This window comes from Salmo trutta, chromosome 3 (assembly GCF_901001165.1).
Source record: "Salmo trutta chromosome 3, fSalTru1.1, whole genome shotgun sequence".
NCBI lineage: Eukaryota > Metazoa > Chordata > Actinopteri > Salmoniformes > Salmonidae > Salmo > Salmo trutta.
The window spans coordinates 26096344-26163293 of record NC_042959.1 but is presented as its reverse complement, the minus strand read 5'-3'; the positions used below and the strand labels follow the sequence as shown (position 1 = coordinate 26163293).

General features: G+C 41.9%; 1 protein-coding gene across 2 annotated transcripts; it reads left to right on the top strand.

Moving 5' to 3' along the window:
* Positions 1 to 8045: 8045 nt before the first annotated feature.
* Positions 8046 to 23592, top strand: fgf24 (fibroblast growth factor 24). 2 transcript variants are annotated; one of them, XM_029727823.1, is made up of 5 exons: positions 8046 to 10868; positions 11034 to 11070; positions 14685 to 14853; positions 16922 to 17028; positions 21775 to 23592. In XM_029727823.1, exons 1-5 carry the CDS (start codon positions 10837 to 10839, stop codon positions 22051 to 22053), a joined length of 624 nt encoding a protein of 207 aa, XP_029583683.1. In that variant the 5' UTR covers positions 8046 to 10836; the 3' UTR covers positions 22054 to 23592. The 2 variants fall into 2 exon arrangements, with proteins under 2 accessions (XP_029583683.1, XP_029583675.1); XM_029727815.1 differs by having other exon boundaries at positions 8047 to 10868; positions 14685 to 14862.
* Positions 23593 to 66950: the final 43358 nt, after the last annotated feature.

The following is a 66950-nucleotide window of genomic DNA, read 5'->3' as shown; positions in this document are numbered from 1 at the left end:
AGGCAGAAGCAGTCAGCCAGCCAGGCCATCTACCGTTATATCTCTGTGCTCCCCATACTGTACTGTCTTTAGTCATCCTATTTAGCTAGGCTAGCCTGCCGAAGTACAATATGTTGAAGAGCTATCCGACGAAAACATTTGACTAGTTTCGCCGTTAGTAGTGACACACCTCAACATGTCCACCTCTGTAGACTTTGGCCCTAGAATGAGTGACCCTTCTATTGGTCATGTTGTGAATTCATGCAAATTGTTACAGTTAAAAAAAACAAAAGCTATTAGCGAACCCATAATAAGTAATATCAGAAGTACCCTACAACAACCCATTTGAGGATAGTTTGTTGTAACTGCAATCTGCATGTGGTTACAAAGAGTGTCACTGTTTTCAAATGCTAATAACTCCAACTGGAGTGAACACAGGCAAAGGTGATATATGCTATGTACAAAAGATTTCCAATTGAGAGCCCTCATTTTCGTCATAAAAGTCCCCTGTTGCTTCCCCCCATTTCAGTCCGACCCCAGCACAAGGCTTGGGCTGTAGATTATTTAAGCAGACATTTGGCTAACATGTCTCACGCACAGCAGTGGAGTTGAATAAAGCAATTTGTCAATCCCCAAACACTTCCAAAAATATGATTATATCTGTAATGATTGTAGCCCTCGAGGTGTGAGGCAGTTTAGCACTTCAGATGTTGTCTCACTTAAACTGTAATGGAGGAACCTGTAGTATTGAAAGAATGATGGGAGCTTTTTTCAGCTAAAGCGTATCTGCTCTGGTAGCTCTTATTAAGATGAGTTGAACCCATTTACAGCTAAACGGTGTGTGACAAGTGCTATATTTTGCTGCCTCAATTTGTGCCAATGTGATTGCTTCTGCACATTGTCTAAGGTACATGTCTGTCAACGCACGACCTCTGTAGTTTATATCGCAAGGAAAAAATGTGAAAATACAGCTTACATCATACTAACAGAATCACCTGAACATGTTGAGTTGATCATTTATGTAGAGTACAGTGTTTTGAATATTCTTCTTCTGATATCTATTTTTGGAAAACACGTTTATTTAAATTGCTACATGTTCATAGTATTATGTATTGTTTTGCGATGTACTGTATATGTTCAAATACATATGGTTTGTTATAGACGCGTAGTTTACTCTCTTGTCCACAATCGTAAGTGTCAGCATCACCTCATTAGAACTGTTTGAAGTATAGCAGTCGCTTTTGCTCACAAAATCTAATCAAGTCAAATGTGTCACATGTTTCGTAAACAACAGGTATAGACTGACAGTGAAATGCTTACTTACAATGCAGATTGAAAGAAAATTGAGAAATAATAAAAAAAAGTAATAATAAATTCACAATGAGTAACAATAACATGTCTATACACACGGGGTACCTGTACTGAGTCGATGTGTAGGGGTACGAGGTAATTGAGATAGATATGTACATATAACTAGGAATAAAGTACCAAAACATTTCTGCAGCATTGAAGGTCCCCAAGAACACAGTGGCCTCCATCATTCTTAAATGGAAGAAGTTTGGAACCACCAAATCTCTTCCTAGAGCTGGCCGCCTGGCTAAACTGAGCAATCGGGGGAGAAAGGCCTTGGTCAGGGAGGTGACCAAGAACCTGATGGTCCCTCTGACAGAGCTCCAGAATTGCTCTGTGGAGATGGGACAAACTTCCAGAAGGACAACCATCTATGCAGCACTCTACCAATCAGTCCTTTATGGTAGAGTGGCAAGATGGAAGCTACTCCTCAGTAAAAGGCACGTGACAGCCCTCTTGGAGTTTGCCAAAAGGCACCTAAACGACTCTCGGAGAAACACCCTGAGAAACAAGATTTTCTGGTCTGATGAAACCAAGATTGAACTCTTTGGCCTGAATGCCAAACGTCACATCTGGAGGAAACCTGGCACCATCCCTACAGTGAAGCATGGGGGGGGCAGGATCATGCTGTGGGGATGTTTTTAAGCGGCAGGGACTGGGAGACTAGTCAGGATCGAGGGAAATATGAACGAAGCAAAATACAGAGAGACCCTTGATGAAAACTTGCTCCAGAGTACTCAGGACCTCAGACAGGGGTGAAGGTTCACCTTCTAACAGGACAACGACCCTAAGCACACTGCCAAGACAACGCAGGAGTGGCTTCGGGACAAGTCTTTGAATGTCCATGAGTGGCCCAGCCAAAGCCTGGACTTGAACCCAATTGAACATCTCTGGAGAGACCTGAAAATAGCTGTGCAGCGACACTCCCCACCCAACCTGACAGAGCTTGAGAGGATCTGCAGAGAAGAATGGGAGAAACTCCCCAAATACAGGTGTGCCAAGATTGTAGTTTCATACCCAAGAAGACTCGAGGCTGTAATCACTGCCAAAGGTGCATCAACAAAGCACTGAGTAAAGGGTCTGAATACTTATGTAAATGTGATATTTACATTTTTTGGGGGATTGTGTGTAGATTGATGATGGGGAAAAAACTATTTAATCCTTTTTAGAATAAGGCTGTAACATAACAAAATGTGGATAAAGTCAAGGGGTCTGAATACTTTCCTAATGCACTGCATGTTTATTTTATTTATTTCACCTTTATTGAACCAGGTAGGCTAGTTGAGAACAAGTTCTCATTTCCAACTGCGACCTGGCCAAGATAAAGCAAAGCAGTGCAACACAAACAACACAGAGTTACACATGGAATAAACAAACGTACAGTCAATAACACGATAGAAAAGTCAATGGACAGTGTGTGCAAAGGAAGTAAGATTAGGGAGGTAAGGCAATAAATAGGCCATAGTGGCAAAATAATTACAATTTAGCAATTAAACACTTGAGTGATAGATGTGCAGAAGATGAATGTGCAAGTAGAGATACTGGGGTGCAAAGGAGCAAAAATAAATAAATAACAATATGGGGATGAGGTAGTTGGGTGGGCTATTTACAGATGGGCTATATACAGGAGCAGTGATCTGTAAGCTGCTCTGACAGCTGATGCTTAAAGTTAGTGAGGGAGATATGAGTCTCCAGCTTCAGTGATTTTTGCAATTCGTTCCAGTCATTGGCGAGAACTGGAAGAGAGAACTGGAAAAGGAAAGGCGGCCAAAGGAGGAGTTGGCTTTGGGGGTGACCAGTGAAATATACCTGCTTGAGCGTGTGCCACAGGTGGGTGCTGCTATGATGACCAGTGAGCTGAGATAAGGCGTGGCTTTACCTAGCAAAGACTTATAGATGACCTGGAGCCAGTGGGTTTGGCGACGAATATGAAGCAAGGGCCAGCCAACGAGAGCATACAGGTCGCAGTGGTGGGTAGTATATGGGGCTTTGGTGACAAAACGGATGACACTGTGATAGACTGCATCCAATTTGCCAAGTAAAGTGTTGGAGGCTATTTTGTAAATGACACCGAAGTCACGGATCGGTAGGATGGTCAGTTTTACGAGGGTATGTTTGGCAGCATGAGTGAAGGATGCTTTATTGCGAAATAGGAATCCGATCCTAGATTTCACTTTGGATTGGAGATGTTTAATGTGAGTCTGGAAGGGGAGTTTACAGTCTAACCAGACACCTAGGTATTTGTAGTTGTCCACATATTCTAAGTCAGAACCGTCCAGAGTAGTGATGCTAGACGGGCGAGCAGGTGCGGGCAGCGATCGGTTGAAGAGCATGCATTTAGTTTTACTTGCATTTAAGAGCTGTTGGGGGCCACTGAAGGAGAGTTGTATGGCATTGAAGCTCGTCTGGGGGTGTGTTAACAGTGTCCAAAGAAGGGCCAGAAGTATTCAGAATGGCGTCGTCTGCGTAGAGGCGGATCAGAGAATCACCAGCAGCAAGAGCGACATCATTGGTGTATACAGAGAAAAGAGTCGGCCCGAGAATTGAACCCTGTAGCTTGGCCCCAGTGATGTACTGGGCTGTCCTCACTACCCTCTGTAGCGCTTTGTGGTCGAATGCCAAGCAGTTGCCATACCAAGTGGTGATGCAGCCAGTCAAGATGCTCTCAGTGGTGCAGCTGTATAACTTTTTTGAGGATCTGAGGGCCCATGCCAAATCTTTTCAGCCTCCTAAGGGGGAATAGGCGTTGTGGTGCCCTCGACCAGCTCCACTACAGCAGGGTTTCCCAAAGTTGGTCTTGCCCCCCCCCCCCAGATGGTTTTGTTTAATGCCCTATCACTACACAGCTGATTCAAATAACCAACTCATCATCAAGCTTTCATTATTCTAATCAGCTGTGTAGTGCTAGGGCAAAAACTAATCATTCACCCAGGGGGGCCCCAGGACCGACTTTGGGAAACCCTACACTACAGCCCCCTCGATGTGAATTGGGGCGTGCTCGGCACGCACGTGGCTTCAAATGCGATTTTTGGACAGAACATGAACAAATTGCAGCATACGTGTAGCACTTTCTTTGGCCAAAGGAAAGACTGTCCTCTTTATGTGTTCTGAACACTCATTAAACAATGGTTCGCCAGACAACTCATCTAGCAGGGAGAACAGTTGCTGTTTGGCCCCACTTAACGTAGTGTCTGCACCTTCACATTTTGCTAAGGTAGGAGACAATACAGATCTTCTTGCAAAGAACATTTGCCATTTTATTTATTTTTCAAAGGATTGACTTATAACTGACAGCACCTAACACCCAGGTGTTCAACCTGGACTCAGGGGTAGACGTAACATAGTTAACATAAATCATTGACACTCCAATTAGTATGATATGTTACGTTTCGTATGTTATGTATTAATTTGTGGATGTCCATCATCCATTTCATATGATATGTTACAATATGTTACGAAATTTGCTAAATGTATGATATGTTACAATTTCCAATTTGTTGTGGCTAATGTTAGCTAGGTGGCTAACGTTAGCTAGGCTAGGGGTTCGGGTTAAGGTTAGGGTTAGGAGTTTGGTTAAAGGGGTAGGGTTAGCTAACATGCTAAGTAGTTAAAAAGTAGTACTAGTTGCAAAGAAGCTAATTAGCGAAAATGCTAAAGTTGTCCGTGATGAGATTTGAACACGTAATCTTTGGGTTGCAAGACATTCATGTTGTATGCCTACCCATTGCCTTAAGTAACCTTCTGTCTTATGAAACCATACCAAATTTAACATATACTAATTTGTGTCCCGGATTTACATTTACTAAGTTACGAATAGTCTCTGAGACCAGGCTAAGGTGTTATTTTACTGTCTATTTCAGTGAAGTAAATGTATCTATTTTTGCAACACTGCTGTGCATAAATCTTGACATGCATGCATCACTTTGCCCATCATTGCAGTTAGTATCATGATTCACATTAGTCAATATAACTAGTGTTTAGTGAGCTATCATAAAGGAAATCCATTGATGCAGATTTCACAGCTAAAATGTAGGTTATAACAGTGTCTTTCCTCAAAATGAAGAAACTCAAGCAACAGCAACAGAAACTCCAGGGGTGTCGGCTAATCCAGTATTTTACAGTGGGTGGAGGTATCAGTCTGCACGCCTTTTTTTCATCTTCAATTCTACATCTGGAACGGAACATTTTTTCCTTCTGCAAATAACCTCTGCAGCTAAAAACCCAGACAGGTAGTTAGAGCTGATTGGTCATGGATGGATTTTTCCCCTCTCTCCTTCTCTCTCTTTTCCTCTCTACAAAGCCCAGAGGCTAGTATTTCACTGATTACAGAGTCCCCCCATTTGAATGGCCGTTTGTGTATTGTCAGAACAAAGGGGTGAGGAGGCTCTAAAGAGGTGCTAGACAGGGGAATGGATTGGGCTCAACCATTAGGCTGAGTGGAGTTGCAGGTTGAGGCTAGCTGCAGGGGCACCCTCCTGCGCTGAGGGGGGGGGGACTCCTACCTACCGTGGCTGCTGCTATCCCTAAGTAAAGCTACATGGCTAACGGGCGGTCCATCAGAAGGGGCATCTTATTGTACCCTAGTCACACAGATGACCTCGAGGAGTGATGCGGGACTACTTTCTCAGGACCCACCATTACCTGAGGAAGTATACTGGCCCACCCCACAGTTTAATAGCAATTAGTTGGGTTGATCCATTTTGTTGACAGGTTTTGACCTTTAAACACTCACTAAATACTTATCACCCGCTGACTTGAAGGTAAGGACTTCAAATCAAAGTGTTTACCGCCTTAGGTGGGTTGACTAGGTCATGAGGTTGGAGGACTGTGGTGTGGCATCGACACAGGGGTACAATCTCATAGAAGATTATTTTTGGATGTGTTTTTAATTTGTTGTTGAAGTTCTAAAATGGTTACGCGTTTATAGAAACTTCTTTCACTGTATGCGCAGCTGTATAACAATTCTTTTTAACATGCTTTCCCGTCTTCAATACTGAAAGTTGGGAGTATGGTTTGAGTCAAGCACTCTGGCCAGGTTCTCCAAGTTTTGCAGCAATGCTATCAGGGGCGCAACTTTGTTTTTAGAAGTGGCAGGGACATAATTGTATTATTATTATTTTTTTTTATCTAGTCGGATAAACACTCCAAACAGCCTACCCGACGCTCGGAGGCGCCCGCATGGTCCTTAAGGACACCGTTGCCTCATTTTGTATCACATTCCAATGATAAAACTGTGGGGGTGGTGGACAAAAATGCCATTTCAGAATGTGGGGTGGACATGTCCCCCCCCGTCCCCAGTGAAAGTTGCACCCCTGAATGTTATGCCACATTACCAACAACAGCTCCTTAATTTGGTAATTACAGCAACCCAACAAACAATTAAGGGGTAATTTCATTTCGATGCAGAAAAACGTCAAGAGCTGACAACAAATCAATCATATCACTCAGCATTGGTTTGAAAGCATAAATAAGCGCCCAACATTAGCCTCTGCTGTCCAAGTGACTCTTAATATTCTGCCAAAGATACAAAATGGGTCAGAAAACTAGAAGTATGTGGCTCATGGACCAGTGTTATGAAATTATTGTTTTTACTACATCATGACACTTTTTGGCAGTTGTGTTTTTCACCATCCATTAACCTGGAGCCTGAGAGTAATTGTTCATAATCATTAAGAGGAGTTTAGTGAGGCGTGCAAATACATCATGAAAACTATAACATGTGTTAACAACTAGTGACGAGTGAGCCATAATGTGTGTTGGTGGTTTTGGACTATTTAAGACCTCTGTTGAACTGAGAGGGGGAAATATCATCATTAGTGTATTGAAGCTAATGAATATGTTAATATGTTCTGCATGTATCGCAGTGCTCTGAGATGATTTGTCGAGGAGCAACAGTTTAATTATCACCTCACACTCACATTACCTCTTTCTCTCTCTCACACACACACACTGTGGCCCCCAGCTTCAAGGCACACGCACCTACACACACTGTGGCCGCCGACTTCAAGGCAAAGCCTAGATGCCGTAAATGACTCCAAGCAAACAACGTGTGATGGGGGACAAATTACAAAATGCTTCCCTTTTCTTCAAGGCAACGCTTCAAGGCTCTCTCTCCTTCTCTTTCAGCGACACTCTTCTGGGCACTGTCTCCATCACCCTATTGCACAGCGAGGTGTCGCGACCCCGTGGTGACCTGCTCCTGACTAGCCAACGTTACGCCGCGGGACTCCGGGGGCCCAGGGCCAAAGAGCCAAGCCAACAGTGTGAAAGGGGCCGCCAATATACTAATGGGGTGGGGTTGATTCCTGGGAGATGAGAGGAAGAGGCTGTCCCCGCCTCTTCACACGATCGTTGGGCTGTGACTTGGAGTGAAAAGGGTCTGGACAGCTTATACGAGCCACTAGGCCCTCTTCGGCCATCCCCTCACCTTGAAAATTCAATAGGATGCAGATGCCCCCCGAAACCCCCCACCCTATATGTTCGTGTCGGAGATGAAAGTGGGAAGCGAGGGGGAGAAAGGAGGTGGCGGGGGGGTTCTTGCACTAATGTAGTACATTGGGCTTCACTTACAGACACTGCCAAGTTCTTTTGTCAAGCTTAAAGGCCTGCTAGGTCCTTTGAACCCCTGGCTCACCGCCCTCGGATAGCTTTTTCCACCCCACCTTTTTTTCCTACCGTCAATGAGATATTCTCCACATTCCTGATGACCGTCTGGACACAGTCTCAGAAACATCTACTGGTAGTGGTGATGGTGGAAAGCCGCAAGGCTTTTTGTAGCAAATTCTCATTCGCGGCTGTGGGGTTTAAACCAAGACCTTAAGCTTACCTGCTTGTTCTTTTCTTCACTCAGTCAGTTCAGTAGCTGTGGGTAACCTAATCCTAACTCTTGAGTTGCTGGCTTGACTGCCCATCTCCCCCTCCTCAGAGGGATTGAGACAGCTCCCCATTCATAAAGCTCAACTCTAGTCATTGTCAACCAGTCGGCCCAACCTTCCAACCAGTACAATTCTCAATGGTTAGTCACAATTCTGACCAAACTTCATAGCCCCTTTGTGTAAATGCTAAATGGACTTTCCAAGAATAAATCTGACATAAGTCGTAGTTTGTGTGGCTTAATGTGACTGATTAGAGTCAACGGTCAATGTATCCTCCCTCCTAAAATAAACGATGGAATGGAAAAGTTACTCCATGTGCCATACATATCTGCTGTGACGTGGTTCTACCGTGGAAATGTGGAGGTAAACAGTGTGCTTCTGTTGAAGCTTGCCACAAGTGTCACACAGGTGAGCACATCAAAGACACAGCTCTGTTCACTCTGTGCCATAGCTCTTCATTCATACTTTCAAGGCATTGTCACAAGCCTGTGCTTTAAAGGTGATGAGTGACTACTCAATGCTGGCTCCTTTGTGCAGTTTTGTAATTATTGTTTATTATGCCTGTGGTTTTAGGCACTTTTCAACCAGCTTCATATTGGACTGCCAGCCAATGCTTCAAACATAGTATTTTGTTGATTATAACTTACTTTGGATGTACACCAAATGGAAGCCCCAGGTCAATCTAATCATCAGATGTGCACCCATTGTGTGTTTATTTAACGGTTCCTATCATAAATTATTATATTTTGTGCAATTAGGGTTTTTGAATTTCGTCAATGGAGGACATCGTTTATTATTGTAGTTTTGAAATCGGATAATACACATGCATTGTACATAGGTACAGAATTGCATAACATTTGTTGCAATTGCCTATTTTGGAATTATACTGATTCACACAGTCACCCTTATTCTTACAAGCTATTCAAAGTGCAATCCACTATAGTTTCAATTGATACCACTAACTCTATAGGGAAATGTTAAACCCAATGAGGATGGAATGCTGTAGTTCCCGTTGTAATAGGACAATAAATGAGACTCACACAATGGTCCTAAGTGGCGGGAGGGATGTGGGGTCGTTCCACTGCGAGTTCAGAGGGCCTCGTAAACACATTCACACCTCTCTTTCATTTAAATGCGGGATAAGTTATAGCACATTATTGAAAAATCGAGTTCCACAACAACCTGCATTTCAATGCTGTCTGGGAGAGCTAAGCCCAATCCACAAACGACGCGGCCTCCAATATAACCACAAAACAAGGGAAGCCGAAAAGTGTAATTGTGTTCTGAAAATACGACTCAGACACACTCTTTCTCAACTCTAGACAAAGGTAATACAACAAAACATCAGCAAATATATATCTAATAGCAATAAATATAATAAACTAATTAGTGATGGGTACGCCGTTAATAATAATGGAAAATAATACGGGGGAAAAACTGATTTATGAATAAAACAAAATGTGATTCAAAACTTTTCTTTTGAAATCCTGTAGGTCTATTGTCCTTAGTAGGGCCGGCAGGTAGGCTAGCGATTGAATTGGGCCAGTAACCAACCAAAAGTTCGCTGGTTCGAATCACTGAACCGACTAGGTGAAAAATCTCTCGCTGTGCCCCTGAGCAATGTACTTAAATCGCTCTGGATAAGAGCGCCTGCTAAATGACTAAAATGTAAAGTAGCCTAGGCTATTTTTGTGACCTTGAAATAGGCCTAACCCTGCATTTAACGAAATATCCCTTATCGAATTGCTCCAAATAAAATGTATATACAGAAGTTTCTAAAATGTTGAAAACAAGTCATCAATTCGTTAGTCCGTCCTTGTAGCCTACCAACTCCCTCCCAAGCACCATCAATTATGACTAGAGGAAAACATTCTCCAAACTGATGGTCTCTCAAAAATTACCCTATCAGGTGCACACCGCTGACAAGTTTCCACCCACCAATGAAAAAAAACCTCACTGTTCCCAAATCCATAGCCGCAGACACTCTACTGACAGGCATTACACCATCGCCCCTGCTACGAAGGTCTTCCGCTGCGTTTGATTCAGATGTCATATTTATACTCTCTGGATATCACTGAAGTTTTATCACAACGTGAGGTATACCCCATAACTTTTTTTAATGTTCCTATTCAATTTTACGCACGTATCCTCTTTAGCCCCTTTCCCACTGTGGAGTCGGAAGATTAACATGATCCATGCAAAGTGTAGATATCCCCAGGTACGCACGGAATTGAAATACATCTGATCTTTGGAGCAGCACCTTTGGAAGCAAAAGGGGTGCGCGCAATGGATTTTTAAACAAGGGGAAATATACTAAGCAATGGTTGCAAATTGAATATTTCCGCGCCCAGCAAGATACCACTGTCTACACAGCCCGTGAGAGCGGAGCGAGGAGATTTGGAGGGGGACAAGAAACAATAGGCTATATTTTTTCCTCTGGATCATTTTTTTTACAAGGAAGCACCTAATGTTGCATTCAGTGACATTGTTGCACTCCAGTTATTTATCATTACACTGGGATTCAAAGGCACCTCCGGAATTGTTCGCGTAGTTTAAGGACGCTGGCGGGTCTATCCTCTACTTCTCCCGGGGCTTTAAAACTGTGGAAACAGGTGTATTTCAGCCAGTCAAGATGTCTCTTCTGCCTTCGAGGTTCATATACCTGTAAGGATTCCATCTTTCTATTCCTTTCGTTTCTCAAAACACGTACATTCTTACCAATAGAAGTCGCTAAAAGCTAGTTACTACCCTTGTCATCCATTTAGGCTATGGTGTTTATATTTAATGTAATTGCTTGTGATTAACCCCCTCCTCCCCTTCTCTCTCCAGGTGTTTACATTTTCTGGTCCTCTATTTCCAGCTCCAGGTAGGTTGATTCGATTGTTCAGTTTTTTGGATAGTGTGTGTGTGTGTGTGTGTGTGTGTGTGTTTGTGTGTGTGTGTGTGTGATTTTGCGGCACCCATTCTGGATTTATTATGAACAAATCGTTATCATATAATTGGATACTTGCAAACTGGAAAATATTGTGGTTAGGCGCGCTGGTTCTTTTTCTGAGCTTTGTCTTGTTACTTTTTAATATGACTTTAATTACATAAGATTAACACAAATCCCTAATTAAAGTTGTATTGTTAATTTAACAAAAATACAAGCATAGTAACTATACCCTTAAATATGACATTTATGGTAAGCAAATAGTTTTGTAATGTAGAAGAAACGATCCTACTGCGCACCTTACTCTAATGAACGAGGAGTCCTCGAGTGCATCAGATAAGCGCACAGCGCACCATTGAGCCAGGCAACCAGCGTTGAGGCATGGAGAAAAAAACTGACATGTAGCCTGAAGAAATTTAAAGACATTTAGATCAGGATCATTTGCGATTTTGATCATTTTCAGTGTCGTGGATCTATTTGGTAATAATATAAACTCCACGAATCGCGCGCCTTTTACGCATGCGATTGCTTTGTTAAATTGGTTGTCTGTAGCTTACCTTTCATGCAAAACTCAAGTCAAAATCCACATGATGTATTATTATGTAAAGTAACATTCTGCACGGTGTTAGATTCAATTTCTTAACTTTAGCTTAATATTAACAATTCGTGTATTTCCGTTTTGGGCATGATTGTAGGCTATTGGTTATTTTTTGGTCATGATATGTGACATATGAACATGAATGTAAAACATCTAGACATTTGACATGATTTTTTGGTTTAAATGAATGTCGGATATAACGGGTAGTTAGGAAACCACCATGTTATATTGCTGGATACAGTGAGAGGCAGCGGTTAGCCCACATCCTGCTTCATGCCTCTGTTGTTGGGGTTAGTTTTATAGTCTAGTCAGTATCATATACCGAGTTGATGCCAATCAAACCTCTCCGGGATTACAGAGAACTACTAGAATTGTTTCACCTTTTTCAGCCTGTCTCCAATTTAAAGCATATGTGAAAATTAAAACAATATTGCTGTCTATTTATACAGGGCTAAGTAATTACATACAATGCACCCAATCCTTTCCCCTCTGATTGACGTGATAAGATGTCATGAAATCTAGTTTGAAATCTTAAAAAATACTTGGGATTAAAGGTTTTCAAAAAAACAAAACACTCATGCCAACCTAATTATTGATGGAGAGGCCAATCCATCCAATGAGGCAGCAATAGATGAAGACAGAGAGTAGAATCCCTCCTTTTACCTCTTGGATTTCACATCTCTGTCAGAGACACCACATCTCTGTCAGAGATGTTCCTTAATACATGTGTCAAGGGATCATGATTATAAAACCTGGCATTCCCATTTCATAATAAAAGGGGACATTTTACAAAGACACCACTAAAAATCGAGACACAACTGGGTAATGTGAGGGTTTGTGCTCTGATTGTTCCAAAGGAATTGGGACAAACATGCTAAAGTGTTACTGTCTGATTTCTCCCCTGTCCAAGACAGTAATACAATACTAGTGTTTAAATTCTGATATAGTTCTTGCTTTGTATGACTAATTGCTTCTGTAATGAAGATGTAGGCCAGAAGGAAGTCTCATAGAGGCTTTGCTGAAGACAAACCCCTCAAGATAGACCAATACAATTTTGTAGCACAACCTTGATGGCAGGTAGACTGTGTTTTACAGATAGTAAAGCGTATCTGAGATGCAAGGGGGCTAAGCTTCCCAGTGAAGATGGTGCCAGACTTTTGAAGTTTCAACCATATCCATTTTCGGGCCGTCTTTGAAAAGGGAGACGGCTCGATAAAAAATGTTGTCGATTGCATTAACCTCAGCCCTCTGCAGAGGCTTGCCTTTTTTCCTCCATGTGAAATGCAACTGTCTACAAAACAAACCTTTATGTTTGTTTAGAGATGGAGAGATTTGGCACAAATCCCTCAGCAGTAGTTATCCCCCCCAAAAATGTTTTAGTTCATGCTGGCTTGGTGGTTAGCTTTTGGGGTGGGGGGGGGATAGTATGACCTAGGTTGTGGAGAGTTTGGGATGCTCTATTTAGATGCTCTATTGGTTTTGAATGCTCTTGTGTTGTTGTAGAGGCTCTATTAGGTGCTCTATTGGTTTCAAATGCTCTTTTAGTGTTGTAGAGGCTCTATTAGATGCTCTATTGGTTTAAATGCTCTTTTAGTGTTGTAGAGGCTCTATTAGATGCTCTATTGGTTTAAATGCTCTTTTAGTGTTGTAGAGGCTCTATTGGATGCTCTATTGGTTTTGAATGCTCTTTTAGTGTTGTAGAGGTTCTATTGGATGCTCTATTGATTTTGAATGCTCTTTTAGTGTTGTAGAGGCTCTATTGGATGCTCTATTATATGAACTTATGAGGGGTGTCATAATAACGGTTAATGTTCCTCCCCTCTAAACATTGACTCAATTCAAAGGAAGTTTGATAAAGATATTTAAATACGATTTGCTTATTGATTAAGATGCATGTTTTCTTGAGGCAAATTACTTTCTTTTAGTTGAATATTAGAAAGTGATATACAATTGTTTCATATTTTGATTAATATACTTGCGATAGTATTTCCAAAACTAACTGTGTTTCGTAGTTCCTTTAATGTTTGCTGACACCAATTTTTGCTGAGAACAGCCATAACGTGGCTTCAAACAACTGGGATTTGTATTCAGATCAGTGGTTTGTTTTCCCCTTTTGTATTAAAGATTTGTTCTACCGTGAGCATATTTCCCCACTCATTCACTAAATGTCATTCATTTGCTGAGGTTAAAATAACAAGGAGTTGGAGAATGTAATGTGTATATAATTAGCCACCTGAGAGAAGCTACATAAAAGGCCATTACTATGTAATTACCACATGATACAGCTGGGGAACAGGATCTTGGCGTGAATTGAGATTTCAGGGGTTTTGAAAGTGTACATTTTCCTTCCCATCCACATAGGGTTGGGTGACAGGGCGCTCAGGCTGCATGTATTTGGATGTGTTGTCGAAGTCAGCTATTTAAAAAAAAAAGTAGGCCCTTAAGCAACTTGTAAGTGCAGAACAGACCTTTGCATTCATTCTAACGGCGTGAAATATTTCAATGGGGGAGTTTATGTTACGAGATGCTCCCTCCTAGTGTGTTTTTATGGTACGAGCTGCCTCTTGCCATCGCATCCACGTCTCCACTGTGATTTATAGGCCTTACTGGGCCCTAGGGCAGATATATTTTTGATGATAGTGTAACAGGTCTGGATGCTTCAGGTGTATAATTGCTAGTGGCTTGCTTGCTTGTGGAAATGGAATACTGGTTTCTCAGTATGGCCCCAGGCAAATAGTAAATAGCTGCCTCAATGCAAAGACATACAATAATAATGAAGCACGTAGCATGTTGCACTTTTGTTCTCTTCAGCTTCTGCACTAAGTGCCCTTTGAATTTGTTCGCAATGCCGCATAGTTAGATCAGCTTACAACATCCAAGCAGAGCTTCATGACAGAGTACCTAGTAAAAGCTGCTCCGTGAACACCTGTGTCATGTCTTTCTCCTCCAGGAATCACAACAGAGCTCAGCTGATTTTAGGATCTATATCGAGAACCACACGCGGAACCCGGACGACCTGAGCCGGAAGCAGATCCGCATCTACCAATTGTACAGCCGCACCACGGGCAAGCACGTCCAGATCCTGGGCAAGAAGGTCAACGCCAACGGAGACGATGGGGGCAAGTACGGTACGGGAGAATTCCTGTGCACTTCACTTACAGACACTTGAGCCAGTTCCCCTCATCAATGGTCTTTACTGTGGGAATTATCCCATGTCATTGGACCTATTTTGGACCACTACTGGTCAGAGTTTGGGTTACATTTCTAACTAGTGAACTTTGACCCTAACTCCGCTACTTACTGATTGCTTGGTTAAGCCATTAAGATGATGAATAGTGTGGGAATTTGAGGCAAGAAGTATGTCTGCCACAGATAAAGCGCGGCTAGATGTATATATTGTCTTTATTCATTGAATCTCAGCTGTGTTCCTTCCACTGTTCTGGTCAGTGACCATACTGAGGTGGGAATACAGCTGATTGTTGTCATGGGAAGTAATTCTGCGTGATGCCTGGCACAGTGGTTTCCAAGTCTACAGAGGGTCTATCAGTTTCTACATTCACTACAGTTTCTACAGTCACTGTGGGCACGGCACATATTCTATTCAAAGTTGGACGGTGGTCTAGGTGCGTTTGTATGGGAGTGCTTGCCTGTTTGCGCTCACATGTATGATTTGCCAACAAACAGTCAGTCGGCTGTAATGTTGCCGGCCTGAGTCGACCGCACTGTTGTGTCGACTGTGTTCAGTCACAGATATGCTGAGGCGAGGTTTCCTCTCGTTGCTTGTTAGAGCTTGAGTGGAAGCAGATTCAATGTTTCCCATGAAGACTTGCCAACCCTGCCCCCTCAGCCCCAGTACCTGGCACCTGTGAACTCCCTGACACTGATTTAACAGGAGGCTTGGGAAGACACTCTTCTCTCATCTCTGCACTAATCCTCACTCAGTCATAACAGCAACCGCACAATGGAGGGTCAGAAAGCACGGCTGAGAAATGGAGCCGCAGCTACAACAAGGTCAGCTACCCCACATATACACGCGGATAAGAGGGAGTTATAATTCTCCTCAGGCAGGAGTGCTTGCCTTCAAGAAATGTGGTATATATAACGTGTCACATGCAATCCCACATAATTGATGTCACCATTTGTCCAACTAGGATAGCATCTTATATCTATATCTAAATGCATATGTGTTTGTAAAAATGTGTAAAACTCCATGTCAGTGCTGGTAAATGTGTTTTAAAGGCAGTTGTTGCACCTGTAGTTTCCAGTTGCACTGCACAAGTCCTCCCTCGTTTGAGAGCCAGCACTAAAAATGCTGTGGGGCTTCTATAGCTTGGCTACAGTGAGCAACACTACACTAAAACCACTTCAAGCCAGGCTATCACAGTACAGCTTGCTTTTTACCTTTGTAGTATGAAAGGGATGGAAGAGGGGCAGCTAAGTGGGGGCTTGTGGCGCTCTCTGTCCCAGCTTCTCCAACTCCTCTCAGGAGCTCCATTGTATTTCTCAAACCAGGCCTCCTGTGAATTCAGAGAAATCTCACCACTGTCATTTTATCCTCTTTTCTCCCTGGTTGAGAGAGAGGGATGTCTTCTTCCCTCTCTCTCGCTCAACGTCAGTTCTCAGACGAGTTTCTCACTCCCCTTCCCATCCAAGATTTATTAAAGGGACAATTTTGGAGATGCCCCTCCCTACACCTCCTGGCTCCCCCCTCGTGCCTCTGTTCCCTTGAGTGCCACTGAATAGACCAGTGTGTTAAACAGATGGATCATCTTTAACTTTTTGATTGAGTGAGCACAGACTAAAGAGAACCTGAAACCTAATCCTGAGGGAGCATAACCCCTCCAAAATGTTTGGCAGATCTCTTGCATGCGAGGAGCGAACAGAAACAAAGCTGACCCCACAGGGGTTAAGGCTGTGACAGAGCAAAAGAAGCCGCTGGTGTGCTTGTTTACAATGGATCATTTCAAATGTAACGGCAGCTTACCATTTTGTTTTGGCACATATGTTGTTGTGTAAACTTTATCACTGTGGGAAGATGATACTGCATTGGTTTCTACCTCTCTGGGGTTTATAGTAAATGATCAAACAAATATTTTATTGCTTAACACTGTTCACGGACTGTATCAACTCAATGCATGTAAGTGTTTGAAAATAATTATCAAGTTGTGTTTCTCTTTCACCGTCTAGCTCTTCTTATTGTTGAGACGGAAACCTTTGGGAGCCATATTCGAATAAAAGGGAAGGAGAGTGGGCATTACATCTGTATGAACAAGAATGGCAAAATAGTTGGAAAGGTAAGCATATCCTTGGTTGTCACTCTCTTGCCAGAGAACGAGGAAAATCTAACTCAATGAAATACAATTGGGCCTATTCTATTTTCTCGTGTTTTCCAGAGATAATATCAGAGAACACCTAAAGAGACACTCCAGTGTGCACATTACTATACCTAACCATAGAAACATGGTTTCATGTGTGCTTAAGTTTCCTTTTTAGAAAGACTAAGACATTCATAATAATACACATCAATGTATGAAGAATCCACAGATAACTGCCCAAATAATGGAAACACTTGAGTAAATGAGGGATATAAAGTATGTTGAAAGCAGGTGCTTCCACACAGGTGGGGTTCCTGAGTTAATTAAGCAATTAACTTCCCATCATGCTTAGGATCATGTATAAAATGCTGGGAAGGCCATTATTTTGGCTACCATGGCTATGCCCCCATAGGATGACAATGCCCCCATCCACAGGGCACGAGTGGTCACTGAATGATTTGATGAGCATGATAATAATGTAAACCATGGCCGTGTCAGTCACCAGATCTCAACCCAACTGAACACTAACGGGAGATTCTGGAGCGGCGCCTGAGACAGCGTTATCCACCACCACCAACAAAACACCAAATTATGGAATTTATTGTGGAAGAATGTTGTCGCATCCCTCCAATAGAGTTCCAGACACTTGTATAATCTATGCCCAGGTGTACTGAAGCTGTTCTGGCTCATGGTGGCCCAATGATCTATGAAGACGCTTTATGTTGGTGTTTCCTTTATTTTGGCAGTTACCTGTATGTTCACTTGCCTAACTTACAAGCCATAACGGAGAGTGCTCACTCAGTGTACCCCTGATTAAAAACCCTTTGATAAGTAACCCGTGCCTTTCTTTTGACACTTCATCAGTCAATTATAGACTGCAATCCTCACAATGATCACAATGCTTTGAAAGTCCAATGCCCACATAGGAGGAACGCCATTGCAATTATACCTCTTGTTCACCAGGTGGCGCCATGTAAAATAGCAGCATGTACACTCCCCTCTGTATTTATTTGAACAGTGAAGCTAGAATTATACATTTGGCCCGACACTAGAGCATTTTGGATTTGAGATCAAATGTGTTATATGAGGGGACATTACTGAATGTTACCTTTTATTTGAGGGTATTTTCATACTTATATTTTATCGTTTAGAATTTACATCACTTTATATATCGAGCCCCCCCATTTTAATTTTTTTTGTTCATAAGTATTTGGACAAATTAACTTATAGTGTATTGAAGTAGTCACAAGTCTAGTATTTGGTCCCATATTCCTAGCACGCAATGTCTACTTCAAGCTTGTGACTTTACAAACTCGTTGGATGCATTTGCAGTTTGTTTCAGTTTCGGATTATATTTTTCCCAATAGTACCTGAATGGTGAATAATGTTTTGTGTCATTTTGGAGTCACTTTTATTGTAAATAAGAACAGAAGATGTTTCTGAAAACTTCTACATTAATGTGGATGCTACCATGATTACGGATAATCCTGAATGAATCCTGAATAATGATGAATGACATTAAGATCATAAAGATCATACCCTCATGACACGCTGACCTCTCACCATTACCAATAACAGGGGAGGTTAGCATTTTTGGGGTGGTATGATCTTTGTTCATCTGTAACTTTCTCACTCGTCATTATTCATGATTCATTCATGATCATAATCATGGGAGCATCCACATTAATGTAGAAGTGTTCAGAAACATCTTCTGTTCTTATTTACAGTAAAAGCGACTCCAACATGATACATTATTCACCATTCAGTTCTTATTGGGCAAAAGATCATCTGAAACACAACCAAAACAAGCTGCAAATGTATCCGACAAGTTTGTAGAGTCACAAGCTTAATGTAGTCATTGAATATGGGACCAAATACGAAACTTTTGACTACATTAATACATTATAAGTGAATTTTGTCAAAATACTTATGACATCTTAAAATGGGGGGTCTAGATATATAAAGTGCTTTTATTTCTAAGTGGAAAAACAGATATGTATGTAAATACCCTGAAATAAAAGGTGACATTCTGTACTGTCGCCTCATATAAAACTTTTAGGGCTCTATTAAATCCGATCCGCTCTACCCAACATCTGCATCGTGGTTGTTTTGGTGGTGTCGGAGGTAGAACTGCTTTAGAACTGCCAAATCCACAAGTGGCTCCTGGCATTATACCTAAAGCGGACATTGCCATTGGCTGCACGGAGTTGCATTAAAGGGATACGTCAGGATTTTGGAAATGAGGCCCTTTACTTCCCCAGAGTCAGATGAACTTGTGGATACCATTTTTATGTCTCTGTGTCTAGTATGAAGGAAGTTAGAGGTAGTTTCGCGAGCCAATGCTAACTAGCGTTAGAGCAATGGCTGGAAGTCTATGCGTCCCATAGAAACTACCTCTAATTTCCTTCACATTGGACATAGAGACATAAAAATGGTATCCACGAGTTCATCTGACCAAAATCCCGAAGTATCCCTTTAAGAGAAATCTCATGCAGCCTTGTTTACAAGTTAGAACACAGGATTGTGACATGTGATCTACACCTCCATTAGGCTGATGGAAATCCTCATTGTTTTGTCTAATGATTTTCAATTTGAGCGTAATTATTTCTATATAGCCTACACTTTCTCGTTCTGAACTTCTAAGGCAAGCGGGACTGGTATGGCTCCGTGACAATGATCAAGAGCAGCTGCTCACAGATTTGACAGCTCCAACACCGTTACAACTCAGACACAGCCAAAACAGCTATGCGGGTGTCGGTTATCGCCGGTTAACGCTTGATCTGATTGAGTCTTGCTTCCCTGTCTAAATACATACATAGGGGAGTGTACATCACAAAAAAGTATTATTCTTTTTAAACACACACATAGCTTAAACTTACAAATGCAAGGTGTGAAATGTCTAGTAACGTTTCTCTGTCCTTAAAAGAGCTACAGTGAGGGAAAAAAGTATTTGATCCCTTGCTGATTTTGTACATTTGCCCACTGACAAAGAAATGATCCGTCTATCATTTTAATGGTAGGTTTATTTGAACAGGGAGAGACAGAATAACAACCAAAAAATCCAGGAAAACGCATGTAAAAAATGTTATAAAATGATTTGCATTTTAATGAGGGAAATAAGTATTTGACCCCTCTGCAAAACATGACTTAGTACTTGGTGGCAAAACCCTTGTTGACAATCACAGAGGTCAGACGTTTCTTGTAGTTGGCCACCAGGTTTGCACACATCTCAGGAGGGATTTTGTCCCACTCCTCTTTGCAGATCTTCTCCAAGTCATTAAGGTTTCGAGGCTGAAGTTTGGCAACTCGAACCTTCAGCTCCCTCCACAGATTTTCTATGGGATTAAGGTCTGGAGACTGGCTAGGCCACTCCAAGACCTTAATGTGCTTCTTCTTGAGCCACTCCTTTGTTGCCTTTGCCGTGTGTTTTGGGTCATTGTCAAGGTGGAATACCCATCCACGACCCATTTTCAATGCCCTGGCTGAGGGATATAGGTTCTCACCCAAGATTTGACGGTACATGGCCCCGTCCATCATCCCTTTGATGCGGTGAAGTTGTCCTGACCCCTTAGCAGATAAACACCCCCAAAGCATAATGTTTCCACCTCCATGTTTGACGGTGGGGATGGTGTTCTTGGGGTCATAGGCAGCATTCCTCCTCCTCCAAACACGGCAAGTTGAGTTGATGCCAAAGAGCTCCATTTTGGTCTCATCTGACCACAACACTTTCACCTAGTTGTCCTCTGAATCATTCAGATGTTCATTGGCAAACTTCAGACAGGCATGTATATGTGCTTTCTTGAGCAGGGGGACCTTGCGGGCGCTGCAGGATTTCAGTCCTTCACGGCGTAATGTGTTACCAATTGTTTTCTTGGTGACTATGGTCCCAGCTGCCTTGAGATCATTGACAAGATCCTCCCGTGTAGTTCTGGGCTGATTCCTCGCCGTTCTCATGATCATTGCAACTCCACGAGGCGAGATCTTGCATGGAGCCCCAGGCCGAGGGAGATTGACAGTTCTTTTGTGTTTCTTCCATTTGCGAATAATTGCACCAACTGTTGTCACCTTCTCACCAAGCTGCTTGGCGATGGTCTTGTAGCCCATTCCAGCCTTGTGTAGGTCTACAATCTTGTCCCTGACATCCTTGGAGAGCTCTTTGGTCTTGGCCATGGTGGAGAGTTTGGAATCTGATTGATTGATTGATTGCTTCTTTGGACAGGTGTCTTTTATACAGGTAACAAACTGAGATTAGGAGCACTCCCTTTAAGAGTGTGCTCCTAATCTCAGCTCGTTACCTGTATAAAAGACACCTGGGAGCCAGAAATCTTTCTGATTGAGAGGGGGTCAAATACTTATTTCCCTCATTAAAATGCAAATCAATTTATACAATTTTTGACATGCGTTTTTCTGGATTTTTTGTTGTTGTTATTCTGTCTCTCACTGTTTAAATAAACCTACCAATAAAATTATAGACTGATCATTTCTTTGTCAGTGGGCAAACGTATAAAATCAGCAGGGGATCAAATACTTTTTTCCCTCACTGTATACCACAAATGCAACTGTAGTAGCTCCATCTCTTTCTGGCTTATATGACATACAGAAATGTTCTTTGGCAGTAGGTAAAGTAGATTTTTTAAATGTTTTGCCGTCGTGGAAGGCGGAAGTCATTGTTTCACAGTGTTAGAAACCAGGTGCTAAGGGTCTACCATGTTGTTTTCTTTGCAGCTCAATGGAAGGAACCAGGAGTGCGTCTTCGTGGAAGAATTCTTGGAGAACAACTACACAGCTCTCGTGTCAGCCAAGTACAAAGGCTGGTACCTGGGCTTCAACAGGAAGGGGAGGCCCAAAAAAGGATCGCGGACCACACAAACACAACAGGAAGTGCATTTCATGAAACGCCACCCAAAGGGTAAGGTGGACCCACTGGAAGAGTTTCGTTTCACTACAGTAACTAAGCGGACACGAAGGGCACGTCGCCTAAAACACAACCCCAAAACAAACTGATTGTCCAATGGACAGCACACGCACTGTTGTTTCAAAGGACATGCAATTGTTGCCTTAAAACCCCTTAAAGACTTATGTAAAAAGAACGACGACAAAAAAGAAAAAAAAATTCAAAGAGGTTTTATTTTTATATTTCAGGAACATTGAACATCTCCCAACTGTTGGATGTTGCTGGGTAATTGTTCTAATGTGTCTGTTATTTTATTTATACTGGATAAACTAAGGACGACAAAGGACCCTTATCGCCTCCATCTTCTGCTCCTTTGAATTGCAAACTGAAGGCATCCTTCTGACAATGAGGGTGGAAGCATGCGTTTATCAATGTTATAAAAATCATCCACTAGATTTTATTGGAATACCTGTCAGTTTTGTTTGTGTTACCCCAGACAACATGGATCCCATATTTTCCACTGGAATCGGGACGCCATGGAGACGAAATGGAGAGAGGTGACAATGGCAGGTGAAACAGTTTACCTAGATAACTGCGTAGCTTTGAGTGCAACATCTGACAGTGCCCCCTCTCTCTCCCTCTGCTCCCCCTCTGTTGATACCTTCTGACTCGTGGCCTACTCTGGATGGAATGCGCTCAACACGTCGTGCACGGAGTGATTTCCTTGACATTTTGGTGTGCAACCTATGATTCAGCCGAACACAACATGCTTTGACTAGCCAGACATCAGACAGACGGGGTTGCAGTTTTATCCTGAGTTGATGTGGCTCAGAAGTTAACTGAGACAGAAACACTGACACTGTTACAATGGGAAATGTAATATCCCACCTTTTGCCTTACTTTCCTTAGTGTGGTAGAATGGTTGAAAAAGACTAATGAATACTGGACAGCTTCTCAAACATTGCCGTACAAGTATATGATGTTATCTTATATACATATATTTTGACACAGAGCAAGCTATCTGGTATTATTACCATCTGCATCCACCAATTTACCCTGCTTTTCATAGGCCTACAACCAAAAGGTGGATTGTATCACTGGTTGTTCATGGTGCACCCAAGCACCCATGTTCAAAGAGACATCCCAAAAACTCTTCATCTCTAACATTGTGTTCAATCAAGCCAGTTATATTGTCGAGAGCACTGAATTGTTATAATGCGTACTAGGAAAGGTATATATTCATCCTACCCACCCACTATCTCCATATTGTAAGACCTAACTCTTAAACCCTGAAAACCATACAACGAGAAATATGCTTATTTTGGATTCGGGGAACAGGTTGCGGCCATCACTAGACCTGGCAACCAGAGGAGTTGTGATCCCTACAGAACAATGTTGACCATTTTACCAGTGACGACAAAGTTCAGCCTCTATTCCTGGGTACAGCTGTAGTAGCCTATATATTTGTCTACCACCTGACAGGTTTTGTATGAGATGCTACTAACAACATGACACATTTATGAATTTTTTTAAATGTATGCAAAAATAATTTTATGACTATTATAAGATATTTATTGCCTTTCTTTGTAAATACAATGTGATGAATTTATTTGGCCTCTGTTAATAAAATGAGGACTATATTTAAAAAAGGTATTCTATGTGTTTATAGTTGTGGGGCAAATCCTGTACATGTGCCTTTTCTCTCCTAGACATTGGGGTTATATAAATTCACTGGTAACTACTTTCCCATATAACTTTAGACTAATGTTGTAGCTATCACTTAGTCAGACATTGAGTACATTCCCTTCTCTGCATACTGCCAAGGTATGCATTTTCATATACAAACCTTAAAGTGTGAAGGCTTCTTGTAACAGCAGTAGATTTCTATGTTGAGAAAGGTTGCATTGCGGATTCATCGGAAGAGCTAATCTAAGGATTGGAAATGTGTTTTAATGGCTGACAAGTTTACTATAACCTAACCGTGAACTTTGACGGTACATTAGCTGGTCCATGCTAAGACGTCCTCCAACAGATCTTAGATGTTAGTAGTTACCTTTCATCACCTCATTAATATTTGGATAGAGTTGATGTTTTAGGAATACTGCATGTACTGACTGTAAGGCAATTTTATCTACAAGGAACAAAAGTATTATTATTGTTGTTTTTTTTGGTCCACATGATACAAATATAATTTTTTGTTAATCTAACATCTGAGTTAAGATGTGGGTTTGCAGACAGTGCCCGCATAACCTTTCACATTACGCAAATTGCAATCATAACTGGGATGTCCTAAACTTATAAAATCTGAGATAAATTGCTTGGAATGTTATGTGGACATCAAAGTCAAGGCTGAAAGCCAGGATAAAGAGAGTTTGGTATCATTGAAATTGTGGAAATATGGAGAGATATTTTAGCATTTTGGTGTAGCCAGTACACTGATGGGCTCCTTACTGGCACAACTAAATCAAGAAGGAGGACATTTTGCCATGAGTCCATAACAGTTGAAAGACAAGGAATGTTGAGAGAATAGCAGCGAGTTCTCTGCTGTGAACATTCTGCTATTCTGTAGTTCCACACAGGTATTTTATTAGAAATACTATGACTGAACATTGTGTTACTTTAATACAAATGATAATACTTTTATACAAAATGTTGTAAGCCTCTTTTTGGCACAAAGGTTTGAGACATTTTTCCTCCTTAAAAACAGGATGAAGGAATGTGGAAAAGCATGTCTTATAATGTTGTGCGCTGGAATGGTGTTTACAGTAACCGTCAGACTGAAAAATGGCAGTTTTGAACAAAAAACTTATTTTGTTTAAGTTCCTACTGATGTTATCAGACACCCAGTAGGCTAGCCACCTAGCTACACCAGATGAAGACTCTATTCCTTAATTGGATTTAGATGTCTTATACATGTCTCATACTCTGTCTGCTTTTAAAAGTACTGTTTTATATGTGACATGAAGATTTTCCAAACCAGAACTCAAAGAAACTAGTATTCCATTCACACGTGTATGTTTTTTAGGGATGCTCAGTCATGCTTTGCGGTGTCTCATAGCACCTTGTATTTCATGTATGATACTTGTACACTTTCATTACAGAATCCCTTAACAGGTTCATGACCAGGGCTGGTGATTTGTCAATTTAGTATATCAAAATACAAATATTCTGCCAGTGCAAATGACTTACAGGGTAGTAATAATAAAAGAATGATATGCATATTAATAATGTCCCTCAACAATCTACACTGAACAAATATATAAATGCAACAATTTCAAACATTTTACTGAATTACAGTTCATATAAGGAAATCAGTCAATATAAATACATTCATTAGGCCCTTATCTATGGATTTCACATGACTGGAAATACAGATATGCATCTGTTGTTCACAGATAGCTTTTTTAAAAAATGGAGCGGCGTGGATCAGAAAACCAGTCAGTATCTGGTGTGACCATTTGCCTCATGCAGCGCGACACATCTCCTTCACATAGAGATGATCAGGCTGTTGATTGTGGCCTGTGGAATGTTGTCGCACTCCTCTTCGATGGCTGTGCGAAATTGCTGCATATTAGCGGAAACTGGAACAGAGCATCCCAAACAAGCTCAATGGGTGACATGTCTGGTGTGTATGCAGGCCAAGGAAGAACTGGAGTATTTTCAGTTTACAGGAATTGTGCACGACATGGGGTCATGCATTATCATGCTGAAACATGAGGTGATGGCGGCGCATGAATGGCACGACAAGGGGCCTCAGGATCTCGTCACGGTATATCTATGCATTCAAATTGCTATCAATAAAATGCATTTGTGTTCTTTGTCTGTAGCTTATGCCTGCCCATACCATAACCCCTATGCTCACAACGTTGACATCAGCAAACCACTCGCCCACACGACGCAATACACGCTGTCTGCCATCTGCCTGGTACAGTTGAAACTGGGATTCATCTGTGAAGATCACACTTCTCCAGCGTTCTAGTGGCCATTGAAGATGAGCATTTGCCCACTGAAGTCGGTTACGATGCCAAACTGCAGTCAGGTCAAGACCCTGGTGAGGACGACGAGCACGCAGATGAGCTTCCCTGAGACGGTTTCTGACAGTTTGTGCAGAAATTCTTCGTGGTTACACGTGGTCTGCGGTTGTGAGGCCAGTTGGACGTACTGTCAAATTCTCTAAAATGACATTAGAGGTGGCTTATTGTAGAGAAATTAACATTAAATTCTCTGGCAATAGCTATGGTGGACATTCCTGCAGTCAGCATGCCAATTGCACGCTCCCTTAAAACTCTGTGGCATTGTGTTGTGTGACAAAACTGCACATTTTTGAGTGGCCTGCACAAGGTGCACCTGTGTAATGAGCATGCTGTGTAATCAGCTTCTTGATATTCCACATCTGTCTGGTGGATGGATTATCATGGCAAAGGAGAAATGCTCACTAACAGAGATATAAACACATTTGTGCACAAAATAGGAGAGAAATATGTTTTCTTTTTGCGTATGGAACATTTCTGGATCTTTTATTTCAGCTAATGAAACATGGGATCAACACTTGTTGTGTTTATATTTTTGTTCAGTATATTATGAAAGAGAAAGAAGAGAGATGTAATGCAAAGAAATAGAGGTTAAGGGGCAAAACAAGCTCTAAACGAGCACCAATGATAACAAATGTATAGAACCTTTCGGAATGAACCGAAGACATTTTGCATAAACCTCCTGCCAAGCCTTTCTTTGAGTTAACCTTTGATCACTGGAGGATAGACTTGGAACTGAACCAATAACTTTGAAATGAAACATGAAATCCTCGTTCCAAATCTTTTCTCCAGGGAGTTGAAACTTTAAATGCAGTAGGGACAAAATAGTTTATTCTATTATCAGATTTTGTTTAACCTAGTGAAAAAATTTCAAATAAATTATTTATGAACTCAATACATCTCATAACATCATCCATCAACATATAAAAACATATTAAGAAAGGCATTACAACGGCCTCTGTCACTGTCTAGAGAAAATGTGCTCTATTTCTGGTGGCACATAAGTCAAACAAATGTCATTGGAACAACCAAAGTCTTCCTCAGAATTTAAGCACAAGCAAGCACAAACTTAATAAGAAGCCCTGTCAACAGAAATTTGGTGGCACACTATTTGAGACATAGAACAACAAATACTACTTAACTTACCCTCAGGTTAGGGATAAACAAAGACAAAACCAAAATGGTCGCCAGGCTCTACTATAGCCATTTACTGTAGATCTATGTCACGTAATTTACCATTGAGACACCATACTGCAGTCTTTCTTACTCTAGCTAAATATTAAACCGTGCTTGACTGTTCTTCTATTATGACTGAAAATTCCACAAGGGGAACATTTTGTGATTCGCAATGTTTTTATTGTTTGTCTTTGGACCTACACCTGAGCAGTGTTTTTACAGGATTATAAATCTGCGTATATACTATTTTTTTTCACTGAAAACAGTCTCAGTTTTCTTTTAGTATTAGATGTTTTGATGGGTATGAAGCACTGTTGCTTTAGCCGTTGACCCATACTAAGTGGTTAGTTAGAAAAAAATGATTATATTTATAGTAGTTTGATGATAGATGTTATACAGTACATGTACAATATTGTTAATTTAACGGATGCCTTTTTTTATTTTTATAAAATACCGACATACACGTCTGATTGCCTGTTGATCCTAAATGTTTTGTTATATACAGGATTTTTTTTTTACTGGTATTTTGATTCTTTTTAGGTGCTCTCCAGATTGTGTCCCTTCATGCATATCTCTTCACATCCTTGGCACACAGAACCTGCTGGGTACCCCTCGCTGAGGAAAAAAGGGACCTCCAGAAGGACTTCCATAGTCCTGAATACCACCCCCCACAAATACTCCCCCTTCTTCCTCTCCCACCATCAGCAGCTGCCAGGTGACACACCTCATTAACTTCCTCTTTCTCCTATTCTCTTGCTCCCTCATTGTCTTGAGATATGAGATGAGCCTTTGTTGGGAGTTTTGCCCCTTTTTTTCTTGGGCAGTGCAGGGCCCATAATTAGTGCTTTGCGCTGGGCGTACTTTCTCACAGGGCTATGACACAATTAATCAGCATTTTCCCACCAATGGGCAAAAGCCCCTTGACTCTTTCAAGGCCAAATCTGAGCCTCTTCAAAGGAGCAATTCTTTTTGGCCATGGGATCATCTATACACTACTAGAGCAAGTGAACTGAGATTTTGAGGTAGGGTCACAAGAGCAAGACTAACTGGATATATTTAAGGACTTGAGGCAACATTTCTGAAGTACTTCTACTGGTGCTCTTGTCTCATTTCTTTCTCAGTATTTTTATTTGTTGATAGCTCATTTGATCTCACTACATTTAGAGTCAGATTTTCTTATATCCCTACATTTTGTGCTAAAAATAAATATGTTACTCATTAGGATGCATAACTCCAAACATGGCCAAACAATCAACCTGTGCACAAACAACAAATGTAACAAAAATATGAACATTTGTTAAAAACAACCAGGTCATTAGTACGTTATTACCTAAAGACCAGTCTTTCTCTCCTCTTTTCTCACATTCTCTCTCTATTTTTGTCCCTTTCTTCATCCATTTGAATTTTTAATTGATGTTTGAGTTTATTCAGCTGTGATTACTGAGTAAACAATGAAACAAGGTCATTAATTGGAGGTCCAACATTTTGGATGGATGAGGGGTGGCCGTATGGTTGTTTGCTAATCCACTTAGAGACCACCCTGCCTATAAATGCCTCGCCTGATCGGCATAACGTATATATCAGATAATCAACTTTCTTGTTTTAAGGTAGTGGCATAAAAATATCTAGCTGTTTTCGTTGAGCAGTTGTAGCTAGATCGTTTACATTTGGCAAAATCCTCGAAAATGTCTGAAAGAGTCGGTGCTATGCTTTTTAATGAGGAATTATAGATCATTTAAATGTTATACTCATCATCATAAATATCTGAAAGGCTTTGTCTTTCCAAAGACAACAATAGTGGCAAGTGGGGTGTCAGTGAGAAAACGGAGTGGGTTCCGTCCCTGTCTTCCCAACATAGGAAGCGGACCAGGGACCCTCCACAGTATGAGTTCCAGTGCCCATCTGGCACATTGGCATTATCACATTGATAAAGTGTGTGAAGCAGATGAGATCAAGTCAATATCATCCTGCTAATTTCCGCACTGTCACCTGGCATAAAAGCCCATCATTGGTCACTGAACTTCACACTGCACTTCAGGCCTTGTGGGACAACAGTGGCCTATTGTGGTTGGTCAGTCCCTGTAATAATGGACCATGGGACTGGGTTCTGCCTGGAGAAGATGGATACCTCTCAAGCCAAGACAGTGGAAAGGCCCAGACAGAGGGAACAGAAGCAACTGACAAAAACAAATAATTCCCAGACCTTTCACCTGAGGTCGAAACTCTGGTCCTCCACTGCTGATCTGACATATGTTTTAATAAGCCAAGACAAGCACTCTGTCATTGTGGCCGCTCTCCAAAACTAATGATGTCAAGTGATTCCCTAACAAAATCCCCTTTTTAAATGGAATGAAAGACCCATGAGGGGGAGGCCGGGTAGGGAAGTGGGGTGACCGTGGAGAGGGACAGGTTGGGGAGTGCAGTGGGTGGGGGGGGGGGGGGTTCAGTGCCCCTCGCCACTATCATATCATTGTACACAGAGAAAAGGGCTCACTTTTTATTTACTCCGGTGGTTATTGCCAGAATATTGCTTTTAATTGCTGTCCTGGATTTCCAGCTACCGTAAAGGGGAGTCAGAGACAATTAATCAAAGTAATGGAGCATAATGATGTCTCAGAATGGCCCCGAAGCCCAGGTCAGGGGTTGGACAATGTGAACATTCAGCTACTTAGCTTCCTTTGCTACTTCCTGACAAAATCTGTTTACCCAACACCAATTAAGATGCCTCTCTGTGCGCTGTGGTCAATGGGTTTGACGAAGGGGGTCGTCCAACGACTTGACATGTCCCTGAGCACGAACAAGCTGGCCTGTGTCCTCGCCCTGATAATTGGTGTCCCTTGCAATGTGCCGCTTCCCAGGGCTGTCCTTTGTGTCCCGTGGAAGTCCTAAATGAGGGGAATCAGGGCTTTAATGGGACTCCTGTGAGTTTTAAACAAACAGAGAGCGACCCCCTACTGTTCAGCATGTTGCTTAGAACAGCAGGGAGCTCACAGGCTTTTGCTAGGAGCCAGCGGCCGTGGGGCCCGAGGCCTCTTGTCCAGTCCCATTGTGCATGGGATAGCCTTTCAAGTGCTATAGGCCAACAGTGGGTTCCTGTAGGGAGCACTGAGGTTTGTTCTCTTGTTGTGTCACTCCATACAGGATTAGAGATGGTATTGTGTTTAAATGGAACTCTCATTGACCTTATTGTCTCTAGAACAAACACATGATTAACAATGGTGCCTGCTCTCTACGTATAGTTTACTCTTGCAATTCAAGTGATATACTAATGTTTTGGTGTAAAATCGGTAAGGGAAGGAGAGAATGGTTTACGTCCTATCATTTACCTGTATCCCTGATGTCGAGAACATCGTTAAGTTCTTGATTTATCAGAGTAGCGTATAGTTCCCTCAGCATGATCCCTTAGGGACCCAACCCATTCTAACAATTAAGACATGATTAACATTTACCTCAAAAACACTGTGACCATTGACTTAGAATGCAATTAGGATCCTCTATCAAACAGATTTTCCAACCTGTTAAAGGCATAACACCAGCATATCCTCCTGGGTCCATTGTGATGATTTGTCAATGGGGCTCTTCGGTGGGGTGTTGATGTTGTGTGCCTAATGTGTTTGCCTTGGCTGTGATGAACGGGATTAGTGGCTGTGTGGTGGTCTATGTGGATCACAGACTACTGGACTTTGAAAGCATACTTGCCTACTTACTCATGTGCAATCTAAAGGACTCACACACATAGGAACCCTTCTTTCAACACATAGTTGACCCCACGCAAATACACACCCACACACGCATGCACACACATGCACACGCACGCACGCACACACACACACACACACACACACACACACACACACACACACACACACACACACACACACACACACACACACACACACACACACACACACACACACACACACACTGAAACACACTGAAACACACACACACACACACTGAAACACACACACACACACACACACTGAAACACACACACACACACAGAGGTCGTTGCAAGTGTTTGGACAGTGTCCGGGGTCAAGGAGAGAATCGACACACACCAAATAAATCTTTTCTCAGGTGAACGCCGACTAATAACCCATGGACGGCTGCACAGACTAGCACAGAGCTTTCCTGAAGCGTCATGTAAATTTTTTTGGGGGGAGATTAGGTATACAGTACTTGTTTGGATACTTCATGGAACTCACATGACAAATACTTTGCTGTATTAACTTAAGTCTCTCATAAGAAACAGTTCAAACCTTTTCCATGTGAGCTTGTTCTTTCAGTTAATGTGGAACAGAGTTGTATGCATTGATTGTACTGTACTGTATGAGTTAGAAATGCAGGTAAGTTAAACGTGACGACCATACTGTACCCTGTCTCACCTACAGGATGTTGGATGTTGAACAAGGCTGGGATGTTTCATTGTGAAGAACAACCTCTTTTAACCCAACATGTCCTTTATGGAACATAAAAAGGGCCGACACATGTATGTGACCTCCTCAGTACCCTGCCTGTGTGTATTTACAGTAAACTGAACCTGCCTTCATCTTTTCAACCAAGCTCCTGAGGTGTACCCCACATAGGACCCAGCTGGCTTTGTTTGCACACCCAGGGGACTCCATCAAGACGGTGAAACTGAGATACGAGGTCTTGGGTTACCTCTTAATGAAACAGATCAACATGGCCCAATCACAACAACACAGCCGACTGTGGGCACGCAGCCATGACCGAGGGACGTCACCGGAGAACCTGACAGGTTGCGCAACTGCCTTTTGTCGACGCCGTGGCACCTTCAGAGAACGACAGTTCATTGGGAGCTAGCTTTGCTATAACAAGTTCTCTCATAGACCTCCATGTGTCTTCAAACTATGATCATGCAAGTTTGGCAAACTGTTTTGAGAAATGTTGATGGCTGATCACTTGCAAACAGAAATAGGCAATGGATGTCAACCAATGTTGTTGATCACTCTTCTATGCGAATTGTATTCTTGTGACCAGAGCAATATATTTAGACAATTAGGCCAAATTTTTTAATATTGAATATTGGTCTAATTCAAGATATTCAGTTGCATTGCATTGTTTAAATATTCCCCATGTAATGTTAATGGGGAATGTTATGGCTGCCAGAGGATGTTGTAGTGTCATGTAATTGCCTCACAATGCAGAAACCTCAACGCTCGAACTCTCTGATTGTTACCACATTTGGGCATTCAAACCCAGCCAGAACCTGGCCCACTACGCCTCACTTAGGGCAAGCCTTCTGATTTATCCAGACTTTCCAACAATGATACCTTACATACAGTAGCGTATAACGCCTTGGTAATAATTCTGGTCGGCATCAACTATCAGAGTCCAGGGAAATTCCCACTAGTTAATTCATGACTGAGGAGTAATGAATGTAGAGTATGTTGCTGCATCCACAGAGCTCCATCATGTAGAGCTCTGGCAGATGTCCTCTCTGTGTGCTGGAAACAGAGCTTGACTGCCTTCAAGTCTCGATTTGCAAGTCTTCCTTTCTTTCTTTTTTTCTCTCCATGTAGTGGAGTACTGAGTCCTTCAGCTAGAGAACCCCCTCATGTCAAAGTCACATTTTTCCCCTCACCGGTCACTGGGAACCAAGAATATCGTTAATTTACCACTAACTGTCTACCTGAGACATGCATTCCTGAACATGAGTAACAATGCCTGGTGGAAATAAAGATCAAATGAAAGGATTGCCACATCTACTGTGTTTTAAGAATGCATGTTGTGATTGATTTATCTAAAGGTCCAATGCAGCCATTTTTATCTCAATATCAAATAAGTACCTTCCTGTGATTGTTTTCAATTAAAATGGCCAAGAAGAAACAAAAATAACTTTTTTATCAAAGAGCAATTTCTCAAGCAAAATTTTTGCTAGGACTGTCTGGGAGTGATCTGAGTTGGGAAGGGGAAAACTGAAAACTAGCTGTTATAGTCAGAGAGGTTTGGAACTCCCTTTCTTATTGGTCTATTAACTCATTTATCGCCTGGTGATGTCACTAGGCAGGCCAAAACTCCATCCCACCAAAACAGGCTGAAATTTCAGGCAGCCTTTTCAAACAGCTCTTACACTAAAAGGGCATTATCATAACTTAACTATTTCAACAGTTCTAATATGCAGTCAGGGTAGAGACAGCAACTTTATAAATGAGTGCTAACTGAGGACACTAAATTATCATTATTTGTACAACGACTGCATTATATAATATCTAGTCATGCATGTTGTTGTTTTGTGATGCGGTGCCATGCCGTGTGTCGTTTTGTGTTACAGGCTTTGTCCTCATGACATACTGAGCATGTAAAGATTCAAGTATTTATCTAACTGATAATAAATGTATTCGAATACAATTCTAGATCCAAATTTGTGCTTCAGTTCACAGATCTACAATCATCTCAGCCAACCTAAATCCTGAGCTTTGGTATTGGAGAGGGGTTACTGAAATTCCTTTCTTAGATTAGCAGACTAATACGTTCATATACAGTGGGGCAAAAAAGTATTTGCCCCACTTTAATTTTCATCATAGGTACACTTCAACTATGACAGACAAAATGAGAAAAAATAATCCAGAAAATCACATTGTAGGATTTTTTATTTATTTATTTGCAAATTATGGTGGAAAATAAGTATTTGGTCAATAACAAAAGTTTATCTCAATACTTTGTTATATACCCTTTGTTGGCAATGACACAGGTCAAAAGTTTTCTGTAAGTCTTCACAAGGTTTTCACACACTGTTGCTGGTATTTTGGCCCATTCCTCCATGCAGATCTCCTCTAGAGCAGTGATGTTTTGGGGCTTTCGCTGGGCAACACGGACTTTCAACTCCCTCCAAAGATTTTCTATGGGGTTGAGATCTGGAGACTGGCTAGGCCACTCCAGGACCTTGAAATGCTTCTTATGAAGCCACTCCTTCGTTGCCCGGGCGGTGTGTTTGGGATCATTGTCATGCTGAAAGACCCAGCTACGTTTCATCTTCAATGCCCTTGCTGATGGTAGGCTTTGTTACTTTGGTCCCAGCTCTCTGCAGGTCATTCACTAGGTCCCCCCGTGTGGTTCTGGGATTTTTGCTCACCGTTCTTGTGATCATTTTGACCCCACGGGGTGAGATCTTGCGTGGAGCCCCAGATCAAGGGAGATTATCAGTGGTCTTGTATGTCTTCCATTTCCTAATAATTGCTCCCACAGTTGATTTCTTCAAACCAAGCTGCTTACTTATTGCAGATTCAGTCTTCCCAGCCTGGTGCAGGTCTACAATTTTGTTTCTGGTGTCCTTTGACAGCTCTTTGGTCTTGGCCATAGTGGAGTTTGGAGTGTGACTGTTTGAGGTTGTGGACAGGTGTCTTTTATACTGATAACAAGTTCAAACAGGTGCCATTAATACAGGTAACGAGTGGAGGACAGAGGAGCCTCTTAAAGAAGAAGTTACAGGTCTGTGAGAGCCAGAAATCTTTCTTGTTTGTAGGTGACCAAATACTTATTTTCCACCATAATTTGCAAATAAATTCATTAAAAATCCTACAATGTGATTTTCTGGATTTTTTTTCTTCTTATTTTGTCTGTCATAGTTGACGTGTACCTATGATGAAAATTACAGGCCTCTCTCATCTTTGTAAGTGGGAGAACTTGCACAATTGGTGGTTGACTAAATACTTTTTTGCCTCACTGTATATATATATATATATATATATATATATATATATATGTATTTATATTATTTGAAATATACAAAAAAAAGGACACACCTACTCATTCAAGGGTTTTTCTTTATTTTTACTATTTTCTACATTGTAGAATAAAAGTGAAGACATAAAAACTATGAAATAACACATATGGAATCATGTAGTGTCCAAATAATTGTTAAACAAATCAAAATATATTTTATATTTAAGATTCTTTAACGTAGCCACCCCTTTCCTTGATGACAGCTTTGCACACTCTTGGAATTCTCTCAACCAGCTTCACCTGGAATGCTTTCCAACAGTCTTGAAGGAGTTCCTATATATGCTGAGCACTTGTTGGCTGCTTTTCCTTCACTCTGTGGTCCAACTCATTCCAAACCATCTCAATTGGGTTGAGGTTGGGTGATTAGCAGGCAGGCCAGGTCATCTCATGCAGCACTCCATCATTCTCCTTCTTGGTCATATAACCCTTACACAGCCTGGAGGTGTGTTTTGGGTCATTGTCATGTTGAAAAACAAGTGATACTCCCACTAAGCGCAAACCTGATGGGATGGCATATCGCTGCAGAATGCTGTGGTAGCCATGCTGGTTAAGTGTGCCTTGAATTCTACATAAATCACATACAGTGTCACCAGCAAAGCACCCCCACACCATCACACCTCTTCTCCATGCTTCACGGTGGGAACCACACATGCGGAGATCATCCCGTCCACCTGCTCTGCATCTCACAAAGACACAGCGGTTGGAAACAAAAATCTCAAATTTGGACTCATCAGACCAAAGGACAGATTTCCACCAGTCTAATGTCCATTGCTCGTGTCTCTTGGCCCAAGCAAGTCTCTTCTTATTATTGGTGTCCTTTAGTAGTGTTTTACTTTTTCTTTATTTTTACAGCTTTTTTTTGCTACATATACATACATTTTACCTACACATTTCTTTAGTAGTGGATTCTTTGCAGAAATTCGACCATGATGGCCTGATTCATGCAGTCGTCTCTGAACAGTTGATGTTGAGATGTGTCTGTTACTTGAACTCTGTGAAGCAATTGGGCTGCAATCTGAGGTGCAGTTAACTCTAATGAACTTATCCTCTGCAGCAGAGGTAACTCTGGGGCTTCCTTTCCTGTGGCGGTCCTCATGAGAGCCAGTTTCATCATAGCGCTTGATGGTTTTTGCGACTGCACTTGAAGAAACTTTCAAAGTTATTGAAATTTTCCGGATTGACTGACCTTCATGTCTTAAAGTAATGATGGACTGTCATTCCTCTTTGCTTATTTGAGCTGTTCTTGCCATAATATGGATTTGCTCTTTTACCAAATAGGGCTATCTTCTGTATACCACCCCTACCTTGTCACAACACAACTGATTGGCTCAAAAGCATTAAGAAGGAAAGAAATTCCACAAATTAACTTTTAACAAGACACACCTGTTAATTTAAATACATTCCAGGTGACTACCTCATGAAGCTGGTTGAGAGAATGCCAAGAGTGTGCAAAGCTGTCATCAAGGCAAAGGGTGGCTACTTTGATGAATCTCAAATATAAAATATATTTTGATTTGTTTAACACTACATGATTCCATATGTGTTATTTCCTAGTTTTGATGTCTTCACTATTATTCCACAATGTAGAAAATAGTAAAAATAAAGAAAAACCCTTGAATGAGTTGGTGTGTCCAAACTTTTGGCTGGTACAGCAAGTCTTATACTACAGCAAATACCAAAAAATAATCTATACTAAACAAAAATATAAACGCGACATGTGCTGGTCCCATGTTTCATGAGCTGAAATAAAAGATCCCAGAAATGTTCCATATGCGCAAAAAGCTTATTTCTCTCAAAGGTTTTGCTACAGATGTCTTGAGTTTTGAGGGAGCGTGCAATTGGCATGCTGACTGCAGTAATGACCCCCTGAGCTGTTGCCAGATAATTGAATGTTAATTTATCTACCATAAGCCGCCTCCATGTCATTTTAGAGAATTTGATAGTACGTCCAACCGGTCTCACATCCACAGACCCCTTGTAACCACGCCAGCCCAGATTGTCTGAGGCCAGCCACCCGGACAGCTGATGAAACTGTGGGTTTGCACAACCAATACTTTCTGCACAAACTGTCAGAAACAGTCTCAGGTAAGCTCATCTGCGTGGTCGCCATCCTCACCAGGGTCTTGGCCTGACTGCAGTTTGGCATTGTAATCGACTTCAGTGGGCAAATACTCACCTTTGATGGCCATTGGTATGCTGGGGAAGTGTGCTCTTCACAGATGAAACCCGTTTTCAGCGTGTATGGCGTCAAGTCGGCGAGCGGTTTGCTGATTTAAACGTTGTGAACAGAGTGCTCCACAGTGGCGGTGGGGTTATGGTATGGGCAGGTATACGCTACGGACAACAAACACAATTGCATTTTATAGATTGGCAATTTGAATGCACAGAGATACCATGACGAGATCCTGAGGCCCATTGTTGTGCCATTTTTTAAGGTATTTGTGACCAACAGATGCATATCTGTATTTCCAGTCATGTGAATTCCATAGATTAGAGCCTAAAGCATTTATTTCAATTGACTGATTTCCTCATATGAAATGTAATTCAGCAAAATCTTTGAAATTGTTGCATGTTGTGTTTATATTTTGTTCAGTTTATGTAATTACCATAGTAGCGGACTAGTAAATACATGCAGTTATGAGTACATTCACGCTCGCTTGTTGGGATATTCTTGGAAAACAGAATGAACAATGGTAAGTGCTATCTAACTGCCTGTACTAAAGTCCTACTACAAGGTAATTACATAGGTCATTTCCTTATACATACCCTTATAGTTTCCTCATAGGCCCAAGCAATACAAAGGGTTGCCAAACAAGGTTTAACGATGTGGATCAACAAGAAATCCACAGGCTTTCTCACAGTACAGGAAGGACATTGTTTTAAATTACTTCTGTCATAACACCTGATGGGTGGTGACCGAGGAGCTCACGGGGCATTAAATGGCCTCCGTGGCATCACCCAGGTGAGTGCTACACAATGGTAAGGGATGTGAGCTGCCCAACACAAGATCTCACACATGCATCTGTGTGGTGTCAATAGGCTGTTTCCCACTTTGACCAATAGAACAGAAAAAAGGTATCCTGTTTCAGAAGTGTACAGTAAGGCAGTTAGGCTTCATTTGGATGGGATCAATCTTCATCCATCTCCAGACTTCCCACCAGGGTGTCCTCTCTGATCCAGCCTCCAAATTAGAGGCTTCGGCTGGAGCATATATGTTTCCTGTATAGAAAGATCTGTATAGGTACTTAGGCATGGCTAAGGGTTTTATCCTACCCATCAGGTCAACTTTGACTTCAACAACAATACCAGGCATGATGAGACCCATCTTTTAATTTGACCAGGCAGTGAAGGTGGAGTATAGAATCGGTCACAGCCTACATTTCATGAATACCGCTTTAAAGATCTAAGGGCAAATTTCACTTGATGAATTGTTCACTGTGTTGATTATAGATCAACTATGGGTAATCAAAGATCAGTTGTAAGCAATAAAACACGGCTCTTCAGATCTCTGGGTTGGGGGTCAAGTTTGGTAGTTGGCCTGGCTACCACGGCATTCCTTGTGCATGTAAACAGCTTCACATGTCCAATGAGGTAAATTCACAATATTAAATTCACCCAAAGAGCTCAATTCTATCTTGATTGATCAACATGCACGTGAAATAATTTTGCATTGCTCGCACATCTTCTTTTGGCCAGTCAGTAAAAGCTCTGAGTTTATGACTCAAGTTATGTGATTATTATCAACTAAATGAAAGCAATCTTTCTTCCCGACAGTGATGTAAGAACAGTATACCACCTCAACATAGCGGGTCTGAGGTAGAAGTTAACTCAGAGGTGAAGCTTTGATCAACAAAGTCAACGAAGTAGTGCAGACAGAGGCACCAGTGCTTAGTCAGAGAGGGCAACCCAAGAGGGACAGTGAAGGTAGCAAGCTGCCATTGCAAACCCCTTATGCACAGGTCATATCCAGGGTGTTCCAAAATGAAAGGGAAAATGTTGAAATTAGACAGTGCCCATCTTTTCTATTCATTGAGGCCAATGGCTAGTTCTACACTACACATGACATGGGACAGGGACTCATCTCCACATTAGATCACTTAGAAAATCAGAAAATTATTTTAGTGTGAACGACACTACATGACCAGCCATATGTGGACACCTGCTTGTCGAACATCTCATTCCAAAGTAATGGGCATTAATATGGAGGTGGTCCCCCCTTTGCTGCTTTCCCCTAGATGTTGGAACATTGCTGCCGGGACTTGCTTCCATTCAGCCACAAGATCATTAGTGAGGTTGATCACAGATGTTGGGCGATTAGGCCCGGCTCGCAGTCGGCGTTCCAATTCATCCCAAAAGTGTTCGATGGGTTTGAGGTCAGGGCTCTGTGCAGGCCACTCAAGTTTTTCCACACCGATCTAGACAAACCATTTCTGCGTGGACCTCGCTTTGTGCACGGGGGCATTGTCATGCTGAAACAGGAAAGGGCCTTCACCAAACTGTTGCCATAAAGTTGGAAAAACAGAATTTTCTAGAATGTCATTGTATGCTGTAGTATTAAGATTTCCCTTCACTGGAACTAAGGGGCCTAGCCCGAATCATGAAAAACAGCCCCAGACCATTATTCCTCCTCCACCAAACTTTACAGTTGGCACAATGCATTCGGGCAGGTAGCGTTCTCCTCGCATCCACCAAACCCAGATTCGTTAGTTGGACTGCCAGATGGTGAAGTGTGATTCATCACTCCAGAGAACGCATTTCCATTGCTCCAGAGTTCAATGGCAGTGAACTTTACACCACTACAGCCGACGCTTGGCATTGCGCATAGTGATCTTAGGCTTGTGTGCGGCTGCTCGGCCACGGAAACCCATTTCATGAAATTCCCTAAGAGCAGTTCTTGTGCTGACGTTGCTTCCAGAGGCAGTTTGTATCTTGGTAGTGGGTGTTGCAACTGAAGACAGACGTTTTTGAAATGCTTTAGCACTCGGTGGACCCATTCTGTGAGCTCACAATAACAGCACTTACAGTTGACTGGGGCAGCTCTAGCAGGGCAGAAATTTGACGAACTGACTTGTTGGAAAGGTGGCATCCTATGACGGTGCCACGTTGAAAGTCACTGAGCTATTCAGTAACGCCATTCTACTGCCAATGTTTGTCTATGGAGATTACATCACTGTGTGCTCGATTTTATACACCTGTCAGCAACGGATGTGGCTGAAATAGCCGAATCCACTAATTTGTAGGGTTGTTCATATACTTTGTATATATAGTGTATGACTTGGATCATCACCTACCATGCAATAAGCGTCATGTCTTTGCTATAATCTCAGAAGAAAAGGTCCTATCTAGAACCTTAAAGGGTTCTTCAGTAGTCCCCAAAGGAGAACCCTACGAATAACCCTTTTTGATTCCAGGTAGAACACTTTTGTTTCCAGGTAGAACCCTTTTTGGTTCTAGGTAGAACCATTTTGGTTCCATGTAGAACCCTTTCCACAGAGTTCTAGTTCTGCCATCAAACCAGAATACATGATTCCTATCATACCAGAAGGAACAGTATGCCTGACCCCACATTTTTTATTGATTACTTGACATAACATCCCTGGTGGGCAATTCCCTTTCATATCCCATGACTGAGCTCTAACACAAGGACACACAGAGTGGGTTGGCACTGATACATCGCTTAGTGGAGGTCTTCAAACCGTTCACTGTCTGTTCGGGACTTTCCACAACAGCTATAGCTACAGTCATTAATCAGCTCCAAAACCAACGTCAAACTCCTTCTGTCACATTTTAATGATTCATTCCCTGGAGAGAGAAAAAATATCACCCCTGAAGCTGGGATTTCACCATTGAACAATTCAAAGGCAATTTGTAGATGCTACTTTGTCATGTATTCCGGTGGAACGAATTAACAGATTGTGAAGGATGATTTTGTTTACACAGGTTTTGTTTACACAGTGTACACTGTCAATCACAGCTTTTGACCACTTCAAAGGTCCAAAGGGAGAATGAAGAGATTCTTTTTGAACGGTGGGCTGAGGATAGCACCTTTAAGTTGAAGTGTAAAAGTGACCTTTTGCAGTGTATTCTTCCTGGATATATGTACATTTATCATCATTTGTATTCAAATGGTCAAAGAAATGGAACGTGAGACAGTAATATGTAATACATTTAAAATTAAGCATGAATTACATTACCTGTGCCTGTTTTGTTTAAGATTTCCTTGAGGGTACTTCTTTTGGATCAACAATGGAAATACCTCGATAAATAATTTAGATTTCTAAACTTCATCAATTGCAAATGTCATCAATGTAATTTTTGCTTAGTTCTAAAGACAGAATTACAACAGTAAAAGGTATGTTCCTTGATCCACATCAATGTATTTTTGTAGACAACTCTGAGAAACATACATCAGGAGAAGTTAAGAGATGAAATCCATTTTCTTAAATTCCTTGGCACAAAAGTTAGCCTAACCATAACAATGTAAAACAGTATCACTTAACGGTGTCAGAAAAGCATTGCAGATGTGCCTCGTAGGGTCTGGGTAAGGAAAAGATTATATTTATGTATTTGTCTTACATCTGGGGTTAAGCCATGTCATTTGTAACAAAGACATAACATGAAACCCAAAGCCTTTTGTTCAAGTATTTTGCTCTTAAATTGTTTTTCTATTCTCACTAAATTCACAATTTAGTAAAGTCTGGTTTACATTCAAATGCACTCCATAAACGAAAAAAATCGCACTATTTCTCAGCTGCAGTCTAAATAAAATATCACACTATCCAATCTCTTTCAAAGTGTTTTGAAGTCTGGTTATTTTATCAGTTTTTATGGGCGAGTGGAGGGAAGACTAAATAAGTGGAATGTCTGAAGGTGGGAGGGTTCCAAGAGGTCATAAAAGAGAGTTTCTCGCTCTTCACTTGACCCAAAATGCCAAATGAAGGTCCATCTCTCTCATTCAGCTCAGTCTGGTCTGGATGTAGGTGTTCCACAACCACCCAATAGTAGGCATCATCACTAGTAGTTTTTCGATCTCTAGGAGATGCAGAGCTTACAAATCAATAGGACATCTTTATGTCCTCACGAACATGATAAAAAAAATTGTATTGGTTGCTTCCACAGATTTGCAGATGTTATCGCAGGTGCAGCGAAATGCTTGTGTTTCTAGTTCCAACAGTGCAGTAATACCTAGTAATATATTTAAAAAAAAACAGTACACACATAAACAGAGATAATAAGTTACACAGTATGAGCCATGACTAGAATACAGTACATACAGTTGAAGTCGGAGGTTTACATACACCTTAGTCAAATTCATTTAAACTCAGTTTTTCACATTTCCTAACATTTAATACCAGTAAAAATTCCCTGTCTTAGGTCAGTTAGGATCACCACTTTATTTTAAGAATGTGAAATGTCAGAATAATAGTAAGAGAGAATGATTTATTTCAGCTTTTATTTCTTTCATCACATTCCCATTGGGTCAGAAGTTTACATACACTAATATGAGTATTTGGTAGCATTGCCTTTAAATTGTTTAACTTGGGTCAAATGATTCGGCTAGCCTTCCACAAGCTTCCCACAATAAGTTGGGTGAATTTTGGCCCAGTCCTCCTGACAGAGCTGGTGTAACTAAATCAGGTTTGTAGGCCTCCTTGCTCGCACACGCTTTTTCAGTTCTGCCCACAAATGTTCTATAGGATTGAGGTCAGGGCTTTGTGATGGCCACTCCAATACCTTGACTTTGTTGTCCTTAAGCCATTTTGCCACAACTTTGGAAGTATGCTTGGGGTCATTGTCCATTTGGAAGACCCATTTGCGACCAAGCTTTAACTTCCTGACTGATGTCTTGAGATGTTGCTTCAATATATCCACATCATTTTACTTCCTCATGATGCCGTCTAATTTGTGACGTGCACCAGTCCCTCCTGCAGCAAAGCACCCCCACAACATGATGCTGCCACCCCCGTGCTTCACAGTTGAGATGGTGTTCTTCGGCTTGCAAGCCTCCCCGTTTTTCCTGAAAACATAACGATTGTCATTATGGCCAAACAGTTCTATTTTTGTTTCATCAGACCAGAGAACATTTTTCAAAAAAGTACGATCTTTGTCCCCATGTGCAGTTGCAAACCATAGTCTGGCGGTTTTGGAGCAGTGGCTTCTTCCTTGCTGAGTGATCTTTCAGGTTATGTCGATATAGGACTCATTTTAACTGTGGATATAGATACTTTTGTATGTGTTTCCTCCAGCATCTTCACAAGGTCCTTTCCTGTTGTTCTGGGATTGATTTGCACTTTACGCACCAAAGTACGTTCATCTCTAGGAGACAGAACGCGTCTCCTTCCTGAGCGGTATGACGGCTGCATGTTTGGTGTTTATACGTTCGTACTATTGTTTGTACAGATGAATGTGGTACCTTCAGACGTTTGGAAATTGCTCCTAAGGATGAACCCGACTTGTGGAGGTCTACAATTATTTTTCTGAGGTCTTGGCAGATTTCTTTAGATTTTCCCATGATGTCAAGCAAAGAGGCACTGAGTTTGAAGTTAGGCCTTGAAATACATCCACAGGTACACCTCCAATTAACTCAAACGATGTCAATTAGCCTATCAGAAGCTTCTAAAGCAATGACATCATTTTCTGGAATTTTCCAAACTGTTTAAAGGCACAGTCGATATAGGAAACTTCTGACCCACTGGAATTGTGATACAGTGAATTATAAGTGAAATAATCTGTAAACCATTGTTGGAAAAATTACTTGTGTCATGCACAAAGTAGATGTTCTAACCGACATGCCAAAACTATAGTTTGTTAACAAGAAATTTGTGGAGTGGTTGAAAAACGAGTTTTAATGACTCCAACCTAAGTAAGTGTATATAAACTTCTGACTTCAACTGTATGTATAAAGTGGGTGAAACAGTATGTAAACATTATTAAAGTGACCAGTGTTCAATGACTCTATGTACATAGGGCAGCAATCTCCAAGGTGCATTACGTAATACATATAGGATTGAGATGTGTTGCAGATCCAGGCTAGAACACCCATGCTGTAATCTTGACCACATTCATGTGATACAAGTGTTCTACATGTACACATGTACTGTGTGTTACCTTTGGACTGAGTTAGGGGAGAGGAACAGACTGAGGCCACGAGAGCAGAGCAGAGACCTCTTGTTCTCCATCAGAAGAGGAAAACTAATACCTTATGGACAATTGCCAGTTACAGCTTATAGGGATGGTGATGTAATGTTTATACAATATAGGAATATTTCATATCGCTGTCAAAGCTCCAACTCACCTGTGTTTATTGAATCCCCAAAGAATCTTCACAGCCCAGAACCGAGGTAGAGACAATAATCAGTCTGTGACAGAGGAAGGGTCTGCTGGGTTCAGGCCTACTTGAAAGAGACCACTCTGCTGAGGCCATGCTGGCTGAGGCTCAAGGGGGCTGGGGAGAGGAGATATCTCATCTGCCAGACAGAGCATTAAAATAAGACTGTTAAATAAAGTTGAAATGAGAAAGGAGGGCCTCCGCTGTATGTGTGGGTATTTTATCGAACCCGAGGTGTTCCCCCCAGAGAGTTGTCCCCTAGCAAAATTCTGCTCAGTCCATAAGGAGGAACAGCTGTGCTCCAACCAGTTCATTTGGAGGAACAACTACCCATGTGCTGTACATCTGTGGGACTGTCAGTGGAGGCTCCTCCAAGGAGGTAGGGGAGGACCACCCTCCGTAGTGAATTTCATAAAAATAGTGAAACATTAAAAAAAGTTATCCTTTGTAGATAAAACTATACAGAATATATTCACGTCACAAAAATAATTGATTAAAACACACTGTTTTCCAATGAAGGTTTACAGTAGCCTCAACAGCACTCTGTAGGGTAGCACTATGGTGTAGCCGGAGGACAGCTAGCTTCCGTCCTCCTCTGGATACATTGACTTCAATACAAAACCTAGGTGGCTCATGATTCTCACCGCCTTCCATAGACTTACACAGTAATTATGACTAGGGCTGTTGCGGTGACTGTATTAACCCACACCGGCGGTCACGAGTCATGAAGGCAGTCAAATTCCACATGACTGTTTAGTCACGGTAATTAGACTTCTCCAACCTCTGATGCTGCTGATGGTCATTAGTAGCCTACCAAACTTGATAACTGCCTGGTACTCAGCACTTTATTGTCCCTCTAATCACTCTGACATCAATGCAAATGTATTTCAAAATCTAATCAAACACTTCATGGGGGCCCATGAGCTCATGTTGCTCAACATCTCAATAGGCTAGGTAATTGCGCGAGACAGAGTGATGGCCTCCGCTGAATAGAGGATCAGCTTTCTATAGGCTAGGCCTACTATATTTATTTCTCAACATTCCTAATATTAAGCACATTGCTTATATTTACAACAGGAGTACCTGGCTGGCATGAAAATAAAACAACGTCTCCATTAGCTATTTAAGTGTATAGATGACATGTATTTTTTTTCCCGCGGCCCATGTTTTGATACAGGTGCTGTCACGCCCTGATCTGTTTCAGCTGTCTTTGTGCTTGTCTCCACCCCCCTCCAGGTGTCGCCCATCTTCCCCATTATCACCTGTGTATTTATACGTGTGTTCTCTGTTTGTCTGTTGCCAGTTCATTCACTCAAGGAGCCCACCTTGCATCTGATGAACTCCGGAAGTCCCCTGCCTGCCTTGACCTGTCGTTTGCCTGCCCCTGCTTAAAGAATAAACTTTTGTTCCTTCAACACTGTCTGCACCTGGGTCATACATTAAAACGTGATAGGTGCATGATAATGGTCCATTCTAAATCCCCCAAAAATTCACCCATGTGTTATTTAGTATATGTAAAGACAAGATTAAATCAAGAATAGTTTGATGGGTGACAACATTAGCCTATTACTTGTGAATGATATAATATCACTTGTGAATGATGCCTTGCATAACAAACAATGGCTTTTTCTGCAACTTTTTCGAATCATAGTCGCACACCTGTATCCTAGCCCATAGGCCTATATGTTTCATAAGGTTTGTATCACAACAAAGTGGCCAAATAACTTCTTAGAATTAAGCACATTAGTCCGCTTTACAAGGGGTGTAGAGAATACCTGGCATACACAAGCAGCGTGTGAGTTTCAAGTTTGGGGAAGATCATATCCCCCATGAAAATGCACCTTTATGATAAAAGCATTACACTTTTGACAATGGTGTTTTCCGCTAATGGAACATTCACACTTATAGCCTACTACCATGTGTGCATTGCTGCGCTGATAATGTGAAGAAATAGCCTAATAGTTGATTAACATTTTAAGCTGAACATTCTGATCTGTTGTGTCAGCCACATTGTGTAAAAAAGGTATTTTGATGCTAGTGGTTGTATTAATTTGGGATCTATCGCATCCCACAACTGTCCCAGACTATGTTTGGAATATTTATTTCTAGCACAGAATAGAATAGGTTGACCTTTGTACTATGGGTGATAGTAGATTGACATAGTGCTTTTGCTGTTCGTTAGGCCTACTCATCGTGTTGGCTGACGAAAAGGAAATATGGACAGTTCTTCCAATATCTTCAATATGCACCCCGGAATTGTATAAGGATGCACGCAGTTGCGTCCCCAACGTATCTGTCTTCACTTGTAGCCTGTGAGAAAGACCCGATCATGTGATGGAGTACAATCAGGGAGAAGAGCACAACGGCCACTGGCCGCAAAAGGCATGGATTCTTTTAGGGTGCATTACTTCACCGTGAAATTCTAGGCATTATCAAGTGCTTGTCAAATTGTGAATGAGTGACTGATGTAGTGTGTACAGCCTGCACAAAAAAAGGCAGAGCTCATGCCTTTTCAAGCTACTTTTTTCAAATCATCATTAGAGTCGCATCATGCAGCCTTACAATGTATTAAAAATCAAAACATACAGCCCAACGTTTGTAGAACAATTAAAGTTAATAACTCTAAATTAAGCATATAGGAATACCTATTTCTTTTTTAATTTCGTGACCGCCACAGTCCTAATTATGACAACCTATCAAAGTTCTTGCAGCATGAACTGCCATGTTGTCCACCCAATCAAAGAATCAGAGAATTAATCTACTACTTAAAGCATAAGCTACCGCTAGCTAGCACTGCAGTGCATAAAATGTGGTGAGCAGTTGACTCAAAGAGAAAGACAATAGTTGAACAGTTTTTAAGAAATTAATTTCTTCAAAAATGAAGAAATTAGCTAGCCGGCTATGACTATCCAACACAACAACACTGGAACTCTTCCAAGTCAAAGTAAGCTTTTGGTTTGACTAATTTATTGCTGTGACAACGATGTAGGCTGTGTGTAGCGGTTATGATATGGTTTGGCTTGGAAAGGTTTTTTCGCCTGGTCACATATAGCGTATGTGTTGTGCATTGAAGTTCACAAGTGAAGGGAAAAGGTGAGAGGATGAGAGCGCGTAGATGAATAGAAGGAATACAACGTGGCTGCTATGAAAGTGAAGTGTGTTTACGTATAATCAGGGGTGTATTCATTCTGCCGATTCTGTTGAAAAAGTTTGTTAAACAGACGCAAACAGAACAAAACGGGGATAAACATACCTGAATTTATCCAATAGAAACTCTCGTTTGCAACTGTTGGACTAATTATTACACCCTAGATCAGCTAGATGCAGGCAAGAGTGTGCAAGGCTAGGTTGTAGCAATGTCATTACTAGTATGTGTTTGGATTTGTGTGTATGTGTGTGTGTATGAGCTTAAGAACACAGAAAGTGTTTAACTCCTGTCACTGGCGCTCCTTCATTTGGTTAAACTCATTTGCAGAGTTCCCTCCATTAAGCACATGCAAAGACAGAGGATTACGCTTAGCGTCACCTCAGCACAATGACACAATCAGTCATGACGACAGGGACATTTTGATATGACTTGTTTATCCGACGGCGAGCGAAGCAGGGCTTTAATGGGCCTTCTTGAATGACTGCATATTAGCGAGCGAGAGAGAGCAAGTGAGCGGGGTCAGAGGTTTTGCATTGCTCAGTCATGTTCTCATCAAGCCCTGTGCAAGCAGCCATGCCAAGTCCAGGCCTCATGCTTTATGTAACGCTGTGAGGTGGAATGCTCGGCTCTGCTCAGAATCAAATCCGCCTTTGTTTAACAAAACACCCACTAATCTGTGACGTCGGAATATTTTAGTCAACTATTTTGATGGAATCAGCTGCCGTCAGGTAAACGCAGAGCACCCAAATATTTTGACAGATTCCAAGGTTACTGACATATTTTGATGAAAGTTGGAACAAAATATTTTGATAAGGAAAACCCTGGAAGATTAAATTAATGGCACATTGTCGAGTTGATCCGTAAGTTTCTGGGGCATGATGGAGGTATATGGAATCAATATATGGCTTAGAATTTGGCAATATATCCAGGGATTAAGAAAATAAAATAAGATATCCCATCACTGAACACATCTTAAAAACAAGGTATCCCATTATTTGATCACAAAGCCATAGCAACGTAGATCGGTACTTAAAATAAATACATCTGATGAATACTTTTCAACATAAGGTCACATATTAGAATGAAATAACAAGGTTTATTTACTCATATATCCATCTTCCACCAGGAACCAGGAAGTTATCATAAGCGCGAGACTGGTATAATGAACCAATTTTACATTTGGCCTTAGGGTGAAGCATATCTAAACATCACCCACGATGACAGGGGAGAGGCTGTGACAATAGGTGAACAATGATGAACAGAGTCAGGGAGTTCAATACACACAGTCAATGGAACATCAAAAAACTGGCCAAAGGTTTGACTCTACCTTGGCTGGCTCGAACATAACTGCCGTTCAGAGAAAAGAATGACAAGAGCATGACAGCTGTCTGTCCATGTTCAAACTGTTGCCTAATGATAAATGATGGTGCTGTACTGGATGACCACCGTTTAGCAAGCTCTGACCAAACTTTGCTATTTTGTGATTATTTTGTCATTTATTTTTTCTTTATTTTCACAAAATGTATCCACTATTATTTCTTACAACCGACAATAACTTTTGAACATCAGATCGACAGTTACTTACCCCAATTCCAGGTTCAGATCATGACTCCATACTCCTGCTTCTTGTTTACAAACAGAAACTCAAACAGGAAGCCCCCGTGACTCGCTCCATTGAGAAATGGTCACCAGAATCAGAGATTATGCTACAGGACTGCTTTGCTAGCACTGATTGGACTATGTCCAGAGACTCCGCTGATAACATTGAAGAGGTAACCACCTCCGTCACCGGCTTCATTAGAAAATGTATCGGCGACGTTGTCCCCACGGTGGGGTTTCACTGCTTCCCCAATCAAAAGCCCTGGATTAACACTGAGGTTGGCGCTAAACTAAAGGACACGGTTACCGCACACAGAGCTATCGTAGACAACCCTGAGGCTACGGCCGAGGACAGGAATTAGCACAAGAAGCCCTGCTATGACCTCCGCAGAGTCATCATACGAGGACAATATAGGAATAAGGTGGAATCATACTACACAGGCTCTGATGCCCGACGCATGTGGCAGGGGCTACAGTGTACTACGGATTATAAAGGAAGACCCAACCGCCCAACGGCGCCTCTCTACCAGACAAACTCAAGGCATTTTTGCACGACCTAGAGGGGTGATCTCGCTCTCCGAGGCTGATGTGAGAAAGGTCTTTAGTCAGGTCAACACCTGCAAGGCCACGGGCCCGACAGTATTCCAGGGCTCATTCTCAGAGCATGCGCTGAACAGCTGGCAGGCATATTCACAGTAATTTTCAACATCCACTTGTCCCAGTCTTTAATCCCCACATGTTTTAAGATGACCACCATCTTTCCTGTCCCCAAGAACTCTAAGGCTTCATGCCACAATGACTACCGCCCTTTAGCACTCACTTCTGTAATCACGAAGTGCTTTGAGAGGCTGGCTATGGCACACATTAACTCCACCATCCCAGACCCACTCCAATTTGCATACCTCCCCAATAGATCCATAGATGACACAATCTCAGTTGCTCTCAACACTGCCCTAACCAACCTAGATAAGAGGAATACCTACGTGAGAATGATGTTCATTGACTACAGCTCAGCGTTCAACACCATTGTCCCCTCCAAGCTCGTCACCAAGCTTAGGACTCTGGGTCTGAACACCTCCCTCTGCAACTGGGTCCTGGACTTCCTGATGGGCCGACCCCAGGTGGTGAGGGTAGGCAACATCACCACCCCCACGCTGACCCTCAACACAGGGGCCCCACAGGGGTGTGCTTTGTCCCCTCCTGTACTCCCTGTTCACCTACGACTGCGTGGCCACGCACAACTCCCACACCCTCATCAAGTTTGCTGACAACACAACGATGATAGGTCTGATCACCGGCGATGATGAGTCAGCCTACCGGAAGGAGGTCAGTGACTTGACAGTGTAGTGCCAGAACAACAACCTTTCTCTCAATGTCAGTAAGACCAAGAAGCTGATCGCGGACTACAGGAAACGGGGGGAGAGCACACCCCCATCCACATCGACGGGGCTCCAGTGGAGCAGATGGTCCAAACACACGTGCACAGTCGTGAAGAAGGCGCGACAGCCCTCTTTCCCCTTAGGAGGTTGAAAAAGTTTGGCATGGGCCCGCAAATCCTTAAACAATTCCACAGCTGTACCATTGAGAGCATTTTGACTGGCTGCATCACTGCCTGGTATGGCAATAGCCCTCGATCACCGCAATAGCACCTGGTATGGCAATAGTCCTCGATCACCGCAATAGCACCTGGTATGGCAATTGTCCTCGATCACTGCAATAGCACCTGGTATGGCAATAGTCCTCGATCACCGCAATAGCACCTGGTATGGCAATTGTCCTCGATCACTGCAATAGCACCTGGTATGGCAATAGCCCTCGATCACCGCAATAGCACCTGGTAAGGCAATAGTCCTCGATCACCGCAATAGCACCTGGTGGATGGTGCGAACAGCGCAGTACATCACTGGGGCCGAGCTCCCTGCCGTCCATGGCATCTATATCAGGCGGTGTGGAAGGAAGGCCCGGAAAATCGTCAAAGACTCCAACCACCCAAGCCATAGACTATTCTCTCTGCTTTCGCATGGCAAGCGGTACCAGTTCATCAAGTCTGGCACCAACAGGCTCTTGAACAGCTTCTATGCCCAAGCAAGAAGACTGATAAATAGCTAACAAATATCTACCCAGACTCTCTGAGTTAACTTTGAATCTTTATTGACCTATTTCTGCACTGTGCACACTCACAGGGCCCTACACACTCACACACACACTCACTCCATCATCTGCTCACTCACAAATAATATGCACATACATTTATACTGACTCTACACACACACACACCCACTCACATCCAAGCTGCTGCTACTCTGTTTATCTTATATCCTGTTGCATAGTCCCCTTACCCCTATACGGGGCTCCCGATGGGAGCAGCGATCTAAGGCACTGCATCTCAGTGCTAGAGGTAGACACCCTGGTTCGATTCCAGGCTGTATCACAACCGGCTGTGATTGGGAGTCCCATAGGGCGGCGCACAATTGGCCCAGCGTCGTCCAGCTTTGGCCGATGTAGGCCGTCATTGTAAATAAGAATGTGTTCTTAACTGACTTGCCTAGTTAAATGAAGGTTCAATTTACCTCCATTACTCCAGTATTCCTGCACATTGTAAATATGGTATTAGAACTGACCCTGTATACAGTATGCTTACTTACTTATTGTGTTCTTCATATTTCTTCTTATTTCTTGTGTTTTTTTCTAGTGTTACATTGTTATTGATTATTGCATTGTTGAGTTTAAAAGAAAGGCATTTCACTGTACTTGTGCATGTGACATTGAAACTTGAAATCATTTTCAGTCGAGGTGACACTTGATAATATCGTAATAATGCATGCATTGACACTAATTTAAGAATTGCAATAATTATGATCCTCTAAACATAAAGCATTACAAGCATGGATTAAATAGACTATAGCGCCTAAAGGACAAAGAGAGTTTAAGGCAGAAATCTGGACTAAATGCACTAACTTCTCATTTAAAATGAAACACATATTTGAGTTAAGAGTTTTTGAAAGAATCTTTTACATTTCATTGGTGTGAAAGAAAATGAAATTGCTTGTCCTGCGTGGAATCCACAACTGACTGATTCTTCACAGTGAAGTTAAAACATAGTGTGGTGAAGTGTTTTGAATCACAATTGATTGATTTTGGCTGGCTGCAAAGGCTCACTAAGATCTACCCTTGCTGAAAAGGCTCACTAAGACAGCGCAACATAGAGGGCAGGGAGTAACTGTATCAATGCTACCACTAGCTACTATTAGCATACATTTGAAAGTGTTCCTTTGATCCAAACAGGTTTTATGACCAAAAGGGTAGGCCTACACTGAAAAGAGTACTCAAAAAGAAAGACATCTATTTATTTTACCATGAGTTTTATACCGTTACAAAATTCGTTTTTTGTTCAAAATAATAGTTTACGGGCCTGGACTGCTCATATAAAATGCCTTCCAAGCTTTTCTCCTCATTCAATCCAACTACTGTAGGCCTAGTTGGATTATTCAGCACATTGCACTGGCACACAGTAGCTTTTGTGTGCACTGTACTGGATCACTGAGCAAGGGGAGGGAGAAAGAAAGCGTATTCTTTCCTCTTTCCAGTTCTCCTTTTTAGCTTGTGTATTATTCTCCTCACTACCTCGTATACAGATGTAGGATCTTAATTTGAGCCAGTTTGCTACAGCAGGAAAATAATCCTGCAGCAACAGGACATTTCTATTATTATGTGGATTATAATCAATGGCCATTTTGCAGGGGTTGATACATTTTTCGTAAGGAAAAATCTAATCTGAAATTTCAAAACTGAAATTCTAATAATAAAATGAAATAATAATAATGAATAATGAATCAATAATTACAAACATCAGAAGCCTTTTTAAACCTCAAATACACTACAAGTTTTAAAAGTCCTACATTGCAGGAAGGTTCTTCTGCAACAGGGTGATCAAATTAAGATTCTACATATGCATAGAACCTTTTCAGAGATGAGGGTACTTTGCTTTTGTGGGAAATCACAGTCTGTGGACTCGCTTGCAGCCCCCATGTATCTTGCTTTGAGTTTGTTTTGCATATGATTTCAAGGGAAAATGTTGTACTATAGACAATATTATAAGCTATGGATTTTAGTGATAAATTCAGTTTTTTATTGTGCTCATCATTACACTTTGACGACACATAATACACATATCCCTGAGTGAAGAAATAATTGCAATCCTTTTACTGAAGAAAATAAATAGCTATTTAAAGTTGGGGGTGCACTTATCAGAGGTTCCATCTTTCAGGTGAACCATCCAATGGTAATCTTTTTTATTAGTGGACACATCTTTTTAAAGAATCTCATTTTTGTGGGACATTTCATTTCACACAGTTTTGATTCTCTGGTTAACAAAGACGTAGCTAGATAGATGAGGCCTATGAGTAATTCCCTAAATTATTCTCCTATGATGGGTGGAAACACACTAATCTGGCTGTCATGGATTGGTGGATAGGTCAAACTTCTGATGCCAGCTTTAGTTCATTTAGAAAGACTCCATCAACAACCATTAGTTTCCAATTGATGCCGTATCTCAAATTCTTCCAGCAGGCTGATTAAAAGCGAATGTTCAGGACACTACGGTGAACGCCCATTTCTTTTGCTTCATGACATAGTGCCTCCCTTCAGAGTAAGCGGACATGATAGAGTGTGAGCAGAACACATGTGGCGGCTGTCAATGATGTAAAAAGGTATGTGAAATGTCACTGTCAGACAAGAAGGAACTCTACCCACCACCTCTTACTACCCTCAGATCGCTTTTCTCACGCTATGGGGTCCACAAAGTCTCTTCATGGCCCCTTGTCTGAATACTCACCAGGATTCGTTGACATTCCACAAGGGTGTCCGTCGCTGTTGGTGTGATGTCACTCCTAGGCGAAGGGCAAGAAAGCAGCCTTAGGGTGAACCTAAACATCTGAGCGAATGTGCAACTTTGTTTAACAAGGGGAGGGGATGTCCTCATGGAGAAACGCCCACCCTCGCTGGAACATCTGAGGAGTATTTGCTCTGATAGGTTTGTGACCTCTTGGTTGGTGGATCAAAGGGCGGCAGTGCTTTCAGCGAGGACCATGTGGCTCACCCAGCCGTATGCATAAGGAGGATATTTTCTAAACAGCGGTATCAACTGCAGTGGGATGTTAGGTGCATTGCTTCCTTGACTGCAGTACTTGACCTCATGGAAAGCTGTGGATGTCGGAGCTGCCTCAGGACAGCTAATCTTGACAGTTTTGGGCCTTAACAGACAGCAATCAGTTGCTAACAAGCAGTCCATGAGCTATCAAGGTCCAGGAACCTAATAACATTGGCTATCTGGTGTTAACGCCTTTTTGTCCACTCCTTCCACCTCCATCTCTCCACCCACTCCCTGGCCCCTTTTCTCCTTGTAACACACTGTTACTGGGCTGTGATTGATTGTTTGGAAATAGCAGTAATGTAGCCAGGCAGGAATGCCATTACTGTGAGATTCACACACCCCTACGAAATTCCAGTGCGCCGGTGAGACAGAGCGTCAGAGACAGACTTAAAAACGCCTGGAATTTACATTAATTCATGTTTAAAAGCTCAGGGAGGAATTATTGCTCACTGTTTACAGAAAGGCGTTCCAGGAATCAATTGACCTCTTTTTTTCTCTCTTGCTCTCCCTTGGTCTTCTCCTGGGTCCATTTGGAGGCTCCAAAGCAAACACTCTCTTTCATAAACAAGCTTTTAGGCCTGTCCTCTCCGACTGTCCGTCTCATAAAGTTGATGAAGCTTCACGGACCACTGGCTTACATGAGAGTGAAGGTTAAGTGTTGCGCCGCACTGCAGTCAGTAGTCACCTGTAGAAGAAAGGGGGTCTCTATGACAAATCCTTTTACTTGGCTTCAGACAAAAAAAGAAAAACAGGAAGTATTAGGAATAGAAGTCGTTTGATCATCTTACAATTCTTCCGTTTTGACAGCTGTGTCCTGACGTTGTGTCTATAAGATGGACTTTTGCTCTCTGGATGACATCCACCTGTCTTGACACACACAGCACAGGTCTAATCAAGGTCTAATCAAATACCATTGGCTGCCGTTGATTGGCTGAATTCCCGAGCTGCGGGGTGGTTGGAGTTTTGTTAACAAAGTAGAATGACAGAAATATGATGCCAAGTTTTCGAACCACCAGTATTTTTTTGTTTAAGATATATAAAGCAATCTATGCATTTAAACAACAGCATAAATACACCTATTTCACTTTTGCATGTCAAAAACCGAATGACCATAGCTGCACCTGCTACCATTGTTTTGAACAGATTCAGTGATGTAAAGTACTTAAGTAAAAATACTTGAAAGTACTACTTAAGTAGTTTTTGGGGGTATCTGTACTTTACTATTTATATTTTTGACCATTTTTACTTTACTACATTTCTAAAGAAAATAATGCACTTTTTACTTCATACATTTTCCCTGACACCCAAAAGTACTCATTACATTTGGAATGCTTAGCAGGACAGGAAAATGGTCCAATTCACGCACTTATCAAGAGAACATCCCTCATCATCCCTACTGCCTCTGACCTGGCAGACTCACATGCTTCTTTTATAAATGATGTGTGCGTGTGGCAATCTGTAAATCAAAATAAATAAAAAATGGTGCCGTCTGGTTTGCTTAAAATATAAGGAATATGAAATTATTTATAGCTTTAATTTTGATACTTAAGTATATTGTAGCAATTACATTTACTTTAATTACATTTACTTTTGATACTTAAGTATATTTAAAACAAAATACTTATGGACTTTTACTCGAGTAATGTTTTACTGGGTGACTTTCACTTTTACTTCAGCCATTTTCTATTAAGGTATCTTTACACTTAACCAAGTATGACAATTGGGTACATATCCCACCACTGATTAGATTATACTATTTAGAACGAGCAGCCAGCTCACAAACTAACGGGTGCACTAGGAGGAACGTAACAAGCATGCAGATGCAATAAGTGAAAACACATGATCTAACTGGGGATATCTAATATCTAATAATTTCACAATGCATGATTTGCTAGCCAATTAAGTTTCATTCTGAAATAACTTCATATTTCAGAGTTAGACAGATATTAGTTTAGAAAGACTTGAAATTGGCATGGGAGCTAACTAGCTAGCTAGCTGTTTATCATTAGAAGAACATGGTTTAATTTGACAGCTAACTAGCTAGCTAGCTAGCTGCTTATCAAGGTTAATTTGACAGCTAGTGGGTGGGAGAGAAGGGAAAGAGGTGAACATCTTTTTTGTAAAGTTGCAAATCTGCAAGTACCTGAAGAAATGTGTCTGGGGTATACTGTGCTCTCTAACTAGATGGTATACGGTGCTCTCTAAGTAAATGGTATACTGTGATATGGAGAGTGTCGACCAGTGATTGAGACTGAGGCTTTTGAATTTCCGAGTGTCATAGACTTCTAAATAGGTGAAAGTATTGGGAGCTACTGCGAAAATCTGGAGATTCTATCGCAAGGGATTGGGGTAGATGTGATGGGGTCTGATATTTACAGTAGGAGGTTGTCAGCATACAGAGACAGTTTGTGGACCTGCCCTCCTCGACTTATACCTGTCATCCCCAGATGTACAGAACACACTTTATTGCACAAACTTAAGACACACACATGGACGTAGCAAGAGGGGACTAGTAGAAGTGGTTTCTAGGAAAGAAGGAATTAAAGGATGTAATACACAGTGGTAATAAGGTGATAGCAATGTGTTATGTTAACCGTAATATAGAAAGATGGCTTGGAGTTTGATGGCTATATCAAATAGGAGAGGACTCATTGAACAGCCCTGACGATTTCCTCTATTTGATTTTACCAGGCAAGTCAGTTAAGAACAAATTCTTATTTACAATGACAGCCTACACCGGCCAAATTCAGACGACGCTGGGCCAATTGTGCACCGCCCTATGGGACTCCCAATCACAGCCAGTTGTGATACAGTCTGGATTTGAACCAGGTTGTCTGTAGTGACACCTCTAGCTGAGATGCAATGCCTTAGACCACTGTACCACTTGGGAGCCCAAATGCAGGGAGAAATATTGTGAGAGGGTGCTGTTAGTACAAACAGATGCTTGAGGAGCTGAATACAGGACCTTTATCCACGAGACAAAAGTAAGGCCAAATACAAATCTTTCAAGTGCAGTAAAAATGCAATACATTCAAAGGCCTTCGGGGCAACCAGAAGAATTTGGAGAGTAAAGAATATGAAATAAGCGCTGTAGGTTACCGAATGATTGTCTGCCCATGATAAAACCTGCCTGATCCCGGTGTATTATTGTAGACATAACTGCTTCTAGTCGGATGGCCAGAACCTTAGTAAGTATCTTATAGTCACAGGAAAGCAGGCTGACGTGGCACTACGACTCAAATTTCAACGGGTCTTTCCCCTTTTTTAGGAGTACTGATATTATGGCCTGTGACATGATTGGGGGGAGTGTCCCCTGCGTAAGTGCCTCAGCATAGACATTGCATAGTAAGGGTGTCAGCTTAGGATACATATATCTTTTTAACTCAATTGGGTAACCATCTGGACCCGAGGCCTTACCCATTTTCATTGATTTTATTGCCCGGTCAATCGCTGTTGCAGAGATGGGCTTCTCAAAGAATCACAAAAAAATGGACAGTGTGGTTATAGAGCAATCATTTGCTTCTGATGAGTAAAGGTCCTTGTAGATATTTTCTAATTGATCATTAATACACTTTTGGTCTGAAGTCATCACACCTGCTGGAGGTTGGGATTTCAGCTATTAGGCCAGATGCTGCTGATTGCCTCGGTCCTTTACTTATGAAGTTTGAGAAAGAGAACCACCAACTGGTGATGGTCTCCGAAAGAGGTGGCGGTTAAATACATATGTACATATGTCAGGGTGGCAGGTAGTTTAGTGGTTCAGAGCATTAGGCCAGTAACCAAAAGATTGCTGGTTCTAATCCCCAAACCTGCTATGTGAAATCTGTCGATGTGCCCTGCAAAGCACTTAACTCTAATTGCTCCTGTAAGATTCTCTGGATCAGAGTGTCTGCTAAATGGATTTTAAATTGATCACTCTTTTGTCACAAATAATTTTCCTGCTGCATGACGAAATTCAAATGAGCCTAGTGAGCCCCTGAAAACGAGCAGTTATCTTTATCTCCATGTGGGGGAAGTCAATTCATTGGGATCAGGGCTTGCAATCAAAATAATTTCCTTGCTCAAATGCTGAAACGCTGGGCCTAGGTCCTATGACTGCAACATTCAAATGTACAGAAATGCAGCCATACACATCAACAACCATTGTTTTTTATAGCATAATAATACAAGATACATATTGGTCTCCACTAGGCTATGACATAGAAGTGTCAAGTGTGTCCTAAGGTCAAAATTGAGTTAAATTGTGGCCTGGGGTGGACTAGCGGTTAGGGCCACTGCCTTCAGTGTGCACATATAGGCCTACCATGTCAGTGTGGGTTTGATTCCAGCCCATATCCTTCCCGCAAAAATAACAAGACCCCACCCCGATTGACTTGATTTATTTATACATTTCAAATATGGACAGTCAAGGGATATTTTACCCCAGATCTTGATAAGAAATGACCATACCTTTCGGATAAAATAAATGGGAAACAAAATAAAAGCTTGTCAAATAAATAATACAATACCAACCAGAGGGTTATCTTTAAAGACTTTGGTTGCAAGCAGGACTAACGTTAAGGCAACACTGATATCGTCTTTTAGGGAGCGGTAATGAGGTGACCAATGACCAACAATTGGTGATTTTAGTACGTATTGATGGTTTAACGAGATATCAGCTGGCGATAATCTAGTGTCATCAATGGCTGCAATAGGCCCCTTGATATTTGATTATATTCCAATAGGCTTCATTCTAGCCTGGCCATTGTCACATAATGAACGGTGTGAAAACTGATAATAGGCTTCGCTACTGTTGTGTGATGAGCTGATTTGGGCCATCAGTTGATTGACAGAATGATAAACTTTCCTCCAGTGTGGATGCTCGCCCACGTTTTATTTAATTTGTATTATTTTTGTGGTACTTTTTACCCCCCAATTTCGTGATATCCATTTGGTAGTTGCAGTCTTGTCCCATCGCTGCAACTCCCGTATGGACTTGTGACAGGTGAAGTTGAGAGCCATGCTTCTCCCGAAACACAACCCTGCCAAGCTGCACTTCTTCTTGACACACTGCTCGCTTAACCCGGAAGGCAGCCACACCAATGTGTTGGAGGAAACACAGTACAAGTGGCACCCGTGTCAGTGGGCATGCGCCCGGTCCGCCACGCCACAGGAGTCGCTAGAGCGCGATGGGACAAAGACATGTAGTCTGTAGTGACACCTCAAGCACTGCGATGCAGTGACTTAGACCGCAGCGTCACTTGGGAGGCCTGTCCCCCACATTTTATAATTTGTCAATATAGTTCTGTTTTTTGGTGTAGATTGAAAGCCTGTATTGTGTGGCTTTAATATTTCATTACATAAAGCGATTTTGTTGAGCTGAGACACTTTTCTTTGATGTCTAAATTATCAGACTATTCGTTTCACTTATTGAAAACATTTAGATAAATGCAATTAACTTGTGGGCCTAATGTAGGCACAGGCTGGTCACTAGATTGCCCAGCACTCATGAGGCTCGGAGACGGAGCGTGCTGCTTAGATCAGGGTTTCCAAAACTCGGACCTGGGGCCCCCCCTGGGTGCACATTTTGGTTTTTGCCCTAGCACAACACAGCTGTTTCAAATCCTCAAAGCTTGATGATGCATGGGTTTTTGAATAAGCTGTGTAATGCTAGGGCAAATGCCAATGTGCACCCAGGGAGGGCCCCAGGACTGAGTTTGCGAAACCCTGGCTTAGACCACTGTGCTATGGCAGTTCACAATGCTCCAGCAAACACTCAGTATACTATCAATAATGATGATACATAGGCGCGACATAGGAAATGAATAGGAAATTAATGCCTAAATTGTTAACTTTTGAGTTGTTTCTGTTTTAACCCTGTTACCATGTGGAATAAATGCGTAACAAAAAATCTATGTGTCAAAGGACAGTGGACCGGATTCAAATCCATGCTGACTCTGGCATACTGTATGTGTACTGAGGTCAGTGTCTGTAACCGCAAGACCACACATGCACTGAGGCATCCAAGATCATTTATTCTGCCTATTGCTTTCCTTAAACATATAATAAAACAATTTATAAAAAATATAGTATTTTCCCAAATACAAAATACATCTACCCCCTACAAATATGTCAATGTATTATAATCCACATAAGAATTCACAGGAGACACACTGTAGCCTGCACCTAGCCTACAATAGGTATGGTACTGCATTGTATACAAACACCTCTTCCAGCTGGTCCCTTGTGCCAATTCTAAGTATTTCTTCAGAAAATCAAATCCTCCTGCTGCAAGATTATTTTCCTCCTGCGACGGAAGGGGTCAAATTAAAACTTGACATCTGTACAATCGTCCCGGCATCTCTGTTAGAAGGCATGGTTGTCACACTCTGATCTGTTTCACCTGTCTTTGTGATTGTCTCCACTCCCCTCCAGGTGTTGCCCATCTTCCCCATTATCCCCTGTGTATTTATACCTGTGTTCTCTGTTTGTCTGTTGCCGGTTTGTCTTGTTTGTCAAGTCAACCAACGTTTTCGTGTCAGCTCCTGCTTTTCCCCAGTCTCTCTTTTCTTGTTCTCCTGGTTTTTGACCCCTGCCTTTCCTGACCCTGTACCCGCCCGCCTGACCACTCTGCCTGCCCCTGACCCTGAGCCTGCCTGCCATCCTGTACCTTTGCCCCACCTCTGGATTACCGACCTCTGCCTGACCTGACCCTGAGCCTGCCTGCCGTCCTGTACCTTTGCCCCACCTCTGGATTAACGACCTCTGCCTGACCTGACCCTGAGCCTGCCTGCCGTCCTGTACCTTTGCACGTGTTGCTGTAATAAATATTGTTACTTTGACAAGGTCTGCATCTGGGTCTTACCTTGATACCTGATAGTGGTATTGACCAGTAGGAAGACAAATGTACAGAACACACTTTATTGCACACACTTAAGACACACACACACCAACGTAGCAAGAGGGGACTAGTAGAAGTGGTTTCTAGGAAATAAGGAATTAAAGAACGGCTGAAGGCTAACATGGCAACCAATATAAACAGCATGTACAGATACAACTGTTAGTAGGGCTAGACTAACCGTGTTGGCTGCTGGGGCTAATATAGCACACGGTAGTATATACAATTACACGCTAGGCTACAAATTGGGGCATAGCACAGTGATATATGCCATTCACAATTAGTGGCAACGCTGATATGTGAACAGTAGGCCTCTAGAATATGACCATGCTATCTTAGGTTGGGCAATAGATAGTTTATTACTACATAACAACCCAACAGTCAAACTATACATACACAACATGGATAAATAGCAGTGTCCTGTCCTAGTTCACTTACATAGGTCAGTAATGCACTAACACTAGCGTGTGTTGGGAGAGCCCAGGGCTGCAGGAGAAAGGTCCATGGGGTGTGGCCCAGCTGTTGGTTTGCAGGGCAGAGCTCCTCACTCTGCCACTGCTGCTGAAGACTGAGAGAAAGAGGCAAGTATTGGGGATCTGTGATTGGCTGACCCCATAGTTTGATAAGGCAATCCTTACAACCTGGCCTAGCAACAGAGATGTGTTGTGCCAGTTTATGGCCCCTTAAGGCATCAGTATGCTTCAGTTCGGCTGGCGCATAGCCAAAGTCAAATAACCGAACTGAATGAGTGTGCTGCATACTCCCTTAAAAGACCTTTGCTTGAAAAACGAGAATCTGTCATTAATTTTGACGTTTTTGTCGAGATCTTAATCACGAATTTGACATCTAACTAAGATGTTCAGTGCAGTATTTCTCAATGAAAGAAACGTACATGAAAATGAGTCGTCTCTTGTTGAATGACAACAAAGACTTCATTGAACGATAGGACTAAAAACAAACAAAGGATAACTAATGTAAAATATACTGTGTCTGTAGAATGTATATAAAAGTAAAAGCTGGAAGTAGAAGCCTAAGTGTTGTTGTCCATTAGTTTACTCCAATTAGGAGAGGGGTGGTAGGTATAGGAGAAAATAATAATGGAAAATATATTTTCACAAATATATACAGTACCAGTCAAAGTTCGGACACACCTACTCATTCAAGAGTTTTTCTTAATTTTTTACTATTTTCATTGTATAATAATAGTGAAGACATAAAACTATGAAATAACACATATGGAATCATGTAGTAATCAAAAAAGTGTTAAACAAATCAAAATCTATTTTATATTTGAGATTATTCAAAGTAGCCACCCTTTGCCTTGACGACAGCTTTGCTCACTTGGCATTCTCTCAACCAGCTTCATGAGGAATGTTTTTCCAAAAGTCTTGAAGGAGTTCCCACATATGCTGAGCACTTGTTGGCTGCTTTTTCTTCACTCTGCAGTCCAACTCATCCCAAACTAATCTCAATTGGGTTGAGGTCAGGTGATTGTGGAGGCCAGGGCATCTGATGCAGAACTCCATCACTCTCCTTCTTGGTCAAATAGCCCTTACACAGCCTGGAGGTGTGTTTTGTGTCATTGTCCTGTTGAAAAACAAATGATAGTCCCACTAAGTGCAAACTAGATGGGATGGCGTACCACTGCAGAATGCTGTGTGCATTGAACTCTAAATAAATCACTGACAGTGTCACCAGCAAACCACCCCCACACCATCACACCTCCTCCTCCATGCTTCACGGTGGGAACCACACATGCGGAGCTCATCTGTTCACCTACTCTGTGTCTCACAAAGACACGGAGGTTAGAACCAAAAATCTCAAATTTTGACTCATTAGACCAAAGGACAGATTTCCACCAGTCTAATGTCCATTGCTCTTGTTTCTTGGCAAGCAAGTCTCTTTGTCTTATTGGTGTTCTTAAGTAGTTGTTTCTTTGCAGGAATTCGACCATGAAGGCCTGATTCACGCAGTCTCCTCTGAACAGTTGATGTTGAGATGTGTCTGTTACTTGAACTCTGTGAAGCATTTGTAATTTCTGAGGCTGGTAACTCTAATTAACTTATTCTCTGTAGCAGAGGTAACTCTGGGTTTTCATGAGAGCCAGTTTCATCATAGAGCTTGATGGCTTTTGCGACTGCATTTGAAGAAACTTTCAAAGTTCTTGAAATGTTCCAGATTGACTGACCTTCATGTCTTAAAGTAATGATGGACTGTCGCTTCTCTTTGCTTATTTGAGCTGTTCTTGCTATACTATGGACTTGGTCTTTTACCAAATAGGGCTATCTTCTGTATACCACCCCTACCTTGTCACAACACAACTGATTGGCTCAAACACACTAAGAAGGAAAGAAATTCCATAAATGTACTTTTAAGAAGGCACGCCTGCTAATTGAAATTCTTTCCAGGTGAATACCTCATGAATCTGGTTGAGAGAATGCCAAGAGTGTGCAAAGCTGTTGTCAGGGCAAAGGGTGGCAACTTTGAAGAATCTCAAATATAAAATACATTTTCATTTGTTTAGCCCTTTTTTGGTTACTACATGATTCCATATGTGTTATTTCATAGTTGTGATGTCTTCACTATTATTCTACAATGTAGAAAATAGTAAAAAAAATAAAGAAAAACCCTGGAATGAGTAGGTGTGTCCAAACTTTTAACTGGTAGTGTATATATTTAAAATAATATATATATTTATAAAACATATATGTGGGGGATTGGAAATTATGCAGACAATTACATTGATAGAAGCCACAATCTATTTGCAATATTGAAGCTGATCAACCCCCACCCCCCTTAAAAAAATAATAATACAGCAGTGACTGTTGACCAATCACCGCTGAAGGGGCGTAGGCTTTGGCTCTGAACTTGGGCTTGCCTCCAGAAAAAATGTTGTGTACACAAACAGCCCCCCCCCAAAAAACACAAAGTCCAAAACGAACCAAAACATCACAAAATGTTGTCATAAACTCTTCCAAACTTTTTTGTCTGCAAAGCATGTGGATGCCTTTAGGCTCCAGCCGGGGGCGCCTACTTGGTGCAGTTAGAAGTACCACAGAGTTAGAAGTACCACAGAGTTAGAAGTACCACAGAGTTAGAAGTCCCAAAGTTGTGTCTCTGTCCCAGGGCTAGAGAGAGGGTTTGAGAGAGGGTTTTCTACAATGCTGGGAATAGGCTAGCCAGTGAAGGGCAGGTCTTCTCTGAATGCTTTCCCACATGACAGCGATGTCATTGTGTGGCCGCGTGCCGATCTATTGCTGATTAGCTCAATGGCCTGAAGTTGGGCGTGACGTGATACTGGCAGTGATGTCATGGAGTCCAAGAGCTTTGCAGGTCGACTGCAACATTTGCGTCCAGAGGACCTTGAGTCATTACTTATTGACCTGGTTTGGCACTGATATCGATTTTCCGTTCGGTTCGTTAACTCTCCGTCCGCTCCCACACAGCGACGTTTTCTGAGACATGATGGCATTACCCATAAGACGTGCTTGGTGGGATGAACGAGCCTGATACGCCTGTGAGGCCACTGTTTTCACTATGTGGGACACCAGGCTACCTCAGTCATAGCACTAAATCATAGGTCATTCATTTCAGGGAACCTTCCCTATGCAACTCTTTAACAGGGTATCAGTTATCATGTGCTGGAGTATCCCCTAATTGTGTGTGTTTGTGTTTGTATGAGTGTGTGTGTGTGTGTTTTTGTTTAACAATCCTTGTGGGTACCAGAAGTCCTCACAAGGATAGTAAAACAAGGAACATTTCGACAAGTGGGGACATTTTGCCGGTCCCCACAAGGAAAAATGCTATTTTAGCCTTAGGGTTTAGGTTTAGGGTTAGGGTTACAATTAGGGTTAGAGTTAGAATTAAGGTTAGGGTTAGGGGTTACGGTTAGGTTTAAGTTTAAGGTTAGGTATAGTTTTAGGGTTAGGGGTTTGGGGTTAGGTTTAGGGTTATGGGTTAAGGTTAGGGTTAGGGAAAATAGGATTTTGGATGGGAAACAATTATTTGGTCCCCACAAGGATACCAATACAAAACTGTGTGTGTGTGTGTGTTGAGAGGGGTGTTGTTCAGGCCACCCAACCACTTAGATGCTCCCAGTGGCGTCGTTCCTTCATAAACTCAATGAACTTGCATAGTGGCATCGTTTGCTACTTGTGAGTGTTTGAATGGGCTAGTATGTAAGTATGTATGAGTGTGTGTTAGAGAGTATGTAAGTGTGTGTTAAGTGCCTTTCCTGCTAGTGTGGGGGCCTTTTCTTCTCCCATTGTTCACACAGTGACTGGATACAGCTGCTGCAGCTCCTATGGTACAAGAAGCGCTTCTAGCACCAGTCCCAAAGCTCACTTCTGCTACAGAAACCAGGGGAGAGTGAGGCCAGCGTATATCTGCTTACAAACTATTTGCTAAATGTTTTATTCCAGTGTCTCAGATGACAACGGCACAACTGTCTGAGTTGGCAGCTCAGCCTACGCGGGTATCAGTCAGGTAAGAAGTACAAGCATGCGGGAGGCAATCGATCAACGCACAAGTTGAATGATATGTCAGCAACACAAAAAGCCCGACAAACGGTTTACAGACACCCAAAAGCTGAAGTCAAGTTGTAATGCAGGAAGGAGATGAATCACAGGTCAAGATCATCAGCTAAGAAGAAAGTATTGTTTATAATTATTGTTAGAGAGCAGTGAAGATATCAATAATTTATGTATACACTAGGTGACTGATAGGGGGCGCTGTTTCAAAGCCACCGTGCCCCCATCTTGCCACTACCCAACCATTGTAAAAAATATTTTGGAAGCTATAGAAATGCATTTATTCATGTCTATATTTATTTTTTGCCACATTTATTCTATTAAAGACACAATGCATACCTAGAAATTATATTATGTGAGCTAAACATCAAAATAAGAAATGAAAAAATATATTAAAACAGTATAATTTTTAGAGATTATTAATGAGCCCAATAGTGAGTGAGCCCAATACAACAAAAAAGGACTGCTACTTGGGAGTGCCAATATGGCCGACCGGTGGCTTCAAAGCCTCTCAATGGCCAATACATACAGTGCTTTTGGAAAGTATTCAGACCCTTGACTTTTTCCACATTTTGTTACGTTAAAACCTTATTCTAAAACGGATTAAATTGTTTTTTTCTCTCATCAATCTACACACAATACCCCATAATGAAAAAGCAAAAAATAAAAAATAAACAGAAATATCACATTTACATAGTAGGTATTCAGACTCTTTACTCGGTACTTTGTTGAAGCACCTTTGGCGGCGATTACAGACTCAAGTCTTCTTGGGTATGATGCTACAAGCTTGGCACACCTGTATTTGGGGAGTTTCTCCCATTCTGCTCTGCAGATCCTCTCAAGCTCTGTCAGGTTGGATGGGGAGCGTCACTGCACAGCTATTTTCAGGTCTCTCCAGAGATGTTAGACTGGGTTCAAGTCTAAGCTCTGGCTGGACCACTCACGGACGTTCAGAGTCTTGGCTGTGTGCTTAGGGTCGTTGTTCTGTTGGAAGGTGAACCTTCGCCCCAGTCTGAGGTCCTGAGCACTCTGGAGGAGGTTTTCATCAAGGATCTCCGTTCATCTTTACCTCAAACCTGACTAGTCTCCCAGTCCCTGCCGCTGAAAAACATCCCCCACAGCATGATGCTGCCACCAACATGCTTCACCGTAGGGATGGTGCCAGGTTTCCTCCAGACGTGACGCTTGGCATTCAGGCCAAAGAGTTCAATCTTGATTTCATCACACCAGAGAATGTTGTTTCTCATTTGTCTGACTGTCTTTAGGGGCCTTTTAGCAAACTCCAAGCGGGCTGTCATGTGCCTTTTACTGAGGAGTGGCTTTCGTCTTGCCACTCTACCATAAAGGCCTGATTGATGGAGTGCTGCAGAGATGGTTGTCCATCTGGAAGGTTCTCCCATCTCCACAAAGGAACTTTG

Excerpts from the sequence above, each read along its gene's own strand:
- fgf24 (XM_029727815.1), top strand. The coding sequence starts at position 10,837 with ATGTCTCTTCTGCCTTCGAGGTTCATATACCT. Across the intron at positions 11,071-14,684 it reads TCCTCTATTTCCAGCTCCAG|GAATCACAACAGAGCTCAGC; the intron begins GTAGGTTGATTC and ends TTTCTCCTCCAG. Across the intron at positions 17,029-21,774 it reads ATGGCAAAATAGTTGGAAAG|CTCAATGGAAGGAACCAGGA; the intron begins GTAAGCATATCC and ends TTTTCTTTGCAG.